Here is a 72,089-nt window from a genome sequence, read left to right as displayed (position 1 = left end):
CAAATATTATACCTTACTTAAATGTTGAAATTTCGCATAATTAGGTTAAAGTTAAAGTTGATCGTTAGACATTAAATTATAAATTTGTAGAGATCTTATACACAAGTGTTATGTAATTAGGATGGTATCTATGTATTATTGGGAGATTTTCACGTATTGATAAAAATATATGTTTGATATTCATTGTTAATCGTATTAGATATAAAAGAATATTAAACAGTGAGGAAATGATGTCCCATTATAGACTTTTGTAATGATTAGAAATAAATAATTAAACTCGTTTTTTAGGAATTTTATGCGGTGACATGATTTGAATGACTTTTGTATGGGACATTGTTACACTTTATTCAATAAAATAAGTCATATTGTTTTTTATTGGAAAAAATTGTGAGTCTAAAATGCTTACTTAACTTTTTTTTTTAGGGTATCGATAAAATTTTCACTAATTGTATGATTATTGTGAGTCGTTGTAGTATGTGTTACAAAAAAGAAAGTATGATTTATCATTTGCTTTTACACTGTCATATTGTTACAAGTATATGGAGTCTTTTATGAATTTTGACCGGAATCTAATAAGTTATGTCGAAGACCGACTGCGGCGGTTGGAAGGATGATGATGAAAAAACGAGAATTAAACAATTTTTTAATTAAATGAATATTTTAAAAATAAAAAATAAAAATTGAATTATAAATATATGTTTGAAAAATAAAAATGATAATACTATAATTTTTTTTCTTTCTTTAAAAGAGAATATCTATATTTTATGTTAACTTATTTTAAATTTACTTTATTTATTATTATTGTTATTTAAAAATAAACTTTTACAAATGAATAAAATCAAATCAATTTTAGCTATCAAAATATAAATTAATATTTTATAAATTAAAAGAGGAGTAAGGGGCGAGACTGTTTGGTAGCTCTCTTGTGCCCTTTCTCTCTCTTCTTCTTCACCCTCGTATCTAGTTTTTGCCTGTTGAATCCAGACGAACGATCATCATTATTCTTCTTGTTCTTGTGATTATTCTCAAATTCAGACCTTTTAATCGAATCTCAATTCCATCTATTATCATTCTCCACATTTCAATCGAATCCGATCAAAGTAATTTTCACTCTATTTCATCTACTGATAGGTAACTTGACCTCTCCCACTTCCGCCTCATCCTCAACCCTGGTTCTCCCCTCTCAATTCTCAATTATTTTATCTAAATCTCGTTTTCTATCATCATGGAACCGTTACACTACTTTCTGATTGTCTGATCACTGTATAATTAATTGCACGGCAAGGCAATGGCTAGCGCCGATGAAGACGACAACGACGCCGTTCTGAGTGATGTGGAGGCTGACGATCCGGTGTCGTTACCCTCGCCGGAGGATGTCACCGTCGAGAGGTTTCAGGAGGTCCTTGCTGAGCTTGAGCGGGAGCGGAAAGCTCGTCTGGCTTCAGAGAATGCGAAGTCCGATTTGCAAGTATCGTTCAATCGGCTAAAGGTACTTGCTCATGAAGCAATTAAGAAGCGCGATGAGATCTCGAAGCAGCGTGATAAGGCAATCGGAGAGAAGGATGAGTCGTTGAAATTGAATGAGAAGCTATCAATGGAATTGGATGAAGCCAAGAAAGTAAGAGATGAAACTATGAAGCAGAAGGAGGAGTTGATTAAGCAGTTTGATGAGGCTTCAAAAGCGAAGGATTCTTCAAGGTCTGAGATAGAGACGGCAGCTCAAATGCTAGTAACAGGTATTGATAAGATAGCAGGGAAAGTGAGTAGTTTCAAGAATTTTAATGGTGGTGGTCTGCCGAGGTCTCAAAAGTACTCAGGTTTGCCTGCTGTTTCATATGGAGTTATTAAGAGAACAAATGAGATTGTGGAAGAGCTTCTAAAACAGATAGATTCAGCTACAAAATCTAGAAATGAAGCTCGTGAACAGATGGAGCAGAGAAATTATGAGATTGCTGTTGAGGTTTCTCAGCTTGAGGCAACAATTAGTGGGTTGAGAGAAGAGGTTTCAAAGCAAACATCTTCTGTGGAGAAGCTGGAAAAACTTGTAGTTGAAAAAGATACAAAGATATCTGAGATTGAAAGGGATATTTCAGAAAAACAAAACTCGGCAGAAAAACAAGTCAATGATTTCAATGTTAAGCTGAGGAACTTGGAATCAAATATGGAATCACAAAAGTCTCTACTGACTGAGCAGTTAAATCTTGTCACCAAAATTCACAGCCAGCTTTATGACCTTCTTAAGATAGTGGATACTCATAAGTCAGACCTTCCTGATTTCTCGGAGTCATTCTTCTTCCCACAAGAAACAGATATGGAAGAAAATATCCGTGCTTCCTTAGCAGGCATGGAATCACTGCACGAATTAGCTAGAGTTCTAGTTGAAAAGACAAGAGACTTAATTAATGAAAGGAATCATGAAATAAAAAGTCTTACCGGAACTGCTTCTCAGCTAGCCAAGGAGAAAGAACAGGTTGGATCTTTGCTAAGAAGTGCTTTGTCAAGAAGAATGTCAAGTAATTTATCGTCCAAATCCAGTGAAATCTTCAAAGTTGCAGAAAATGGGTTAAGGGATGCCGGAATAGAGTTCAGATTCAGTAATCACATGGAGGGTGGGGAGATTTCTTCCTCAAAAGATAAATATAATGCTTCAGAGACAGATGACGATGAAGTGTATGCCTTGGTGAGTGTCTTTTTGGTTTTTTGTTTGCGAGATTTCTAAATTCTACTGCTGGCTAAAGAATTAGTGAAATATTGTAGGCTGGTGCTCTAGAAAATATTATCAGGCAATCTCAACTTGAGACCATCGAGTTGCAGCACACAGTGGATGAGCTAAGGTACTTGCTTTCAAATAGATTTCTTTGTTTTAAGTTTACAAATAGCTTTTTGTAATTCATTTAGATGCTTTGTTGTGTTCTTTTTTTCTTTGTACTGCTTTTTGTAGTTTGGCTTATACGAATTCAAAGATTGGAATGAAATGAACTTTTGTTCCAATAAATGTTAGTAGAAAGAACAATGATAAGTAGTGATTATTCTGTTTTCTACAATTGTCATTATTAAGGGAAGAGACAAGTTTATTGAAAGATCAAGTGGAAGCACAAAGCAAAGAACTTATTCTAAGGAAGCAGCTAGTGGAGGAACTTGAAGAAAAGGAAAGAATTGCAAATGAAAATGTAACTATTGCTATTCTTGAAGTTTCTTGATTAATATTATTTTTTCCAAGCAAGAGGGAAATATATCCTGTCAGTTCTTTCTTTTGGCCTGAATCGATTGCTGATTGTATTTGCGAATAAGGTTGATGGGCTCATGATGGACATCACAGCAGCAGAAGAAGAAATTACTAGATGGAAAGTAGCAGCACAGCAGGAAGCTGCTGCAGGAAAAGCTGTTGAACAAGAGTTTCTGGCACAGGCAAGTTTCTTGTTTTATCCATGCATCCAATATATTAGCTAGCAATACTGTTAGGAACCCCTAAGTAAGCTTTGGAGATTTTGAGAGGAAAGTGATAGAGAATTTAGAGACGAGACTTAGGGCTTGTTTTGATCTTCTTTTTTAGATATAACTTGATGTTCTTAAAAGGAAAAAAATGGATTATTTGGGTATTTAATTTTATCTTGCTAAGAGAAAGGCATTTATTCAATGCCAAAAAGCAAGTTACAACAAGATACATTACCATGTGGGATTCAAATGTTATTAAGAGTAAAGTAACGGTATTTTAGTTGATGAAATAAGTTATTGACTATGGGATGTTAGTTTATTTGGATTTAATCCAATCAATCCACATCAAACAAAGCTATTGGATGTGCAGATTTTGAGAGCAAATAATCGACATCAGGCAAGCTTCTTGTTGTGTGCATGAATACTGGTACTAACCCTGAATCTAGTTTTTACATTTTGAGAGCAAAGGGAGAGACGAAGAGAATTTAGAGTTTGGTACTAGGAATGTGACTTGTCACAACCACGATCACATTGAAAAATCGTCAAAACAAAAATTTGAAGTGTTTTTCTTTTCTCTGTTATGAGAAGTGGGATTGATGCAATTTTCTGGATTGTGGTCTAAATAAACTCATGGATCAGTTTCTAGTTAGAGATTTATGGCAGTAATAAAAACATAATCATAATCGAATGCTAATAAAGGAAGATAACTTAAAATACTAACATAATTATCCACTAACTACCTAATACTTGTAATTAACGAACCACTTGTCATGGCATGATTAGCCCTTCAAAACACTAATATAATCACACTATAGAGAAAGTCTCTCTTATTAGGTTTGGTTTCTCCTTTGATATTGTTTTCTTGACTAAAGCATTGTTGATTTATTTATTACTTGATCTAGTTGTCGACTTTGCGCCATGAACTGAAAGAGGCAAAGCAAGGTCTAGAAGAATCTGAAAAGAAGCTGAAATTCAAAGAAGAAACAGCAGGTGCAGCCATGGCAGCCAGAGATGCTGCTGAAAAATCATTGAGAATGGCAGACACGAGATCATCGAGGCTGAGGGATAGAGTTGAGGAGCTAACTCGACAGCTTGAAGAACTGGATAATCGAGAAAGAAGCCAAAACGGGCCAAGATATGTATGTTGGCCATGGCAATGGCTTGGTCTGAATTTTGTAGGTTCACAGCAGCACTCTGACTTACAACAACAAACTTCAAATGAGATGGAGCTCTCTGAACCCCTCATCTGACCCTTTTGTTGCTTCATTTCCTTCTTTATAATATTCCTTCTTTAAAATCTTATTATAAACTGTATTATTATTCATGATTTTTTGTTTTTTTTTTGTTTCCATATTAAAATCATAGCTTAGAGAATACTATACTTTATAAAGTGTATTTTCTCCTTTTTTTTTTTTTTTTTTCTTGTTCCACTGTAGACTTATCATCACTTGTCATAATATGTATGTACATTTGGCAATTCTCCTTTTAAGTTAGACATTTGAATTCATTCACATGTTATAACATTTGGAATACAAAATATTTATTTTGTATTAATTATATATATATATTAACAAATTTAATAAAATTAAAACTTAATCTATTTAGATAATTCTAGAAAAAGTCGTACCTAATATCCCAATTCGCACCTTCAAGTAAAAATTAACATGCATTATGTACTAAATAATGTACAACAAATTGTTTATCTATAAGCACACACAAATAATAATAAATAAATAAATAAAACTAAATTATAATTTAAACAAAAAGGAATTTCTTGATATAATTATTATTTATTTATTTTTTTAAAATGATATATATTTTACGAATGCAACTTAATCAGCAAAGTAGACTAAGAAATTAAATAGACTTAAATTAAATAATATTTATAAGTTTTAAAAACTATTTTTAGTGTGGACTTTAAGTAGTTCATTAATGACTTTTTCATGTGAGTTATTTAGAGTTTTAGACACTTCATTTGTCATTGTTCTAATTTTTTTACTTTTCGTCGATTTCTATATGTGTTCAAATTTAGATCTGTTTGCTCGCTTTGTTATATTATTTCCTTATTTTTTTGGATCGCCTGAAAGTCTTGAAAGAGTAAAAGTTTAAATATATCAAGATTTTGTTCGATCTACTCTTCTAACAGATTTTGTAATTTGTGTCTTTTTGCAATCTAATGTGTAGTGAGATTTTTGGTTCTAAGAATCCATTCGATTATGTATTTTTGATTTTGTTGAAAAGATTGTTGTATGTCAGATCGGTTTGGTTGCTAGTAGAAAAAATTGTTCCTATGATTTATATCATTAATAGTTTCTTGACAATCTGAAAGAATTTGAACGTAAGTGAGTCCTACGCTTTTGGTAGTGATGATTGCAAGTTTGATTGCTTCTATTTCAGCGATGGTAACGTTTCTTCTATTAATTTCTATTGTCTTGCTAACAAACAATTCCCCTTTATTTGTGTTAATAATGACTGCAATATGACTTGTGTTTGCATCTTTGTTAATGACTACGTTGGTATGTACAATGAATGAGTTATTCATAATCTGAATTTTAACTTCTGTCAGTGTCAGCGTTCGTTGTATGTCCTCTGAAAATAAAGTTATTCCTTACTTTACAAATTTGTCAACAAAGATGAGAAATATGTTCATTCTGTTCGTCTCCTTTCTTGAAATTGTGACTAATCCAATCTTGAAAATTAAAATTAGCTATGTCATGATTCGTGGTATGCAATTTTTTTTTTTACCAAATTTCTTTAACAAAAGTGCATTCAATTAAAGAATGTTTAGTTGTTTCATGGTTAGATTTGACATTTTGTGCATAGTAAATCATTTTGAAAATTTCTGCTAGCGAGATTGACCTTCGTTATTTTTTTTCACATCTCTCCACATATTTTTGTTTATTTTTGGAACACGTTTAAATTCCAAATATCTTTACAAATTTGATTTTGACTAAGTTCGATTGAAGGATTAAAGATTTCTATTAAATAATTTGTTTTTACATTATATTGACAATATCAATATGAATAATATTATTTAATTGTTCTTTCTCATGTCTTAGCCCTTGAATGAAAAGATCTTTCATAAATTGTTGCGGATAATTACCTGAATTTTGGAGAGTGTTAACTGAAGGAATTCATTGATGTTCCAAATTTTGATATTCTTACTTAAAATAATTTGTCATTTTATATTTCTGGTAAGGAGTGTCCTGTTCCACATCAAGTTTTTCATGTCCATGAAGTTTGATCTGTTACTTGAGTTCCAAAAAATTTTGTTTTGAAAATAAATGGGTTTAAGTATTTTAGTCAAAGTGATTCAAGTTCGTTTGTCAATCTCTAAGTTTCTTTTTTGCAAGCATTGTATTGTTCATACTTTGTATATTCTTAAAACTCATTCCACAATTACATTTTGTTTTAATCATGTTTTTCCATTTAACTAAATGAATACCCTTAGTTTCGTTTTTAGTTTTCCACCAAAATTGATTAATCATTGTACTAATTATTTTAGTAATCAAAATTGGGAATTTGAAGATATCATTAGATAATTTGGTAAATTTTAAATAATATTTTTGATTAGAACTTCTTTTACTACTTGAGACAAAAGTTTTGATTTTTATCTTCTCACACACTTTTTATTTTTTCTAACAGATTATTAAACATTTCTTTCTTGGATCTTTCCCGTTCAAGTGGATTCCAAGCGGATTCCAAGCTAAATCATAGCACGTGGACGGAAAGGTATGTTAATAAGTCTAGCTAGATTTTGTTAAATTTCAGTGGGTGAATTAGTGTTAAACGTAATACATTATTTATTAAAATCAAGGAGTTGACTTGATGCTTGACAACATTTGCTAAAATGCTTATAAATTTTGTATTTTTTTGGGTTTCCTTGTCCAAATATTAATGCATCGTCTAAAAAAGAGGATGTGATATTTTTGGTCAGTTTCTTCTCATATTGATTCCTATAATTTCATCACATTGAATAGAGTTAGAAACAAGTTTCATAAGACCTTATATAGTTAAAGAAAAAATAAAGGGGGAAAAGAGAGTCTCCCTATCCTATTCTACTTGTTCGTTTGAAAGACGACAATGTTTTCCTATTGTATGAAACTGTTTTTATGCATTGCATGATTAACCTGATACAATGGTTTGAGAATCTCATTTTCTCCATTACTTCTTGATAAATTCTCATCCTAGTCTGTCATAGAGTTTTGTCATTTCACTTCATTGCGAATTCGTATGTTTTTCCTTTTTACGAAGTTATACATGATTTTTTTAGCTAATGAATATATTTGTCTTCCTTGAACAAATTCACTTTGTTGTTTAAAAATCAGTTTATGCATAAGTGGTTAAAGTTTATTGGCTATCACTTTTGTTATGATTTTGTAAACAAAGTTACAAAGACTGATTGATCTCAGTTGTGATACCATGTTTGAAGTTTTAACTTTGAGAATAAGACATATGTTGGTGGAGTTAATCTTATCTGACATCATTGATTCAATGAAAAAAGTAATAGTTATTACTTGGACAATGTCACTTTCCATACTTTTCCAAAAATGTTGATAATAAAGTCTTGGGAGTTCATCTGGTCCTAGAGTTTTATTTGGTTTCATGTTAAATACCGTTTTCTTAATCTCTTCAGAAGTTTTGGCTAACATCATATTCCACTCTTCTAAAAATTTTGTTTCAATATAATTCATGACAAAATCTATATTTCTAGTTTCTTTAGAAATGAATAGTCTCTTATAAAGTTGGTGAATAATACAAATTTTCTTCTTCATCTTTAATTATGTTGATGCGATTTCTTTATTTCCTTCTCATTGTGTGAAAAAAATTTAAGTTTCATCACCAACTTTAAGATATTTGATTATTACTTTGTCTTTTTAATACTTTTTTCGTTATTTCATAATTTCTCTCGTTAATTTTTTTATTTTATTGATTTCTTGGAGATGAAGTTGAGTGGTCATGATTTATAGAACTTGGGAATACCGGTTTGTAAATGTTTGATTTTTTTTTTTATTTCCAATGTTATGTCTATTATAGTCTTTAAATATTTGTACCGTGCCTACACTTTTATTTTTTGATACAGACGCACTGCACTTATATACCATAAATTTCATGACAAATATCAATTATGTATTTAAAATATTAAAAGAAAAAACTTACAATTTTTTTTTTGATTTTGCTTACATATGGATTATTTAATATAGTAATTTTGTGACATTATATTATTTAATATTAAATAAAAATATATTATGTAATTTTAGCATATGATTTAATCACTAAATTGTAATTAATTTAATAAGATTTGATAAATAAGATAACAACCAATAATATATAGATCAAAATTGAATATTAATATATATATATATATATATATATATTGTTAATTATTTTATTTAATGCAAATAAATCTATTATTTGGAGTTTGGGCCTGGGTCTGGGCCCGGGTAAGAAACGACGAGTAGGAGCTTGGTCCATTCCAGTAACCCGACATATGAAAAGAAAAAAAAGTTGAAATGAACGAACGGTAATGATCGAGATTAGGGGATGATCGGACGATTCTTGTCACTGTTGAACGATTTCAAATCTTGACCGTTGATTGGTTCGCTAGCTGTGCATCCGATCTCGCGTGCTAGGGCTGATCTCTTTCTCTTTCGCCTTGAAGACAGTCGACGGGAATGGAGTTCATGGCCGAGTTCCCTCACGGTCACATGGATCGGCGTCCCAGAAAACGCCCGAGGTTAGGTTGGGATATCTCCCAGACCCCAAAGGTATCATACCTGAGTTCTTTACATTTTGACTTGTTTATTGTTCTTGTGATTCTTCTGGGTTGTCAAGATTCCCTCCTGTTGTTTTGATGAGATGGGTTTTTTCATAAAAATTTAGTAGATAAATGATCTGATCTAGCTCGGATCGCCTGTTTATGAACTATTTTTTATTGGAATTTCTTTGTTTTCGGATAAATTGTAGAAAGGTAACTGGGAATATAACATTTCATAGGTCTTATCACATGGATCTATCAAAGACTTATTTGAAGATGTATTGAATGATAAGAGTTCAGTGATGATATCAACCTTATTTTCTGTTCTCTTTCTTTGATTCTTCTGGAAAGATCTTATCTTTCACTAGCATCTCTATGACCTTAGCTTCTTTGTGATGGTTTTGTTTGTGTTATTTACCCGTTATAGTTGTTTTCTTGATCCAAGATTTGATTTTGTCCAAAGGAACATATATTTCCTGTTTTGTACAAACACAAATTGCTGATATGTTTTAATCTTTATTATTATTATCAATTGCACTTTCACACTTGTTTCTGTAGTATAGTGAAAGGATTACCTTATTACTTATTAGTTAGTGATTGGAACACATTTATATGTTATCTGTTTAGTGGAGTATGAATGGATGGCTCTGTGTAGGCCCAATCAGGAGTATATTGTGGCCAAGATGTTGGAAATGTAACAAGCTTTGGAAATCCAAGAGTACTTTCGCATCATGCTAATGTGTTTGCGAAGGGATTGACTCAAAAAGGTTCACCTCCATGGAGAGACGATGATAAAGATGGGCATTACATATTTGAGCTTGGAGAGAATTTGACCCAACGCTGTAATTTCACCCTTCCACTCAAGTTTTAAAAGAATCTGCTTCCAAATGTTTTGTGTTTTGCTATAGCCATTGCTTACAATTCCTATTTCACATTTTGAACCCTCCCAACACCTCCTTTTAAACGTCCAATGCATATTTTAGTTATAATTTATTCATCTGTATGGAGTTTCTTGATTGATTTATTTTTTTAAACATTTTAAAGTTGTTTGATCTTCTGTTGTGCTTGGTTGGCATGAAAGTTACAAGTATTCACTTCTTCTTTTGCAAATCAATGTAAAGGGTTTTTACAAAGGCTCTTATGTAAAATTGTGTGAAGTATAAGGAAACAATCCATCCACTCAGTGTGTTCATCTCATTCTAGCTCCAATTAAAGTTGAAACATAATGAGATTAATTTCTTCCACATTCATTCGTTCTTGTTACTTAGTCTCTTTTTCTTGTCTGCAGATAAAATCCTGAGAAAAATAGGCGAAGGTAGGTTATTAGTTTTGTCGGCACTTGTTTATTCAACATAGGAGCAGCGACAGCCCCCCCCACTTAAGAGTCCTTTTTTGCAGGAACCTTTGGGCAGGTATTGGAATGTTGGGACAGAGATAACAAGGAGATGGTTGCTATAAAAGTTGTTCGAAGCATTAAGAAATATCGCGAAGCAGCAATGATAGAAATTGATGTGCTTCATCTACTTGCCAGATATGATAGAGTTGGAAGCCGGTGAGTTTGATAATCTGTGGCTTAGTCTTTGATGTCCAGTTTGACTAGGCTTGCCTTTTTCGATTGGTCGTTAAGTGAATTCATTCTTGCAGTTGTGTTCAAATACGGAACTGGTTTGACTATCGTAATCATATTTGTATAGTAAGTATGAATTGCATTATGTTAGCATGATTTCCCCAACTTTTCAAATTTCTTGGGGATTAAAAAAATGAATTTAAATGGTCTTAACAGGTGTTTGAGAAGCTTGGGCCAAGCTTATTCGATTTTCTACGGAAAAACAGTTATCGCTCTTTTCCGGTTGACCTAGTTCGTGAGATTGGCAGACAACTGTTGGAATGTGTTGCATGTGTGTAGTGAATATCTTTACCTTTTTTCCATAGCTTTGTGGATACCACCACTTTGGGGGGTTTTACTCTTCTTGCTCTCCCTTCGTATACATGCTCAATTTTAAATTTATGATATTTTCAGTTAATTAGTTTTTGAGCTTTCATGTTTTCCAATTTCAGATCCATCGTTTCCAATCGCCACAGCTTATAATTCTTATCTAGATTTGTTACTTGGTATTTTGCAGTTATGCATGACATGCGTCTAATCCATACTGACTTGAAGCCGGAGAACATTTTGTTTATATCCCCTGAGTATGTGAAAGTCCCAGATTACAAGGTATCCATAATTTATTCTTGATAATATTGATGATAGTATGCATCTTAAAACTTTTCTGATCCTAAGGACTTGTTTGATCTAGGGTTTTTTGAATAACCAAGCGGTTAATTTCAAATAACCTTGTTTGATGTATGTTATTGAAAATCAGGCTAGTTTGGTAACAATACATTTCGGGGTATAATTATATAATGAAAATCATTTAAAAGAATAAATAAAAATGGAGGGTATTTTGGTTGATGATGTGATTGTTGACTGGATAGTGGGTCATTTTAGATTTAATTTTAAATAGCTCACAAGGCCTAAATTTTAGGGGGAAATGACAAATTTATACATGAACAACTTTATTAATAAGTTGGTTCGATTCCCACTTAGAACGCCTTATGAAGTAGGTGTCATGACGGTTGGGGTCATGCTAGCATCTTACATTAAAAAAAACAACATTATTAATAAGTTGTATAAGCAAATTCCTTAAATTAAAAGGGATTTATGAATTAAAATAATGTTTATGTTTACCCGAATTGGTGATCCTGCTAGCTGCCCCATTTGGGTAAACTAAATCAAATCCTGTGTCAATAGGCTGCATCCTGGTCAGTCCGAGATGGGTCTTGTTTTAAAAGGTTGCCGAAATCAAGTGCCATCAAAGTTATTGATTTTGGTAGTACCACATACGACCACAAAGAACACAACTATCTTGTCTCTACAAGGCATTACCGTGCACCTGAAGTTATACTTGGTAATTGATTATTGACAATTTATACAATTTGCATTACAATATCTTACATAAATGACAGTTATAAGCTTTATTTATCTGATTTCAGGTCTTGGGTGGAGCTACCCTTGTGATTTGTGGAGTGTTGGTTGTATATTAGTGGAATTATGCACGGTATTGTTCAATCTTATAATTTATTGTTTGCTCTTTTTCTCCTAATCCTTCTCAGGCTTGCATTTTTATTATCAGGGAGAAGCTTTATTCCAAACGCACGAGAATTTGGAGCATTTGGCTATGATGGAGAAGGTCTTGGGACCAATACCTCCACAAATGTTGAAAATAGTCGAGTATGTAGTCTTTTTCCGAAGGTTTTTCTTGTTTCAGTTATAAAGAAACAAAAATCTAGAGGTGCTAAACATGGATTGTTTCTCCAGTCGCCATGCTGAGAAGTATGTGAGAAGGGGACGGTTAGACTGGCCTGAAGGTGCAACATCTAGAGAAAGCATTAAAGCTGTTTTAAAATTGCATCTACTTCAGGTACCAGAAATTTGAATAATATTTATCCAGTCACCTAAATAAATAATTTTAATATTTTCATTTTACAGAATGTAGTGATGCAACACGTCGATCATTCGGCAGGAGACCTAATTGACTTGTTAAGAGGTCTACTTAGGTTTGATCCGGCTATGCGAATGACGGCTCATGAGGCACTCAGACATCCTTTCTTTACCCGAGATTATAATAGGCGGTACTAGTGGAGGTTACAACTGCCATTTTGAGTGTGCTTGGTTGATAAATTGAAGCCTTTGCCTATATGTAAATAACTCTTGGGAGTTGGATCTTTGTGCCCCCACAATATTTGTTGTTTGTGTGAAGTTTTTTGATAAATATTTTATTCAGAATTATTTTTATTCATTTTATCCATAGAATCCCAAATCTATATGTGGATATATATATATATCCACATATCCATAGAGAGTACAAACCCCCTACTTCCGGTGAAAGGTGCAAGTCAAAACCTACCCTAACAAAAAAAAAGCCTTTTTTTTGGAGCAGATTACTTTAGGGTTTATGTAATATATAAAGAAAAGCCCTTAGTTGGCCTTTTTGTTTAAGGGCTACTCGCCTTTTTCATAAAAGGAAGTGGGATAGCTGAGGTGATTTCGGTAAACCAATGCATGTCCAGTTGACCTTCCAAAAGTAAGGTCGTAAAACGGCTCATAAATAGTAAAAGTCGTGTTTCACATAAGCAGAGCAGGAGACACATTCATGAAAAGCGTATTGTGGGGAACTGACAAAGTATTCGTAGATCTTACTTATGGGTAAGAATAGGAACATTTATTAGTTCGTATTGTGGGTCTACTTGTTACAAAAGGTGAATATCCCCATTCCAAAACATTCACATAGTTCCTCAGGCAGACATAAAAAAGGGAACGAAAAGAGTCTATTTACTTTTTTTTTACAATATTACGAAATGTATCATGGCTTTATTAAAAGAGTTCTGCATCTCTCTCTCTCCGGGGCTGGGGGAATAAATAGGCGTGGGGAAGAGGGAGAGGGTATATATATATATATATAATGATATTTAATTTTTAAAATGTCCGAATTTTTAGATCGAGAGCTATGGTTAATTTATATATATATATATATATATATATATATATATGTGAGAGTAAATGTATATTTGAGTTGGATTGTGGGTTGATTCGCCTATAATTTTTAAACGATTAAAAATAAAATTAAAAATGTTATAGGTATGTTTCGAATTTACAATCTAATAAAAATAAGTACAACTCTTTAATCAATTAGGTTAATAACACTTTATATTTTAAATTCAACACCAAATTTGATAAACTCAGAATATCTTAATAATATAAATTTACCTTATTAACTAACTAATATATATATATATATATATAATATGATGCTTAATTTTTAAAGTGTTCGGAATGGTGCGTCGAGAGCTGTGTGCTTAATTTAGATATACATGTGAGAGTAAATTAATACTTGAGTCGGATTCTGGGTTGATCGGTCATAAATTTTAAACGGTTAAACATAAAATTAAAAATGTTATATATATGTTTCGAACTTGCAACCTAACAAAACAAATACAATCTTTAACCGACTAGACTAATAACACTTTATATTTTAAATTTAACACCAAATTTGATAAACGTGAAATATTTTAATAATATAAGTTCATCTTTTTAACTAATTAATTAATATATATATATATATATATATATATATATATATATATATATAATGATGTTTAATTTTTAAAGTGTCCGGATAGGTGAGCCGAGAGCTGTGGTTAATTTGGATATATATATAAGAGTAAATGAATATTTAGGTCGGATTGTGGGTTGACCCGCCATAAACTTTAAACGGTTAAAAATAAAATAAAAAATGCTATATGTATGTTTTGAACTTACAACCTAACAAAACAAATATTATCCTTTAAACAACAAGACTAATAACACTATATATTTTAAATTCAACACCAAATTTGATGAATGCGAGACATTTTAATAATATAAGTTCAATTTTGTAACTAGCTAATCTATATAAGGGTTTCCAAAACTAACCAGGTTTGGCGTTCAACTTCTAAAACTAAATTACTTTATTTTTTTTTTATTTCTAAATTAACATAGTTTACTTTTCAAACTCAGTTTTTATTTTTTAATATTTTTTGTGTTTATTACATTTAAAATTCATTATATATATATATATATATATATTTAAATATATATATATATTTAAATATATATATATATATATTTTTAAATTATTATTTTTATAAATTTGATATATTTAAATTATTATTTGTATAAACTAAATTATTTATATTTTGATATATATCTTAAATTATTATGTTTATAAATTTGATTATTTATATTTTAATATATAATTTAAATTATTATTTTTTATAAATATATATAATGAATTTTAAATATAATAAAAAAATTGAATTTGAATAGTAACTAGGTTAGTTTGCGAATGAATGAACAAAGTATGTTAGTTTGGAAAGTTGAACGCCTAACTAGGTTAGTTTAGGAAATGGTTATATATATATATATATATATATATATATATATAATAATGATGCTTAATTTTTAAAGTATCCGGATTGCTGGGTCGAGAGAGAGATTGATGGTTGATTTGTCGAGAGATAAAAGACCGGTAATAAAGGATTGGTACTATTGAATAATTGTGTGCAAAAATGAGGTTACGAGATTAATAATATGAGATGTCTATTATGTAAGAAATGATAGAGTGCAAAATGAGGTTAAGAGATTAGTAATATAAGATGTCTATTATGTAATAAATGATAATTTTGGTTGACCGAGAAATGAGGGTAAAATCAGTGAACTAATAAGAAAAAATTAAATGAATGTCTACTTATCAAATTTGTTATTTTGTGTCATATTTTTTAATAATTAGATAAAAAATATTGAACTAAATTATAAATTCACATTTTTAAGGTATTTTTTTTTGATTTTTTTATAATTACTCGTACAAATACACGAACTAGGTATCTCTCAAATCCAAAGACAAGATTTGATCATTAGTAAAGAGAGAAATTAGCAGTTGAGAATTTAGTTTAACATTCACTATCTACAAAACTGGAACGCATTTAATGAAGAGGAGTATGAAATGGTTGTAGTCTGGTGAATTGATGCTATCAAGAAATGTTACACATGTGTTAAAACCAAAGTTTATAGTATTAGAAAAAATATAACAAAACTTGGCCGAATATCATGGTTTGAATGTTAAATAATGGTGGATTCTATATTTCCTGATGTAAAAATCATAAATCACACGCTACAATCTGAGTTGCCACCGGAAATTGAAAATCAATGTGTTCAAGCGTGGGATAGTGTGGTTGTTAGATACTTCACGAGTAACATCAAAATGGTGTTTCCGTTTGTGAGGGATGCTCTCTTTAGGCTATGAGAAAAGTTGGGGGATAGAAAAGCTTATGCTCGATGATAATGGATATTACATTTTTATATTCAGAAATGGAAGTGATATTGAAAATGTCCTATCTATAGATTGTTAGGATTTGGATGCCCAATATCTGAGCGGCTTGAAACGATCTATAAAAATGCAAAAATAAAAATACAAAAAGAAACAGGTTTATAGTAGTACACTCAAAAAACAAACCAGATCTTCTGCTCCCGATTTTAGTGTTCCCTTGTTGCGGACCAATGAAATCTCAAGAGCATTATTTTAATAATAAAGCAAAGTTGGGTTGAAGGGAGGGAAGGAGTATCCAGAATTCGGAATTCTATCCGGGTTTACCCAAACGCCGTTAACGGAATTTTATTTAACGTTTGGAGTCAAGCTCCCTTCCCCCGGGTTCTATTTCAAAAGGAATGCAGGTATCACTTCAGAGAGAAGCTCACTTCGCTCCAGGCGCCAAGTAATCACAATATACAGATATGAGATACGAAGCGAAACTTCATTCTCCAGGTGCCATGTAAAACCGAATGAAGAGGTCCGCCTATCAGGGCGAAACACACTTAGCCTTAGTTATTTTCTTACCCTGAAGCTCATGTAAAACCCCAACACATCCATGAAAAGAAAGTTCACCTTTCATGTAAAAACATTTACTGATGCATGTAAATACACAAATTCACCAAAATTATTTATTTTTTAATTAGAAAAAAAATTAAAAAATTATACTCATCAAAGGACGGGAACGAAACATACTTCGCTTCAATTACCTCATATAATCGGACGAAACTTCCTTCGCCCAGAAGCCATGTAAAACGGAATGAAGAGGTCTGCCTATCAGGGCGAAACACACTTAGCCTTAGTTATTTTCTTACCCTGAAGCTCATGTAAAACCCTCAACACATCCATGAAAAAACATTTACTGATGCATGTAAATACACAAATTCACCAAAATTATTTATTTTTTAATTAGAAAAAAAATTAAAAAATTATACTCATCAAAGGACGGGAACGAAGCATACTTCGCTTCAATTACTTCATAGAATCGGACGTAACTTCCTTCGCTCAGAAGCCATGTAAAACGGAATGAAGAGGTCCGTCTATCAGGGCGAAACACACTTAGCCTTATTTATTTTCTTACCCTGAAGCTCATGTAAAACCCCCAACACATTCATGAAAAGACAGTTCACCTTTCATGTAAAAACATTTGCTGATGCATGTAAATACACAAATTCACCAAAATTATTTATTTTTTAATTAGAAAAAAATTAAAAAATTATACTCATCAAAGGACGGAAACGAAGCATACTTCGCTTCAATTACTTCATAGAATCGGACGAAACTTCCTTCGCTCAGAAGCCATGTAAAACGGAATGAACATGTCCGCCTTTTTTCAGGGCGAAACACACTTAGCCTTAGTTATTTTCTTACCCTGAAGCTCATGTAAAACCCCCAATAAGTCCATGAAAAGACAGTTCACCTTTCATGTAAAAACATTTACCGATGCATGTAAATACACAAATTCACAAAATTTATTTATTTTTTAATTAGAAAAAATTAAAAAATTATACTCATCAAAGGATGGGAACGAAGCATACTTCGCTTCAATTACTTTATTTTTAAATATAATATAATTTATAAATTTTCCGCTAAGCATCCTTCGCCCATGAGCCATGTAAAATCGAATGAAGAGACACTTTTCGAGCGGTGCTTCTATCGCCCCATGTAAAACATAATCTGTGAAGCTAGCATCGTTTGTTGTTTTAAAAGCTCAACCTTGCGAAACTTTCTTCGTTTATGAAATTATGAAATCAACCTTGCGAAGCTAACTTCATTAAATTTTTAATTTCCGTGAAGTAGATATCGCTTCATTTCTGTGAAATATTTTATATATTTTTCCCGCTACAAATCCATCCCACTCTTCATTTTCATAAGAAACTGTTCACATTCTCTCTCTCTTTCTCCCAGCGATCATCTTTGTGTGAACTCTGAAACCCTAGAGTTTTCTTCTCTTCCACAATCATTTTTTGTGAAAATGTCACAAAACTAAGCCAACAACATGTAAGTGGCTACTTCCCACTTCCGAGAGATCGTCATGGCTATTTGTAACAACATAAATGAAACCGGCCCCAATCCTGTATCCAACGACAATCCCGACAATAAACCAGACATGTAGGTTAATCATATTGTGTTTATATATTTTTTGATTAATATTACACCCGTTTATTCCATATATTTTTTGAAATGCTGATTTTTGTTATCTCACTGAAAATAATCTGTTGGAGGCTTTATATGAATAAATATGAAAGGAAGAGGAAGAGAAATATGAAGACGAAGACAAAGTCATCGACTGATGAATCAGTTTCTACAATTGCTGTGGAAGCTACTGATATTGCTACCAGTACACCCGTTGATGAAGATTCACCACCTACCCCCAAAACCACCAAAAAAAGGAAAGTAGCATTTCTAACAAGATCATCCCCTCATGGCATTTTTCACATGATTCCTAAATTGAGCGTACAACAGAAGGAAGTTGTGAAGGAAATCGGGTTCGGTTCTCTTCTTACATTGAGTGTCTCTAATTGCCCTGGTCATTTTTCGAAACACGTAATCAAATGTTTCGACCTCGAGAAGACCTCTCTCGTATTGGACAACGGTGATGAGATTCTTATCAATGAAGACCTTGTCTAGTCTGTGCTGAACCTCCCGAGAGGGCCAAAGAACATAGTTGAGGCCACCGGGGCGGACAAGAATAATGACCCTGAGTATTTTAATTTCATGAGGGACTAGAAGGTCAGATGGACCGGGGAAGAATCAACTTTATCTCCTGAAACACTTTCTATGATACCCAAAATATTAAGTAACACAAGTGCAGACAATAATTTCAAAATCGACTTTGTAGTCTTTGTTGTGTCGAGTTTTTTATGTCCAGTTCAAAATTCACGAGTCAGATAATTATTTTTTCATATATATTATATATCTATTTGTATTTGTGAATACTTACCCATGTATTATATTAAATCAGGTGGAAAATTCTCAAATCCTTAATGGATGTTAATAACATAAAGAATCTGAACTGGTGTTCATTCACACTACAAAGATTGGTTGAAAGTGTGGCAAGTTGGAAAAAAAAGATAAACAAGACAAAATACCATATTTTGATGGACCTCTAACCTTATTATTGGTAAATAATTTCTTTTTTGTATATGATTTATAGATATTTAATATTCACTTAAATGTTTCCCATTCCTTTAGTTCAGATTTGCTACCTTGACAGTGTTTTTGTCGATGATGTATGTCATCCTTATGAAAGGTCTGTACCAATCATCTTTTGCTGGGATGACACCACATTGTTAGAGATTACCACGTTAGAAGGTCACGCATGTGGTTTTGGGCTGGGCAGAGCAAGGTCACGCGTAACAGATAAAGAACCTGAGATTCCAGTTCATTTATTGGAATTACCTGAAGACGATGATCAGGTATGTTGAAAGAATAAATTGACTCTCATTTGTCTATACTTTCTTGATTTTGAGACTAATAATTTATGTTTTTAATAATCTACAGATGTTAACATCCAAAATCTTGCAAACCTTTAAAGATACAGCACAACAACTTAATTACCTATCAGGGGAGTTGGAGAAACGCAACATCAATCCGAAACTTTTTTTTGAGGCTAGTTTCCTGAACTTAAGAGAGTCTGAAGGGTTCATGAAACACTTGAAGTTGAATAATGTTGAGGTTTGTGTAAGTAGGGAAGATCTTCCTGATCCAAAGGAGGTACTTGGGGACACTTTAGAGAGTGCCGTGTTGAAAGTGAATAGTTCCCCCCTGATGATGCAGTAGATGATCACAATGAAGATCCTCCTGATCCAATGGAGGGACTTGGGGACCCTTTAGAGAGTGTGGGGTTGAAAACGAATAGTCCCCCCGTGAGGATGCAATAGAAGAACACAATGAAGATCCTGATCCAAAGGAGGGACTTGGGGACAATTTAGAGAGTGTGGGGTTGATAATGAATAGTCACCCCTCTGAGGATGCAGCAGAAGAGCACAATGAAGATCCTCCTGATCCAAGGGATGTAGGTGGGGACACTTTAGAGAGTGACGGGACTAAAATGAATAGTCCACCCCGTGAGGAAGATGAGCACAATGAAGAATAAACTGATCCTCCTGTTGTTCAACGGAAAAATGAGGGTGAGGTAACCAAAGCTTCTGAAGCTACTGCTGATGAATCTTCTGAAGATGAAGATCAAGGGGGACGCGTCAACATTAGAGACCACCCGAAGAGGAAGATATCAAAAATTCCGGTGTACCTTCAATCCCCCTACATGAAGTCGTTGCACAGAAGTTGAATAAAATAATGAACAAGGAACATAGATTGGCCGATTATGTGTTTTGTGAAGACCTTGATGAAGCGTAAGTCAACCATGCTATTAAAAATTGTAAATACTAAAGTATTATGTTCTAAATGAATATTTTTTTGCAGGGAGGTGCTGTACGTAGGGTTTCCAGGTAATATAACCCGTGCACAATTGAGAACAATGAAAGATGGAGCAGAACTTGCGAGCGAATTAGTGGACACTTGGGACATTCTTATGCAGTTCAAGTTTAATAGGTTTGCCAGGCATTAAAAACGAATAGTTTGTTTTTCCACAATATCATATGTAAGTTCTCTTCACTTGGTTTTGTGCTATGTATTACTTCAATGTTCATTAGTTTGATACTTTAGAGTTAATTTCCAGGTTAGTATGCAATTTGATTATGAAGCGTTTTCCTATTGCCTCAAAGAAGACATGCAAAACTTCAAAATAACAGAAGAACACATATCAAACGCTGACCTAGTATGTTATGAACGAATTTCGTTTATGCTTATATATATGTAATGATATCAAATAATTCATGTTTGTATTCTTTTTACATATATTTTTACCGGTCCTCTATGAAAAGCATTACTTCCTTGTATGTGTCAATATGCTTATTTCAAAAATCCAATTATTAGAACACGCATGACTTCCTAAGGGTGTTAAACTTTTGGAGAAGTATACCAATTTGGGTCGGCACCTTATGAATTTTGGGGCTTTCTTAGTAAGTATAGGACTATTTGAATTAGCTGAAAATTTTCAAAACATGAAAAAAACGGCTCCAAAGTTGAAGTGGGAAGATAGTACAAACAAAGTCGACTGTGGTATATATTTAATGAGACATATGGAAACATACAGAGGAGAGATGAAGACGTGGGATATTGACTTCAATAGCAATGTAAGTGTTAAAACATATGTTAGTCTATGCCAATTTTTTATATGTTTTCTTATACTTTCTCTTGTTGTTTTGAAGGTTGAAGAAGCTATCAGTACACTGAGGATGAAATATTTATACCGAATTCTTATGTCAGACCACAATGTCAATAAGTTAAACATAAAGAAGTCAATTAGATTAAGAAATCTTTGGAGTCGTATGTAAATGAAGTTTAATTAGTGTACTTTCACATTATGCACTTATAATTTATTTATGTTTATAATAGAAAACTTTAAGGGTGTGTTTGATAACTCTAGAATTGGCATTGAAATTGGAGGGTGCAATTCCAATTCTTATGTTTGTTAGACACTTTAATATTAAGAATTGGAATTTGAATTAGAATTCCAATGGAATTCAATATGGTGTAATTTGATAGTTCTCAATTCTAATCTTTTTAGGTTGGAATTGTAATTCCAAATTAACACGTTTTTGACATTTTAACACGTTTTTCACACATTAAACATGTTTAACATATTTTCATATTTTGACACGTTTAACACGTTTTTAATACATTTAACACGTTTTTTACGTCATTGACACGTTTAACACGTTTAACATGATTTTCACGTTTTTAACACGTTTTTGACACGTTTAACACGTTTTTGACACGTTTAACACGTTTTTGGCACGTTTAACACATTTTAGGCACGTTTAACACGTTTTTGACACGTTTAACACGTTTTGACACATTTAACACGTTTTTCACACCCTTGACACATTTAACACGTTTTTGACACATTTAACACGTTTTGATACATTTAACACGTTTTTCATGATCTTAACACGTTTAACACATTTTTGACACATTTAACACGTTTTTCACGTCCTTGACACGTTTAACATGATTTTCACGTTTTTAATACGTTTAACACATTTTTGACACATTTAACACGTTTTTGGCACGTTTAACACGTTTTTGACACGTTTAATACGTTTTGACACATATAACACATTTTTCATGTCCTTGACACGTTTAACACGTTTTTGACACATCTAACACGTTTTTCACGTCCTTGACACGTTTAATACGTTTTTGACATATTTAGCATGATTTTCACGTTTTTAGCACGTTTTTGACATGTTTAACACGTTTTGACACGTTTTTGGCACGTTTAACACGTTTTTGACACGTTTAACACGTTTTGACACATTTAACACGTTTAACACGTTTTTGACACATTTAACACATTTTCACGTCTTGACACGTTTAACACGTTTTTGACACGTTTAACATGATTTTCACGTTTTTAACACGTTTAACATATTTTTGACACGTTTAACACATTTTTTTACTTTTTGGCACATTTTACACGTTTTGGTACGTTTAACAAGTTTTCACACATTTAACTCATTTTTGACACGTTTAACACGTTTTCACGTTTTTGACATATTTAACACGTTTTTTACGTTTTTGACACGTTTAACATGTTTTCACGTTTTTGACACATTTAACACATTTAATACATTTGTTTATGTTTTTATGTTTTTAACAGTTTACCACATTTTTGATACGTTTACCACGTTTAACATGTTTTTCACGTTATGACACGTTTAACAAGTTTTTCACATGTTTGGAACGTTTAACACGTTTTTGACACGTTTTTATGTTTTTTACATTTTGGCATGTTTAAAAAGTTTTTCACAATTAATACACGTTTTTGACACGTTTATCACGTCTTCACGTTTTTGACACATTTAATACATTTTTTTACGTTCTTGACACATTTAACACATTTGTTTACGTTTTTGACACATTTAACACATTTTTTTACGATTTTGACACATTTACCTCATTTTGATACGTTTAACATGTTTTCACGTTTTTGACCATTAAACACGTTTTTTTACGTTTTTGACACGTTTAACACGTTTTCACGTTTTTGACACCTTTAACATATTTTTTTACGTTTTTGACATGTTTACCTCATTTTTGACACGTGTAACACGTTTTTCACGTTTTGGCACGTTTAACAAGTTTTTCACATGTTTGGAACGTTTAACACGTTTTTATGTTTTTAGCACGTTTAAAATGTTTTTAACACGTTTAAAACGTTTTTAACACATTAAACACGTTTAACACGTTGTTGACACATTTCACATGTTTTTTTTACGTTTTTGAAACGTTTGACACATTTTTAACACATTTAAAACGTTTTTAACACGTTTTTAACACGTTTTGGCACGTTTAACACATTTTTGATACGTTTAACACGTTTTTACGTTTTTGACATGTTTAACACATTTTAAACTTATCAAAACGTGTGAAAAATATGTTAAACAAATTAAAAATGTCAAAAACGTGTTAAATGTGCCAAAAACGTAAAAAACGTTTTTATAACGTGAAACATGTGTGAAAAACGTGTGGAAAACATGAAAAATGCGTGAAAAACATGTGAAAAACGTGAAAACGCGTTAAACTTGCCAAAACGTGAAAAACATGTTAAACATGTCAAAAATGTGTAAAACATGTGAAAAACGTGTTAGACATGCAGAAAATGTGTTTAACGTGCCAAAAACGTGAAAAACATGTTAGAAGTTTGAAAAACGTGTTAAAAATGAAAAAACGTGTTTAACGTGTTATATGTGTGAAAAACGTGTTAAATGTGCCAAAACGTGAAAAAAATATGTTAAACGTGTTAAAAATGTGTAAAACATGTTAGACATACCAAAAATGTGTTTTATGTGTGAAAAATGTGAAAAACGTGTTAAAACGTGTGTAAAACGTGAGAAAAACATGTGAAAACATGTGAAAAACGTGAAAAATGTGTGAAAAACGTGAAAAACATGTTTATCGTGTGAAAAACGTGTTAAACATAAAAAACGTGTTAAATGTGCCAAAATGTGAAAAAACGTGTTAAACGTGTCAAAAATTGTAAAACGTGTTAGACATGTTAAAATGTGTGAAAAACGTGTTAAACTTGTTAAAACGTGTAAAAAACATGTTAAATGTATTAAAAATGACAAAACGTGTTAAGCATACCTAAAACGTGAAAAACAAGTTAAACGTGTGAAAATGTGTTTTAATTTATAAAATGTGTTAAATATGTCAAAAACGTGTAAAAATGTGTTAAACATGTCAAAAACGTGTTAAACATGTCAAAAACGTATTAAACGTGCCAAAAACGTGAAAACATATTTAAAAAGTTAATATTTTGAACCGATATTTTATTTTACAAACATATGAATTAGAATTGAATTACAATTCTATCATTTCCCAAACATAGGAATTGGAATTGAATTACAATTCTATAATTTTTCCAAACATAAGAATTGAATTGTAATTCAATGCCAATTCTCATAGAATTGGAATTAGAATTCCAATGCAAATTCTAATTCCAATTCCTCCTCATCAAACATACCCTAATTGATTATATTTCACATTATGCTATTCTTTCACCCATATTTTTAATCGTAATAACCGGACAAAGGTATTGAAAATAAACGAAACTAGCTTCAAAAGGTCCCGTGATTATCAATTCATAAACGAAGAAAGCTTCACAAGTTCTGTTATTAAATTCTTAAACGAAACAAGCTTCACAAATTATGTTCTTAAATTCTTAAACGAAGCACCCATCACAAGTTCTGTTTTCAATTTTATAAACGAAGCTTGCTTTTGAGTTTATAATACCATAAACGAAACAAGCTTCACAAATTATGTTCTTAAATTCTTAAACGAAGCACCCATCACAAGTTCTGTTTTCAATTTTATAAACGAAGCTTGCTTTTGAGTTTATAATACCATAAACGAAACAAGCTTCACAAATTATGTTCTTAAATTCTAAAATGAAGCACCCGTCACAAGTTCTGTTTTCAATTTTATAAACGAAGCTTGCTTTTGAGTTTATAATACCATAAACGAAACAAACTTCACAAATTATGTTCTTAAATTCTTAAACGAAGTACCCATCACAAGTTCTGTTTTCAATTTTATAAACGAAGCTTGATTTTGAGTTTATAATACCATAAACGAATCTAGCTTCACAATTTATGTTTTCAATTTCATAAACGAATCTTGCTTCACAAGGTTCAGTTTTTCATATTTTAAACGAACGAATATAGCTTCACAAGTTATGTTTGTAAGTTCACATTGGTCCTTTCATGTACCGCCCCTACCTGGGTAATGTAAAAATGTTAATGCATGAATGGAAATTCATTTATTACTTCTTGTGAAGAGGCATTGTAATGATTCAAGTCGCCTCTTTAACTATCTCAACTAGCTATTCATCATCTATTTAGTCTCTCTATTCTCTTTATTCTCTCTATTCTCTCTTTCTATTTTGACTCTCTTCCTCCCAAATCTCTACCGGCAAACAAGTTCTTTGTCAAAGTACCTCATTCATCTCTTCATTCATTTAGTGTAATACCTCTAAGAGGAGGCAGAGATGTCAGTTTTATCGCAACAACAGTTGGAGTGATAATTAAGTCTGATCAACGATGACCCTATCCCTTTTGGTGTCTATCATGTAGACGAGATTGTACCTCTTCTCCGAATAAACCTTCACGGCGGATTGATGCCCACATGCAAAGAAGATGGAATACGGCCAATCGTTCTTTTGTCATTGAGGACATGCACATATGCCCGACGATTGAGGACTTCGCTTCAATCCTGAGGTGTGGTAGTCTTTCACTCATTATTTTGCCCCCAATCCTGAACCTCTTTTTGCATTAGAAACTTGCCAGAACTTCTATGGTTGTACAGACATTGACGTCGTTTTGTTTACCCACCAATATGGATTTCTCAATATGACACACATAGACGATTACATTTGGCGTGTCCAAGGAGATGAAATGACCATCACCCACACACAAAGCAAACTAATCATGCTTGTGGTTCTTGCTCTTTTTTTTTGTGTCCGGCTGAAGGACTACGACCTTCGGATAAGCTCCTGGAGGTAGTTCCTGCACTGATTGGAAATGCCCCATGTTTGGATGGCCTTGTACTCGCTAAGACACTCCTTGGTCTCAACAAATTTGTTCCAGACCCAAATAACTATTCCCGACGTGGATCACCTTTGGTTCTATACCTCTGGTTGTTAGACAAATTGCATTGATTGCCTCTTCCTTCAATTCCTTACCCTTCCTTTGCAAATCTACAGTTGCAAAGGATCGCTGGAATCGAGATTGAGAATTATATTTATGATATTCACCTAATTCGGTTCATTGTTCCGTGATATCTCTTTTGTCAAATGATGTACAAGATGAGGGGTTCTCCATTCATCATTGTGTTGGGCCTAGAAGGATCTACCTCCTACTGCACATCTCTCATATATCGACAATTTGGCCTACGGAATCCCCTACCTTCGAATGCACTCAATCCTCCGGCGGACTTGATGCCTATTTCTCTTGATCTTTACCACGAGTACGCATCAATAGTGGATCGTTCTGTTACAGTTTTATTCCCCAATCGATGGATCAATGCTGTGAACAAAGCAGTTCAGCTATACATTCCACCCGTCGTCGAACAAGAAGTCTTAGCTATGACAGGACCGAATGACGAGTCAAGCACTGATACAGATTAGGGCTTCTTATTTATGTACAAGTTGTAGCTTTTGAACTGTCGTTTGGTTGCTTCATCTGTATAATTTTTCTATAACGATTATGAAATCTTTTTGTGTTTTTGTACAAATAAATTGTTGTGAAGTTACACTTTGAATCATTATCATTTTCTTTTAAGACTATAATGTAAAAACAATTATACAATTCATGAAAAACCTTATGCATTCATGAGAAAACCTTGACGTATTCAAGTAAAAACAAAGAACTAAGCTTGATTCGCTTCATAGTTACCGTTGACAAGTCTTATAGCGAACGAAGCGTTCATCGATGTATCGTCAATTTATTACAGGGAGTATGCTTCGTTTGTACCTGAGATTTGACAATAAGTAGACGAAGATTGCTTCCCTTATTGTGATGATTATTTTCACCTCGGAAGACGAGTAATCAGTCCGTATGGCTCTGTAATAAATTAACCCAATCCCATCAACCGTCAATAATAATTAAATTGAAATAATTATATGTTCAATTTTATTATTATTATTTAATTTTAATAATAATCATAAATTTATATTATACATTTGTGTTTCTGTGTTCAATATATTGAAAAGGAAAACCCATTATGTATTCATGAGAAAACCCTGACGTATTCATGTAGAAACAAAGAACTAAGCTTGATTCGCTTCATAGTTACCATTGACAAGTCTTATAGCGAACGAAGCGTTCATCGCTGTATCGTCAATTTATTATAGGGAGTATGCTTCGTTTGTACCTGAGATTTGACAATAAGCAGACGAAGATTGCTTCCCTTATTGTGATGATTATTTTCACCTCGGAAGACGAGTAATCAGTTCGTTTGGCTTTGTAATAAATTAACCCAATCCCATCATCCGTCAATAATAATTAAATTGAAATAATTATATGTTCAATTTTATTATTATTATTATTTAATTGTAATAATAATCATAAATTTATATTATACATTTGTGTTTCTGTGTTCAATATATTGAAAAAGAAAATCCCTAATGCATTCATGAGAAAACCCTGACGTATTCATGTAAAAACAAAGAACTAAGCTTGATTCGCTTCATAGTTACCGTTGACAAGTCTTATAGCGAACGAAGCGTTCATCGTTGTATCGTCAATTTATTATAGGGAGTATGCTTCGTTTGTACCTGAGATTTGACAATAAGAAGATGAAGATTGCTTCCCTTATTGTGATGATTATTTTCACCTCGGAAGACAAGTAATCAGTCCGTATGGCTCTGTAATAAATTAACCCAATCCCATCAACCGTCAATAATAATTAAATTGAAATAATTATATGTTCAATTTTATTATTATTATTATTATTTAATTTTAATAATAATCATAAATTTATATTATACATTTGTGTTTCTGTGTTCAATATATTGAAAAGGAAAACCCCTTATGCATTCATGAGAAAACCCTGACGTATTCATGTAAAAACAAAGAACTAAGCTTGATTCGCTTCATAGTTATCGTTGACAAGTCTTATAGCGAACGAAGCGTTTTATTCGCTTGTTAAATACATGCTATAATGTTTTTAGGGAACGAAGATTGCTTCGCTTGTCAATTTAAAATATATACAGTCCTTCCTTTTTATTCATTACTTTATAATAGACATAATTAAATCCGAATTCAAATATATATGACAAATATTATTATTATTATTATTATTATCGGATTGGATGAACTCTATTCCATTACAACTACGTTTGATTAACAATTCTATATTATAATAATAATCATCTGCATTACAACGATTTATAAACACAGTTCTATATTATAACAATAGTCATCTGCATTACAACGTTTCAGAAATACACCTGTTGAGATATCTCTTGAGATGTTTGCCACACCTGTTGAGATATCTCTTCAGATGTTTTCCACCCCATAGAATCTTCTATAGTTGGTTCTTCTTACCAGCGGTGGACATGAATCATCTTCATCTGGTCCGTAGTTTCTACTTCAGGTATGAAGATTTTGTAGTAACTAAAGATGTTTTCCACCACAACTTGACACTCTTCATCTTCATTGAAGAAGTTTTCCACCATAGAAAATCTCCCATAGAGTAGATCTGAACAAAAAATATTAAGCAACACACTCACGATCTCATGCTTCATTGATTTCATTTGGGTTGGAAAGATTTGAAGCCCCTCCTTTATATTTATAATAGAAAAGAAACATACTATATCACTTGACACCACTGTCGTGATGAATTGTTACATCGGCGGACAAGTCTGCAGTCTGACTCATCTGTTATTCAACTACTACCATCCCATCAACGATCAATCTGCATTAATGGATTAATTAAATATATATAATTTCATTGAAGCAATATTTCCAGGAGAGAAGCTTGCTTCAATTAATCGAGTTTCACAATGATTCCATGGAGCGAAGCTTCATCCGCTTCTTAATGAAATTGAAATTACATTTTAACGATGTCAGTTGATAGGTAGCTTGTGAAGCGCTAAAATATTGGAGATCTCCAAAAGTTGTGTTGTCCCTTCATCATCAGACATGTGTACTGTAGTATCTGTAAGGATATACATTGATTAAAGAGAATTACATTTTTATATTATAAATGTGTACTTCATGTCAATTCCAACTGCTATCATCCAATCAATTGTCAATCCGCAATATTGAAGTATATAAAATAATACCTGAGCGAAGCTTTCTTCCCCTATTCGAGCTTCTTTTAATTTACAAATATATTTATTCTTGAGCGAAACTTGCTTCACATTATCAAGCGGTAACAAAAGAAGCTTTCTTCCCCTATTCGAGGTTCTTTTATCTTTCAAAAATAATAATACCTGAGCGAAGCTTGCTTCCTTCATTCTAAAGTTCATGTAAACCCAAAAACACATTATTGTAAAAACATAAACGGCCGAACGTAAATCCATCCACTCTTTTTCTCTGCTCGTTCGCCTACCTCCGTTGTCTCCGTTCGTTCGCCGCTGAAGATTTTTTCCTTTCGGATTCTAGATTCTGTTGTTGCGAAAATGGTAAGACGGGTTTACGGTATCAGGTGCTGATCTTTTTCGTTTTTTTTATTCGTTTGAATCTAAAAGTTGAATCTATCGTTTTAGAATCAGGATACGGATAAGCAATTAGTTCCATATACTGAATCGACGACCGAAGTTAAAACAGTAAGGTAATTATACTAATGTTATAAAATGTTCAAATTTGCTTGATTTCTGAGTATGTAGTTCATCAATTGTATGTAATTATAAATGCCATAGTTCATCGATTGTATGTAATTATAAATTAATTATCTTTCATTTCAATATTACACACTATAATCTATGTGGTATTCTTAACTTACAAGTCAAGATAGATAGGATGGATACAAGTTACAATCATTTGATGCTTTATCTTTTATCTAAGTGTGGTATAACTCATATGACCTAGCTCATTATGGATATAATAGAATTTATGTGGCTTGATTCTTTTTGGCATTCCCGGTTGGAGAACAAAATTATGAAATGTTTATATTTGCTTGATTTATGAGTATGTAGTTCATCGATTGTTTTGTCTGAACATATTACACACATGTATGTAGGGTTAAATAAAAGAAAAGAAAAAAAAAGCCGAGACATCAATTACTCCCTCGACACCATTGGACATACTGGAGACAACTGCTAATGAAGAACTTAATGAGATACATGTTAAGAAAAAAAGAAGAAAGACTCGTGATCTTGATGTCGATTTTAAGAGCAGAACCTCTCCATCGGGCCTGCATTACCTAGTTAACAGGTTATCAGAAGAACAAAATGATGCTGTGAGGGACATATGATTTGGTTCATTTCTTTCACTGAGTATATCAAAATGCCCACTGGAATTCTCACGGTGCATTGTGAGTCTCTTCAATCCTAGATAGAAGAAGCATCGTCCTACATAGTGGAGAGGAAATTCAGATTGATGAAGAGGATGTTCAATGTGTATTGAACATCCCTAGAGGGGAATTAGAAATCATTGAGTGTGTTGGAATTCACTCGGACGATCAGGAGTACAAAGACAATCTTAGGGACTGGAGAAGGAGATGGGAATTCGAGAATAGTGGAGGTCCTTTAACCAATAAAATGCCGAAGATAATTCTACAAAATATAGCCGGAGACAGTAACTTCAAGATTGACTTCGTTGTGTTTGTTGTATCCATTTTTTGTGGACTTCGCAAAATCCACAGTGCAGGTATACCGTAATTACCTAGCAGTAATTATGTATTCTCTTACCCTGTCTATCATCTAAAATGATTTTATCCTCTGTAATTTTTATACAGATTCAAAATATTGAAATCCCTGCAGGATGTATCTAAAATTAAAGATTACAACTGGTGCAAGTTTACTTTAGACGGTCTTGTTGAAAGTGTTTTTAAGTGGGAAGGAAAAAAGACATCATATTTCCATGGACCACTAACGTTTCTTCTGGTGAGTGTAGAACATTATATGCAGTAGGTTCCAGTTTCATAATTTTTCAGGTACTGTGTAATATATCTTTTTTAATGCTAATGTATCAGTTGTGTTACTTGGACCGGGTTGTTGAGTACAAGGTAAACAGTAAGATCTCAAGGAATTTCCCTATTTTGGGATGCTGGAACAACGAGAGAATGTATGACAGGGTGGGTTATGAGGCTTCTCATGGGGGATTTGGACATGGTAAGGTCATTGCTCGTATAGCCATTCCGAGAGACCAAAATGTGCAGCCTCAACCACAAGAAACTGGGGTTGACAATCCAAAGAATGAGTTGCCTCATACCGAGAAGTGTCCACTAGACTAAAATGTTAAGCCTCATAATGAGCAGCCTCTGAATGACAAAATTGAGAAGCCCCGGACTGTGCAGTTTCAGACTGAGCATCCTACAAGTGACTACACATCCACTCTTGTCTCATGTTTGAGTAAGGTTGTTGGAGCTGTAGAAGTTTTGGCACAAGCGGCTAAAATTCTAAATGAGGTACACCACGTTAACCCAATAGAAATTGTACAATCTGCTTTTCAGCCTCTTTCCACGGTCGTCAACAACCATCCAATCCTGAGGGAAGGCTGGGCAAGGAGCCTAGATGAGACAAAACATCGCCAACCAAGAGAACAAGAACATCCTCCCACACCCGAAGAAAACAACGACATGAACACTCCCACGACTGAAGCAAACAACAACATGAACACTCCCACCACAATCGATGCCGACAAGAACACCAACACTCCCACAACCGAAGAAAACAACGACATGAACACTCCCACGACCGCAGCAAACAACAACATCATTACCACCACAGCCGATGCAAACAACAACATCATTACCACCACAAACGAAGCCAACATCATACCAATTACTCCATCCTTCATTTTTCTACAAACAGATCCTGGTCCATCAAAGTCATTGAATTTGGGAGGAAAATGTCCCCGAAACCTGAAAACCGATTGGTTAACTAGGGTTATCAAAACTGAAACCAACACTGCATCTCCTCTCTTGTCAGTAGTAAAAACTGAAGGAGAATGCATTTCTATTCTACCACCACCACTTGAACCTATATTGCCTCTTCTACCAAATAATGATGAGCGAATGTGTGACTAGCTTCATGAAATAGAATTGCCCCGTATTGAAAACCCCCTATTTCGATAACATATTTAGGAAGCTAGATAAATTCAATATATCAAACAAGCAAAAAACAATTGTGAGTTTCGTATATGATAAGGGACTAGACCAAACGTAATGTTTCCTCCACATTCTTATTTCATATTTCATTTCAACCTCATTCTCATACATGTTTTATTGTCTTTTGCAGTGCAATGTTATTTTTTACTGATACACTAACTATCCACCTGACGCGCGCGGACATGCTTTCCTTGTCTGTTGGTCGTTGGGTAGACAATAAGATTGTTGATGTTTGGTCGTATTTGTTGAACGACTTGAGCAGGAAAAAGTAAAAACCACAAACAATAAGTTGTTCTTCACAACCGTGATCACCGTAAGTTGTCCTAACACTATTGTTTATCAATGACATTATTAGTGTTAGTATAATACAGACTATGCTGTAAACAAGATTTTCATATCAATGAAAATGATTCTAAAAAAGCATTCGATTCGAGGTTCTATAAGAATGTAAGAATTTCAATATGAAAAAAGTAGACTATCTCAATGCGGACCTTGTAAGTAAATCTATCGTTGTCTTATCATTTAATAACATGTACACCTCTATGAAATCTTAAATGTTTTAATTGTATTTGCAGATGTTTTTCCCAATCATTGATTAGGGCCATTTTTACTTGGTTTGCTATAACTTCATAGAAAAGGAAATTCAAATAATTGACAATAGGGAGGTGATAGAATCGCCCTACGAAAAAAGATATAAGAATGCCCTCCTTTTGGTAATACACTGAACTTCGCTTTTCATCATGTTTATTCGCAAAAAAATTTTGTGTTATTGTACATTACATCATGTTGCTCATTATGTACCAGGATTACTACCTCACACAATTTATGGACGAAGTAGACCCCGTTCTTGGTGTAAAGTTCTTCAAGATGGTAATGAAATGTTTGGAATTGTCATGGCAGGATAGCAAGAATGTCACGGATTGCGGGGTGTACTGCATTAAACACATGGAGACATATGAAGGAAAAATAAAGGGTTGGAGAACTGACTTCTACGATAAAAACACACGGCGCTCACGCATAATATACTTGAGGATGATGTACATGTGGCGTATCATCGGGTCGGATCTAAATAAAATAAGGGGAACCGTGTACGAGGACTGCCAGAAATGGCTCAGTGGATCAAGTTGAAAATGTATACAAATTGTGAAATTAAATTTCCAAATTTATTTAAGTTAACATTGTATATGAATGAAAATGTGTAGAGATTGTTTCAGTATAAATGTGAGTTTTGTTACTTAATAAATGGATGTTCTGAAGGTTTTTCAAGAAATATATTTACATCAACATTGTTCAGGAGAGGGAATCTTCGCTCCAAATAATCCTTCACAGAAATGAAGCGATTTGAAGTTCACAAAAATAAAAAAATGTAATGAAGTTAGCTTCACAAGGTTGATTTTATAATTTTATAAACGAAGCTTGTTTCGCACGTTTGATCTTTTAAAAAAAACGATTCCATAAGAATATGAGGTAATGTAAGCGAAGTATGCTTCGATCCAGTCCCTTGCTCAGTTTAATTTTTATTTTTTTTCCTAATTTAAAAATAAATAAAAATAAATATTTATTATTCATAATAAATTCAAGCTCACATTAAATAAATATAATAAAGAAATATGATGGTTTCTTTACAAAACAGAATTCTTAAAATAAGAATTCAAAATAAATAAACAAAAAATGGTAAAGAGGTTGTTTTGTTGAGAATATATCATGTATTAACTGTTTTTACACGAAAGGTGAACTGTCTTTTCATGGCTGTGTTGGGGGTTTTCCATCAGCTTGAGGGGATTAAAATACTAAGGCAAAGTGGGATTCGCCCGGATAGGCGGGTCTCTTCGTTCCGTTTGAAATGTCTTCCGAGCGAAGGAAGTCTCGCCCGATTCTATAGGATCTCTTCATTCCGTTTGACATGGATCCGGAGCGAAGGAAGTCTCGCCCGATTCCATAAGAATAGAAGGTAATGTAAGCGAAGTATGCTTCGATCCAGTCCCTTGCTCAGTTTAATTTTTATTTTTTTTTCCTAATTTAAAAATAAATAAAAATAAATATTTATTTTTCATAATAAATTCAAGCTCACATCAAATAAATATAATAAAGAAATATGATGGTTTCTTTACAAAACTGAATTCTTAAAATAAGAATTCAAAATAAATAAACAAAAAAGGGTAAAGAGGTTGTTTTGTTGAGAATATCATGTATTAACTGTTTTTACACGAAAGGTGAACTGTCTTTTCATGACTGTGTTGGGGGTTTTCCATCAACTTGAGGGAATGAAAATACTAAGGCAAAGTGGGGTTCGCCCGGATAGGCGAGTCTCTTCGTTCCGTTTGAAATGTCTTCCGAGCGAAGGAAGTCTCACCCGATTCTATAGAATCTCTTCACTCCGTTTTACATGGATCCGGAGCGAAGGAAGTCTCGCCCGATTCCATAAGAATAGTAGGTAATGTAAGCGAAGTATGCTTCGAACCAGTCCCTTGCTCGGTTAAATTTTTATTTTTTTTCCTAATTTAAAAATAAATAAAAATAAATTTTTATTTTTCATAATAAATTCAAGCTCACATCAAATAAATATAACAAAGAAATATGATGGTTTCTTTACAAAACTGAGCAATATTTTGTTCATTTTTTTACATCAACCATCATGCATATAATGGTTTCAATTCAAACTTACGAACATATAAATTTCAACTTTCACATGAAACTGTAATTCGAGAGTTGAGATGACAAAAGAACAGTGAAAGGAGTATCGGCGTCTATGCTGAAAGTTTCGTCCCATTATTGAGGACTTGAGAATTGAGTAGTTGTCGTTGTTGGCATTGCATTTGATAGCTGAAATGATATATCAATTTAAAAGTTGTTGATAAATGAAGAGTAATAACCCAATTAGTAAAGTAGTTAAGCGATCAATTACATACCGGATTTATTGTTGATACCATTGTTTTTCTTGTTGTTTTTCTTTATCTTGAATTCTTCTCTAGTCCACCTTTCCTTCTTTTACTAGACTTCGTTGTCATCTTAGTTTTCATTCCTTTCGCTCGAACGGGGACACCCTCAGTAGAACCTGATACAACTGGTGGAGTTTGCGTATTTGTATACTCCTATAATTTTTTATCCACATATTTACACTGGCTAAGCATAATTTCTTTCACATGCCTATACGTGTCCTCTCTTTCAGCTGACTTTGTAAATAAATGCATGGACAAGCCACACAAATCTCTGTATCTTATGTGTTGAAGCTCACTCGGATCAACATTATTGTTGTCCACCAGTGGATCCGTTCCAAAATACCCATCTTTGGCGGTTCTTGTCCATCTCTTTAATATCAACACAGGAGGAATTTTCAACACGTCAATCGTCGTGAAAATCTTTATAATGTGAGAACACAAAATACCTCCAAATTCAAATTTACAGTAGCTACACTCAATATTATTTACAGTAGCTATACTGTAACTGTGTGAGGGTATCTTCTAGTGTGGGGGATTACTTTATATTTTCTGTGTGTGTCGACATCCTCTAATATTTCCACACCACAATCATGCGACATAAACCATTGTTGCTCAAACCACTTAAATACCTCTGGAGTGTAAACACTGCATGCATCCTTTAAGATCAAAACTGGATAGTTCAGACTTGGTTGACTGGTAATTGATTTGAAATCAGCCTTCAACACATCATATCTTCTTTCGTCAATTAGTCTTTCAAAGTGTTTGAAAAATTCTAAGAACTTGTGTTTGTAGGAGCAATACTTTTTCAACACACTGTTCATGCTCTCACTTCTCTGTATTGTCGTCATATCAGCACAAAACATATGTCGTCCATACACTAATGCCCACTTTCGCCTAATGCTAAACATACGCTTCAACCAGTCGTTGTTTTCAAGTCCGTAGTTTGTCAACATTTGATCCCAGGCTTCAAGAAACTCTACATCTTCATCAAAATCATATATACATGAAGAAAAATCCCTCTAAAATTCTCTGAAATTATGAAACACAGAGCTTAGATGTATGGCTGCATTTTGAAATATGTGCCAAATACAGAGCCGATGATTTGTTTCGGGCCATGTAGACGCTAAGGCCTTGGCCATGGCCGCGTCTTGATCTATAAGAATTGTTATAGGTTTTTTCCCACGCATAGCTGCGGTGAAAGTATCAAACAACCATTCAAAATTCATAGCAGTTTCATCGTACAATAGAGCTGCACCAAAAATAATAGATTGTTTGTGATGATTCACACCTACAAAAAGAGCCATTGGACGACCTTCCTTATTCTTCTTGTAGGTCATGTCGAAACTTACAACGTCTCCGGAGTATGAATAATCAGATCGCATGTTGGAATCACACCAAAAAATATTCGTTATCAAATCGTCCACATCAAGTTGAAAAGTATTATAAAAATCTGGATCGTCCGATTGCTTTTTCTGCAAATACTCAAATACACCCCCTGCATCCCTAAAATTACAATCTCTAGTTCTTTTTGATCGCAAGTAATTTTTGTAATCTTCAGGATTAAAATCAAGATTCTCCCTACCACCGATTTGTTTGGCCATTAGAGCATGTGATGCTTTTGGAGGGATTCCCACATTATTTGACATCTCAATGTGTAAGCCTGCAGCTACAGAAATATTCCTATGGCATCTATATATGTGAGTTTTCTTTGTACTTGCAAGAGGATGACAATGCTCACTAATAAAAGTTACCACTTCAAACTTTCCATTTGTTGCCCTTTTTATCCTCAATTTTGCTTCACAACCGAACCTGGTTAAAGAACGAATGCGTTTCACATAAACATCCCGTTTGTCTTTTCCCCTTTCACCCTTTGCACTACAACAAAAAACTCTATCCAGTAAAAAACCATCTTTGTCATCATGTTTTGAACTGCGCCTTATACCAAATCCTATTATTTTAGCGTGTGCTAAATAGAATTCGTAGGCATCTTCTTCCCTCTCAAATTCTCGACCTAAATTTGGAATCAAGTTGGCTGCGAAGTCCTCCAAAGGTTCTCCGTTTTCATCGAAATTCAATTGACGCCGACAACTCGCAGATTCACTGGTCAATTATAGAACGTGAACATTCATCTCAACAAAATATGAAGATGCTTGTAAAATGAATCAAATATAAGTGAAGAGTGCTTCACTTCACTAGTATATACAGAAATCCAATAAGTGAAGAGCGCTTCACTTCACTAGTATTTACAGAAATCCTATAAGTGAAGAGCGCTTCACTTCACTAGTATTTACAGATGTCAAATAAGTGAAGAGCGCTTCACTTCACCAGTATTTACAGATATCCTGTAAGTGAAGAGCACTTCACTTCAATATGAATAAAAATATCCTATAAGTGAAGAGCGCTTCACTTCAATATTAATAGAAACATCTTATAGTATTAGAGAAAACAAACACAACAGTGTACCTCAAATCATGATTATCAGTCTCGTTCATGTGGATTCCTTCCTGATAACAAGAACAAAACTGTTCATTTCTACTAAAAAAAAAACAAAACGATATGAAGAAAACTTGAGAAAGAATATGACAGTGATTTCACGTACCATTGTCACAAGCAGATTAATCAAATTGGAATATGGATATTGGAAGATATTAATCTTGAAAGATGGACACATTCCGGCGAAGAAAATTTGAAATACTGCTTCACCGGAAAGAGAGAGAATTGTACAACGCTAGCCGGCATGGATGCATGGCATCATTAAATGTGTTAGGTGGGGTGAAGTGACTTGATAATTTTTGGATTATAATAATAAAATAAATACCATTATTATTATAAATTAATGTTAATCAATGTCAGAGATAGCGAAGATTGCTTCACAATTTTGCATAATTCAAAAACATGTATAGCGTTTCACATTTAATTGAAATCTTTAAATAATACTTTACGTTACATGCTTCTTTCGTGTTCATAGATTTAATATTTGTTAATTTTCATATTAAAAATTCATTCCATTGTTCATATTGTTCTTATAAATTTAAGAAATACTGTTTAAAACTACAATAATAAGAACAAAAGTCACTAATCTATTAGATTAGATCACAATGGTAAACAACTAAGTAAAATATTCCAATAGATTCAATTATTCTTCATAAATTCCAATGCAAATATTCAGTAAAATACAATTCTAAGTAAACAAATGGTGCAAATCACAAGCAGCAATAGATTCAAGCAATCTTGTGTGAGGAACACCATATTCATCCAAATATGCCGACAAAGGATTCACTACCTCAAATACCCAAATCAGTTCATTAACATCGTGCCGAGACTCATCGTATACAACTATAGTTTTGTCATCCTCGGGCTCATAAAATGGATTCTCTATTTCTCTAATGGTACCTCCTCCAGCAATTACAACCCCTATAAGATCCTGTTTGTAAGCTGGAATGAATTCACATGCAAAAATAAAAGTCATACTGTCGAATAGTTTCGGCAGCTGAAAAACAAACAAACAAAACAATTTCAGTTATCGTAGAAAATAATTAAGATATAGATGAGGAATCAGACCAAATTCCACAATTAAGATATAGATGAGGAATCAGACCAAACTTACATTGTTCAAAGACCGTAGTCTACCAGCTCTTGGACCGCCCAAGGTCCCATGATAATCTTGCTGAACCTCGTATGGTTCCTCGTCAACGTAAGTTCTTGATTCCAAAGATGATTTTATCCCTAAAAAAAAACATTTGTATTTAGTTTCCTATATGTGAAATTTAATATTGAGTTAGCTTAACTAATAGTTAGTCTCACAATCAATTTTGAGGACCCATCTCCCGTTCAATATTGTCTTTAAGAATTTGATAGATCGACAACATCCACCATTTGCATCAGTGAAAGCTATGACATGGGTTACGTCGTATGTCCACCTCATTGACACCGTCGCACCACAGAGGTCAGCGTATTGAATCATCATCGCCTGTGTAAAAACAATAATATTATCTTACAAACATGGTAATTTCAATGAAAACTTACATAATATGGACAAAATGGTTATAGGTCAAGAATAGTACTATATCTTCACGAGGTAATGCATTTGGGCAAAAAATCCAATCTTTGCCTATAGAATTGATAGCGTTGTTTCTAGCCTGCATATCAAAAAAATATGCTTTGTTAATATCAAAAATGAGTTCTCACTAAATCAGTAACTAGGGTTTCGTAGAAATAATATATAAAACCATAACCCTAACCCCTAAAACTACGTTTTCCTAAATACGAATGATTATCATTGAACGTGGAAATGTTGGAGTAGGGTTTCTTAAATATGAACGAAAAGAAAAAGAAAAGACTACTATTTTGGTGTACGTACCATTGTCGAGATGTGAAGATCGAACCTTTTGGTCTAGACGTAGACGGAGGAGCCGGATTCGAATCGCCGTGAAAGGAAGATGAAATTGGAGGAAGAGAGAGAGAGGAATCGAACAAAAGTGATTATTATTATAATGATATTAGGGTTTATATATATTTAAGTTGTTCATATAAGTGAAGTAAACATCGCTATGTAACTCTTCAAACGAAGTATGCTTCATGAAAAAGAGTCTATTCATTCTGTTTCAAATGGCGGATGGACGATTGAATATTCGCTCGAAAAGTGTCTCTTCATTCCATTTTACATGGGACGATGAAAGCACCGCTCGAAAATTCCATTCATTCGATTTTACATAGCTCTTGGGCGATGAAAGCATCGCCCAAAAAGAGTCTCTTCATTCGGTTTTACATGGCTCCTGGGCGATGGAAGCACCTCTCCAAAGCGTCTCTTCATTCCATTTTACATAGGACGATAGAATCACCGCTCGAAAAGTGTCTCTTCATTCGGTTTTACATGGCTCCTGGGCGAAGGATGCTTAGTGGAAAATTTATAAATTATATTTTATTTAAAAATAAAGTAATTGAAGCGAAGTATGCTTCGTTCCCGTCCTTTGATGAGTATAACTTTTTAATTTTGTTTCTAATTAAAAATTAAATAAATTTGATGAATTTGTGTATTTACATGCATCAGTAAATGTTTTTACATGAAAGGTGAACTGTCTTTTCATGGACTTATTGGGGGTTTTACATGAGCTTCAAAGTAAGAAAATAACTAAGGCTAAGTGTGTTTCGCCCTGAAAAAATGCGGACATGTTCATTCCGTTTTATATGGCTTCTGAGCGAAGGAAGTTTCGTCTGATTCTATGAAGTAATTAAAGCGAAGTATGCTTCGTTCCCGTCCTTTGATGAGTATAATTTTTTAATTTTTTTTCTAATTAAAAAGCAAATAGTTTTGGTGAATTTGTGTATTTACATGCATCAGTAAATGTTTTTACATGAAAGGTGAACTGTCTTTTCATGGATGTGTTGGGGGTTTTACATGAGATTCGGGGTAAAAAAATAACTAAGGCTAAGTGTGTTTCGCCCTGATAGGCGGACCTCTTCATTCCGTTTTACATGGCTTTTGAGCGAAGGAAGTTTCGTCAGATTCTATGAGGTAATTGAAACGAAGTATGTTTCGTTCCCGTCCTTTGATGAGTATAATTTTTTAATTTTTTTGAATTAAAAAATAAATAATTTTGGTGAATTTGTGTATTTACATGCATCAGTAAATGTTTTTACATGAAAGGTGAGCTGTCTTTTTTCATGGATGTGTTGGGGGGTTTTACATGAGCTTTAGGTTAAGAAAATAACTAAGGCTAAGTGTGTTTCGCCCTGATAAGCGGACCTCTTCATTCGGTTTTACATGGCACCTGGCGAATGAAGTTTCGCTCCGTGCCTCATATCTGTATATTGTGATTACTTGGCGCCTGGAGCGAAATGAGCTTCTCTCTGAAGTGATACATGCATTCCTTTTGAAATGGAACCCGTGGGAAGGGAGTTTGACTCTAAACGTTATATAGAATTCCGTTAATGACGTTTGGGTAAACCCGGATAGAATTCCGGATTCCGGATACTCCCTCCCTCCCTTCAACCCAGCTTTGCTTTATTATTAAAATAATGCTCTTGAGATTTCATTGGTCCACAACAGGGGAACACTGAAATCGGGAGCAGAAGATCCGGTTTGCTCAAAAAAGCTATGTCCACTTCAGTCGTTAGTCGACACATCATTTCACTTTAAAGAAAATAAAGAAGGATGCAAAGTTTTTACCTCACACTATTTATCTCTCTAGAATTTTATTTTATCATGTAAAACTTTAACAATAACATATTTATAGGGCAAATATTAAGATAATAAAACCTAAATAATTTTGACTAGGCCAAACCCAAACCCAAACACAAATTCAATAAACTCTAATGAACTTCTTTAGAGTTTATTATAAGTATAGGCTCCACAACTGAACAATCTCCCACTTGGAGACTAACTTCATATTCTCTCAATTGGTAACGGCTCTTCATCCGGTGTCTTAACGAAGAATGACAACTGAACTTGCGCACAAATTTCAGTTTCTCGTTTATCACAGCTTTCATCAGCATATCAGTTGAATTCTCACACCTAATAATCTTCTCAAAATCATTTATTGTTTACATTATAAATGTATTTTTTATTTAATTTATCAAAATTTCATATATATAAATATAATTAAAAGTATATTTATATATATAATTTTGAAAACGATAAATGATAATGATTTAGGCAATTAAGTTATAAAGAACACGAATTCAATCGTTTTAAGAGATCGAAAGGAAATATATTTCTTTGTAAGATGAAAATCTCATGCACGAGTTTTGAATTAGAGAAAAAAGTGAGGAATAATTTTGTTAAGCTTACCGAAGGTGCGAGCATGCAAGAAGGGAGTTTGAGTATGGCATGCCAAATGTGCAGGAGAGATAAAAATAAAAATAATAATTAGTTTTTATTTTTTTATTTTTTTTAGAAAATGTATGTGTTTTATCCCAACATTGCTATGTGCAGGAGAGATAAAAAAAATTAATTTTTTATAAAAAATTATTTTTGTTTTGAGAAAATTGTCATTATAAGAGGGGAGATTTTTGTCCCGAATACGTCATGTGCAAGAGAGAATTTTTTTTTTCCGAAAAATAGTTATGTTTGGGAGATTTTGTCTCGAACATTGTCATGTGCAGGATTGAATTTTTTTTTCTAGAAAAATAACCATCAATATTTTTTTTATTATTCTCTTCTGGTAGCTGAACATGTAAGATTTGTGACTTTATTAATTATTAATTATTGATTATTAATTATTAATTATTAATTATTAATTATCAATTATCAATTATTAATTATTAATTATTAATTATTTATTTTATAAATATAATATATATAAATATTAAAATAAAATATATTTCTCAAATATTAAAATAACACATTTATTTTATTTTATAAATATAATATATATAATTAAAATTAAACAGTCTAAATTAAATAATTAAAATAAATATTATAAATTAGAAAAATATTATAAATTAAAATAAAATAAATTACATAAATCTTTAATATTATATATTAAAATAAAAAAAATATATTAAATAAATATTAAAATAACACCTATGTTATTTTTACTAATTTTATAAATATAAAATATATATAATAAAAATTAAACCGTTAAAATATATATTATGAAAATTTATTAAGATAAAAATATATTAATTATTAATAATTAATTATTAATAATTAATAATTAATAATTAATAATTAATAATTAATAATTAATAATTAATATGTATTTATTAATAATTTTTAATTATTAATTAATAATTAATAATTAATAATTATTTATTAATAATTAATAATTATTAATTATTAATTATAATAATAATTATTATTATATTTATTAATTATTAATTTATATATATTAGGAATAAGTAGAAATAGTATTGATAATGTTGTAGGCATTCCATAATAATAATAATATATATTGATATACAATTATAAAGATTTAATAAAATATATAAAAAATTATATATTTAAGATAAAAAATTATTATGATAAAATTTATAAATATAATATATATAATTAAAATTAAACAGTCTAAATTAAACAATTAAAATAAATATTATAAATTAGAAAAATATTATAAATTAAAATAAAATAAATTACATAAATCTTTAATATTATACATTAAAATAAAAAAAAAATATTAAAAAATATTAAAATAACACCTATGTTATTTTTACTAATTTTATAAATATAAAATATATATAATAAAAATTAAACCGTTAAAATATATATTATAAACTAAAAGAAAATACATTACATCAACTTTTAATATTATATATTAAAATAAAATAAAATAAATTATATTATATTATATAAATATTAAAATAAAATAAATTACATAAATATTAAAATAACATATATATTTTATTTTTACTAAATTTTATAAATATAATATATATAATTAAAATTAAACATTCTAAATAAAAATACATTACATAAACTTTTAATATTATATATTAAAATAAAATATAAAAATAGACTACATTTATTTTAGTTTTACTTAATTTTATAAATATAATATTATATATTAAAATAAAATATAATAGATAAATATTAAAATTATAAATATATTTTATTTCTACATAATTTTATAAATATAATATATAAAATTAAAATAAATATTTAAAATTAAATAATTCAAATAAATATTATAAAAATAAATAAAATATATTATATTATATAAATATTAAAATAAAATATATTATATAAATATTAAAATAAAATATATTACAAATGAAATAACACATTTATTTTTATTTTATTTTATAAATATAATATATATAATTAAAATTAAACAATTCAAATAAATATTATAAAATAAAATAAAATACATTACATTACATAAATTTTTAATATTATATATTAAAATAAAATATTTTATATTACATAAATATTAAAATTAAATATATTACATAAATATTATTTTATTTTTACTTAATTTTATAAATATAATATATAAAATTATAAATTAAATAACTTAAATAAATATTATAAACTAATATATTATATATTAAAAAAATATATTATATTATATTATATTAATATTAAAATAATACATATATTACATAAATATTAAATTAACACATATATTATATTTTTACTTAATTTTATAAATATAATATATAAAATTATAAATTAAATAATTCAAATAAATATTATAAACTAATATATTATATATTAAAAAATATATATTATATTACATTAATATTAAAATAATACATATATTACATAGATATTAAAATAACACATATATCTTATTTTTATTTAATTTTATAAATAATATATATATACATATATATAATTAAAATTAAACATGCTAAATTATATAATTTAAATAAATATTATAAATTAAAAATAAAATATTATAAATTAAAATAAAATCATTTTTTAATTTTTTTATAATTCCAATTTTGTTAATAGATTTTCATATGGCATATGGTTTGAAGGTGAATATAACTTATATTTTATTACATAAATTTTTAATTTTATATATTAAAATAAAATAATTATATTATATAATTATTAAAATAAAATATATTACATAAATATTAAAATAATATATATATATTTAATTTATAAAAATAATATTTATAATTAAAATTTAAAATTAAATTATTCAAATAAATTTTATAAATTAAAGTAAAATTTCTATATTAAAATAAAATACATTACATAAATATTTAATATTATATATTAAAATAAATATATTATATTATATAAATATTAAAATAATATATATATTACATAAATATTAAAATAATACATATATTATATTTTTATTTATTTGTATAAATATAATATATATAATTAAAATTAAACATTCTATTTAAATAATTCAAATAAATATTATAAACAAAATAAAATATTATATACTAATATAAAATATTATATATAAATATTTAATATTATATATTAAAATAATATATTACATAAATATTAAAATAACACTTATATTTTATTTCTACTCAATAAAATAAAAGAATAAACAAACTAATTTAAAATTATTGAAATAAGTAAATTTTGATTATTTATTTTTCAATTATTGGATATTAATAATTGAAGTTAATGAATATTAACTAAAAACACATAATATGTGTTGATTTTATTTTGATAGTGTCTTTAGTAAATATTAGTACCTAGTTTATTAGTACAAGTAACAAATAATAATATAAAAATTGAAGAAAAAAATTACCATTAAAATGTGATATAATTTTTAATTTAATCTCACGTATATATCCAAATTAACCATAACTCTTGACACGGACAATCTGAATAATTTAAAAATTACCCTGATAATTTGTGGAGTGTTGGTCGTATATTAGTTCGAATTATGCTCGATATGTTCAATCTCATAATTTATTGTTCACTCTTTTTCTCCTAATCCTTCTTAGGGCTTGCATTTTTATTATTAGGGAGAATCTTTATTCCAAACGTACGAGAATTTGGAGCATTTGGCTATGATGGAGAAGGTCTTGGGACCAATACCTCCACAAATGTTGAAAATAGTCGAGTATGTAGTCTTTTTCCGAAGGTTTTTCTTGTTTCAGTTATAAAGAAACAAAAATCTAGAGGTGCTAAACATGGATTGTTTCTCCAGTCGCCATGCTGAGAAGTATGTGAGAAGGGGACGGTTAGACTGGCCTGAAGGTGCAACATCTAGAGAAAGCATTAAAGCTGTTTTAAAATTGCATCTACTTCAGGTACCAGAAATTTGAATAATATTTATCCAGTCACCTAAATAAATAATTTTAATATTTTCATTTTACAGAATGTAGTGATGCAACACGTCGATCATTCGGCAGGAGACCTAATTGACTTGTTAAGAGGTCTACTTAGGTTTGATCCGGCTATGCGAATGACGGCTCATGAGGCACTCAGACATCCTTTCTTTACCCGAGATTATAATAGGCGGTACTAGTGGAGGTTACAACTGCCATTTTGAGTGTGCGTGGTTGATAAATTGAAGCCTTTGCCTGTATGTAAATAACTCTTGGGAGTTGGATCTTTGTGCCCCCCACAATATTTGTTGTTTGTGTGAAGTTTTTTTTGATAAATATTTTATCCAAAATTATTTTTATTCATTTTTTTCTATGAATCTCAAATCTATAATGTTTAATTTTAAAGTGTTTGAATTGTGGGTTGAGAGATATGGTTAATTTGGATATATATGTGAGAGTAAATGAATACTTGTTCGTATTGTGGGTTGACTCGCCCATAAATTTTAATTGATAAAAAATAAAATTAAAAATGCTATATGAATGTTTCAAACTTGCAACATAACAAAGCAATTACATCTATTTAACTAACTAGGTTAACAACACTTTATATTTTAAATTCAACATCAAATTTGATAAACACTGAATATTTTAACAATATAAGTTCACATTTTTTAACTAACTAATATATATAATGATTTTTAATTTTAAAGTATCCGGATTGATGGGTCAAGAGTTGTGGTTAATTTGGATATATATGTGAAAGTAATGGATACTTGGGTCGGATTGTGAGTTGACCCGCCCATAAACTTAAACGGTTAAAATAAAATTAAAAATGTTACATGTATGTTTCGAACTTGCAACCTAACAAAATAATTACAATCTTTTAACTAACTAGACAAATAATACTTTATATTTTAAATTCAACACCAAATTTGATGAACGCGAGATATTTTAATTATATAAGTTCACATTTTTAACTAACTAATATATATATATATATATATATATATATATATATATATATATATATATATATATATATATATATATATATATATATATATATATATATATATATATATATATATAATGATGCTTATTTTAAAGTGTCCGGATTGGTGGACCGAGAGTTGTGGTTAATTTGGATATATATGTGAGAGTAAATGAATACTTGGGTCGGATTGTGGGTTGACCCGCCATAAATTTTAAACGGTTAAAAATAAAATTAAAAATGCTATATGTATGTTTCGAACTTCCAACCTAACAAACCAAGTGTAATTTTTAACCAACTAAGCTAATAACACTTTATATTTTAAATTCAATTCCAAATTTGATAAACGCGGGACATTTTAAAAAGAGAAAAAATTTTATTGTACAACTAGCTCAGTTAGACCTATAAACTAATAAAAATTTATTTAAACGTACTATTAAAAATTGACTCATCTAGCCTTTATGAGTAATCATGGTTAATTTTTTAAAAAAATTTAATATTCATGTTTTTTCTCTCCTTTTTTATTAACTAATCTATTTATCTACTTTTATTATTTATTTTTGTCTTTTCTTTTTTCTTTTGTTAATTAATTAAGTCATTTATCTCTTTCTTTTGTTATTTGTTATTTAATTTTTTTCTACTATTTTACCTTTACTATATCAACATAAATTATTTTAAAATTATTTGGTCTCTTTTAGAGAGTAATACTTGAATATTGTAATGTATAAAGTAGTTCAATATTTATTATAATATTTAATTAGCTAATTTATAGAATAATATATTCATTTGTCCCCTCATGTGATATTTACTCCAATTTACATAAATATTTTGTGTTCAACTTGTGGAAGAATAGTTTGCACTGCAAATAAAGTTACTTGAAAAAAGATTATACAAGTAATTATTTAATAAAAATACTTGAATAAAATATGAAAATACTAGAGATCAAAATATTGAACTACTTTATAAATTACAATATTAAAGCATTAATCCTTAAAAGAGACCAATTAATTTTAAAATAATCTATCTTAATATAGAAAAATAAAATAATAAAAATAATAAAATAATAAAAGAAAGAATAATAAAAAGAGATAAATAGATTAATTAATTAATAAAAAATAAATACAAAAATTATAAAAAGTTATAAATAGATTAATTAATTAATAAAAAAAGAACGAGGGAGAAAAAATAAATATTTAATTAATAATATTAATTTTTTTAAAACAATTAACCATGTTTACTAACCTATACTAAATGAACCAATTTATAATAATACGTACGTTTAAATGAACTTTTATTAGTTCATACGTTTAACTGAGCTAGTTATACAAGTACATACGTCTAAATGATCTTTTTTTCCTTTTAAAAATATAAGTTCAACTTTTTAATTAACTAATATATATATATATATATAATGCTTAAATTTTAAAGTGTCCGAATTACTGGGTCGAGAGAGAGATTGGTGGTTATTTGTCAAGGAATAAGAGACCAATAATAAATGATTGATACTATTGAAATAATTGTGTGCAAAAATGAGGTTACGAGATTAGTAATGTGAGATATCTATTATGTAAGAAATGATAGGGTGCAAAAATGAGGTTAAGAGATTAGTAATATAAGATGTTTATTGTGTAAGAAATAATAATTTTGGTTGACCGAGAAATGAAGGTAAAATCAGTGAACTAATAAGAAAAAGTTAAATGAATTTCTTCTTATCAAATTTGTTATTTTGTATCATATTTTTAATAATTAGATAAAAAATATTGAATTAAATTATAAATCCACATTTTTAAGGTAATTTGTTTTCTTAATTTTTTATAATTACTCGTGCAAATGCACGAACTAAGTATCTCTCAAATCCAAAGACAAGAGTTGATCATTAGTAAGGAGAGAAATTAACAGTTAAGAATTCAGTTTAGCATTCACTATCTACAAAACTAGATTGCATTTAGTGAAGAGGAGTATGGAACAGTTGTATTCTGGTCAATTGATGTTATCAAGAAATGTTACACATGTGTTAAAACCAAAGTTTACAGTATTAGAAAAAATATAACAAAACTTGGCCGAATATCATGGTTTGGATGTGAAATAATGGTGGATTCTATATTTCCTGATGTAAAAATCATAAATCACAAGCTACAATTTGAGTTGCCACCGGAAATTGAAAATCAACGTGTTCAAGCGTGGGATAGTGTGGTTGTTAGATACTTCACGAGTAACATCAAAATGGTGTTTCCATTTGTGAGGGATGCTCTCTTTAGGCTATGAGAAAAGTTGGGGATATAAAGGCTTATGCTCAATGATAATGGATATTATTTTTTTATATTCAGAAATGGAAGAGCTATTAAAAATATTCTATCTATGGATTATTAGGATTTGGATGCTCAAAATCTGAGCGACTTGAAACGATCTATAAAAATGTAAAAATAAAAATACAAGAAGAAACATATTGATAGTGGTACACTCAAAAGAGCCATGTCCACTTCATTCGTCACCTAATTTCACTTTAAAGAAAATAAAGAAGGATACAAAGTTTTTTGCCTCAGGTTATCTGTTAGATTAAGTTAAATAAAAAAAAGAAAATTAATTAATTAAGAAATAATTAATTAATTTAAGAGAATATGTACAACATAGTTTTGATGATGTGATTTGAATAAAACTAAGTTGGGTAATTTGCCTCTATGCAGGTACAGATCTAAAGAAGTATGTCTATGCAGATGTCGTCTAATTACTTCAGACGTGGTCTTAGTAATGCGCGAGCAGACATCGTCTAATTACTTCAGACGTGGTCTTAGTAATGCGCGAGCAGACATCGTCTAATTACTTCAGACGTGGTCTAAGTAATGCACGAGCATACATCGTCTAATTACTTCAAATGTGGTCTGAGTAATGCGCGAGCAGACGTCGTCTAATTACATCAGACGTGGTCTGAAGTAATGCGCGAGTAGACTTCGTCTAATTACATCAGACGTGGTCTGAAGTAATGCACAAGTAGACGTCGTCTAACTACTTCAGACATGGTCTGAGTAATGCGCGAGCAGACGTCGTCTAATTACTTCAAACGTGGTCTGAGTAATGCGCGAGTAGACACCGTCAAATTACATCAGACATGGTCTGAAGTAATGCACGAGTAGACGTCTTCTAATTACTTCAGACGTGATCTGAGTAATGCGCTAGTAGACATCGTCTAATTATTTCAGACGTGGTTTGAGTAATGCGCGAGTAGACGTCGTCTAATTACTTCAGATAATAAGTAGTTAAATTAATGTTCAAATAATAATATATGTTAACGTAAAATAAAAAATATTAAATTCCACTTACCCTCGTATTTTTTTTCACTCCATGCAAATGTCGAAGCCAATCTCCTCCACATAGAAGAACTTGCACCGTCTCTGGGGAAAGTGATGAACGATAAGAATCAATGACCCTCGTCCCAGCACTAAATGTTGCTTCGGAAGCTACCGAACTTACTGGAATAGCTAAAATATCAGCGGCCATTTTTGATAACACTGGATATTGTAGTCTATTCATTTTCCACCAATCTAAACATGAAAAATCTTTAGGAATTTCACTCTTCTTCAAACGACCATTTTCGAGATAGTCTAATAATTCATATTTTGAAGGCTCTGAAGTCTCAATTTCCGCACAATAAGCATCAAAGTCATCCCAATTGGAGGAAGAATCACGTTGAGTCGTATTAGAATTGGAAGAGCCAATATTTTCCAAATGGAATGAACGAGAAATCCTTTCACAAGCATTTTCAGCAACATAGACATCATAAAGGCTAACAAGAGCATCTTTAACCTTACAAATATTTCTTTGGGCATCACCATGGGAATAAAGTTTTTGAAAACAAAACTCAACTGCTAACATTTTTTTGGTTGGATCTAGAACTGCAGCTAAAGCCATCAACAAATTGCACTCACCCCAATACTTGTCAAATTTTGTCTTCATTTTCAAAACCAATTCTTTAATAAAAGAATCCTCATCATTCACATGCCCATCCAAGGTAGATTTTATTTTTTGAACTTTTTGAAGAAACAAATTAGAAGTGGGATATTCACTACCTGAAATGATGTGTGTTGCTGTCCAAAATTCTTTTAACAGTGAGCAAATTTTCCGTGCCTTCTCCCAACCTTCTTCTGAAGGGCAACAATCATAGAAAGGATCGCATTCATTGAACATTTTGAAAGCTTCTTTAAATTTGAGTGCACAACTTAACATCTCAAATGTAGAGTTCCATCTTGTTTTGCAATCACGAATCAATTTCTGATCTTTTAACTGCAATTGTTGCACACACTCAACAAATTGTACACGCCTTGCCTCTGAGCGATTAACATATTCCACGCCTTCTCGAATATCACCAATTATATCTTCAATCACCCCTAATCCATCTTGAACACATAAGTTTAATATATGTGCACAACAACGCACATGGAATAGATTTCCATCACATGGCAATGTTCTAGACCTTCGAATGGTATCTTTCATATACCGAATAGCTACATCATTATTAGAAGCATTGTCAACAGTAATTGTTACAACTTTATTCTCAATACCCCACTCTTTCATACATTTGAAAATAGCATCAGAAATCTGAAGACCCCCTCTTGGTGGTGGAATATTTGCAAAACTTAGAACCCTTTTTTGTAACTTCCAAGAAAAATCAATCCAATGGCCTGTAATAACCATGTATTCAATTTTTTGATTTCCAACAATCAGTTGTCAAACTGATTGTATGAACACTTTCCAAAAGTTTTTTCAACTTATTTTTTTCAATCTCAAAAATCTTAACGCAATCTGCCTTGCATGTAACTCTACTAATTTTTTTCCATTCCGGCATCCCTCGTTTCATCATCAAATTAAATCCTTCCTCATCTAAAATGGTGAATGGATGTTCATGCATCATAACCCAATTAGCAGCTGCCTCTCTCATTTGTTCCATATCAAATTTTCCAGTATGTAAATAAGGGAGAGAATTTGAACCTGAGTCACTTGGCAAATAGTTTAGCTTCATTTGTCGTTCGACTTCTCTCAAATTTATCTTCTTTTTTATGCAGTTTGAACTGTGTCTCAAAAGACTTGTTGTAGACCCTTTGCATATTGATAAAAAAGAAGAGCAATGCTTGCACTTTGCCTTTTTACTTCCATCCGCCACTGTAACAGATTCAAAATTATTCCAAACACTTGAAGTTTTTCTTTTTTTATTGATACGGAAACCTTCTTTCTCATGTTCTTCTGGATCTTGATTTTTTTGTGATTCTTCCCCAGCATGCGAAACAATTGTTTCATCTTGTTGAAGTTCAGCACCAATTTCATTGCTCTCAATTTCATCTACAGCTGCTACACCATCTACGGACATAATTGATCTAAAAGCCACCAAAAAATTCATAATATATGATGAGTTAGAATTATATCATATGACAAGGACGTAATGCAAAAACATACTTTCTAACTGTAAATATAAACGAAGCAGCATGAGAGATTACCTGTTGAAAGACCGAATATCTGTAAAAGGAACCTCACGAATGGTGTAAAGATTCTTATCTGCGTAATATTAGAAAATTTCATTAAATGCAGTATTACAGACATTAAATGCAGTATTAAATGCAGTATTACAGTATTCATATTAGCAAGATTCCTAAATGCAGACATTAAATTGAAGATAACTCATACCAATTTCGTTCAACATTTGATTTGAGACAGTATTACTGTTACAGTATTATAGAAGCGGTCATTAGGGATTTAGGTATTATAGACTTAAATGCAGTATTACAGACATTAAATGTAGTATTAAATATAGTATTACAGTATTCATATTAGCAAGATTCCTAAATGCAGACATTAAATTGAAGATAACTCATACCAATTTCGTTCAACCTTTGATTTGGGACAGTATTATAGTATTACAGAAGTGGTCTTTAAGGATTTAGGTATTACAGAGTACAGACTTAAATGCAGTATTACAGTATTCATATTAGCAAGATTCCTAAATGCAAACATTAAATTGAAGATAACTCATACCAATTTCGTTCAACCTTTGATTTGGGACAGTATTATAGTATTACAGAAGTGGTTTTTAGGGATTTAGGTATTACAGAGTACAGACTTAAATGCAGTATTACAGTATTCATATTAGCAAGATTCCTAAATGCAGATATTAAATTGAAGAGAATCTAGTTCTTTGTTGACAGATCGGAAGTATAACATATCGAATCTATGCAAGATCGAAAGAGAATAAAGAAGAAATTGAAATGAAAATAAAAAAGGGGAAAACGATGAAAACCTTTCGGTGCTTTGCATTGAGCTCCTTGGTGACGTTTGCTTTCTCGTTTGATGAAAACCTAGTTCTTTGTTGGCGGCTGTCCGAATGAACTATGGAGGAGAAGAGGTTAGGGATTTTGGAGGAGAAAGGTTAGGGTTAGGGATTTTGGACTTTGGAGGAGAACTGGAGAAGAATGAACTATGAAGAGGGAGGGTGCCCGTTAGGGATTTAGCCATTTAGGGTATAAATTTATATTTTATATTTTAATACTCATATTTTATATTTAATTAAAGTATTACAATTTTTTATATTATAAAAAGTAAATATAAAATATAAAATATAAAATATAAAATATAAAATATAAAATATAAAATATAAAATATTAAATATAAATTAAAAAATATATATAAAATATAAATTAAATATAAAATATATTAATATAAATTATATATATTCGAGTAGCTTGTCGAGTACTCGAGCCGAGTATATAACTACTCGAACTCGGCTCGATTATATAACGAGTCGAGCTCGAGCATGCTCAAGCTCGAGTTTGACCGAGCTCGAGTCGAGCTTTGACCGAGCTACTCGCGAGCAGCTCACGAGCAGCTCGTCTCATTTTCAGCCCTAGGTGTGAGTAATGCGCGAGCAGACGTCGTCTAATTACTTCAGATATGGTCTGAGTAATGCGCGAGCAGACGTCGTCTAATTACATCAAACATCGTCTAACTTAATTAGACGTGGTCTAAAGAAGTGCGTAGTCGAACATCGTCCGACTCCAACAGACGTCTGAAGAAGCGTCTGATTATCTACCCAACTCATCTGTAGTTCTCGCTTTCAACAGTCTGACAAGTCAGCTCAAACAACTAATAAACAACTACCACGTACGTTGTTATCATTTAAATTTCCCTCGTTGTACCTTTCCAATACAACACGATCTCAAAGAATATTCGGCGCACTATCAGTCCGGTACGACCACGATCCCAACGATAATATCTCTGTTTTACAATCTCGTACTATTGGTGGCGGCCGTCCAACAGTTTGAGGACACATGTCCAAGTAGAAGATTCGACAGTTGGTGTACTTCAAGTATAAATAGCTATCCAAGAACAATAGACGAATCTCCCGATCATTCTCGCTTGCTTGCTATCTGTCACACTCGCTCTTGCCATCTAAATCTTAATCTCTCTCACTCTAAAGCTCAAGTGCGAATTACCTATTGTCTGTCTGTGTGATCATTCTATAATTTATATACTGTTTTTTTTGTGTGAAATCTCAATATTGTAAGTTGAACATATGTTGTTTTGTTCAACAGAGAGTTAGATTAAAGTTCAAAAGCAGACAATTATTAAGTCGTGTATTTTTTGACTGGGTTTGTGCAGTTACTATATAAATCAAGTCTTCTAGTGAATATCATTCATGTTGAGGAAGAAAGGGTGACGTAGGAGTTTTATCTCCGAACATGCATAAAACTCCCAGTATCCTTTTACTTTCTGTTGGTTACATTCATTTATTTGACGCTTCAAATCCAGCTAGCTGTTCCGCACTTGAACTTGTTCAAAATCTCGCGAAGATTTACGAAGAATAGAAAAAAATCTTAGTCCACCGCTAGTGCCAAAAACTAGAAAAGGCACCCATTAGAAAAACTAGCGAAGTTGACTCAGTTCTTAAAAGGGAGAGAACCGAGGAAACCCCTATCGATGTTGTTCCTCTATCCTCGGCCTCGCCATCGCCACTAGCTAGGGTTTTTTCCAGTCAACGCGAGAAGCTATTGGAGGCGCCTGACCTTGCTATTGGTCAGACGAAGACTTTAGCGACTGATCAGACGAATGCTCGTCCAACTAATCAGATGGAGGCGTCTACAACTGTTCAGACGACCTCCAAGATAACTCCATCTATACTCTTAGTCGAAGTACCTATTGTTAAAGTTCCCAATGTGGAACATATTTTTGGACTAACTGCTGAGACAATTGGTGAACATGCTGAGAAAAATCAGGGGAAAGACATGACTGTCTTCCTCTCTAAACTAGTAGCGATCGATGTTGCTGGTAATATTGATGATGTTTTGCCTGAAGTAGAGCAGGAGACTGTGCCCTCGACTACTACTACTGATACTATTGAAGAATCACCCGTTCAGACGGATGATATACCTACTAGTGTCACTCCATAGAAAATATTTGCAAAGAACATGTCTCCGTTTGCCATGCTTAGAGCAGCGCGAGGGGTTACGTGTATTTTTGAGTCGGTTCCAAATCCCAAACATGCCGAAGTCGTAGGAAAGGGAAAAGGTGTTGCTAAAGAAACACCAGAAACATTGTCTGAAGTCAATTAGATGATAGACCTCATAATGGAGGACGTCGAACAGAAGGCGACCGAAAAGATTGACACGTTCAATAAGTGGATGTGCAACAGGCTCTACGTGAAATATACTAATGTTATAACCAGCAAAAACATAGTTAAGGAGTGGAAGAAGATGGTAAAAAGAGAGAAGTTAATCTTCTCTTGGACAAAAACAAAGGATGTCAACGAAGCCTTAAAGAGAAAGGAATTAGTTGAAGCCAATGCAAGAGGGAAAGCTCTCTTCCACATCATATGCCAAATGGAAGATAACTTTGACCCTTTAGACAAAACTGCTCTAACTGATGTTGAGGTTCTTCGACGTCTGAATCTTATTCTAGACTCTTATTCCTCTACGGCGCTCAAGTATATCCATGGGACAGAGTCGTCCAAATCTGATGTCCTTAGAGGCAGGGCTTCTCGAGAAGATCTGAACTATTCAAACTCGTCTGAACAAATATCATACATTGAAGAAATTCCATTTGAAGGTGAGCCGAGACAGATATTTAATGCTGAGCAACTACTCTTAGTAGATTAAAAGTAGGTTGTTATTCATCTCATCGAGCAAAAAGAATCGTCCATTGAGGAAAGGCGGTTCTTTATGTGTCATGTTGTTGAGAAGGCGTCCCTCCTATCTGAAGTTCAACAGGAAATTCCTCTTGTTGAGGAGGCTATTACTCTTGTGTCTGAGAACCTCCGTCTCTTCAGAAGGGGACGTCCGAAGTTCCCCCTTCGTCCGAACAGAGGCATGCGCCATCTATTGAGGGGAACCCTCAAAGTCGTTCAAATAGAAGCAAGTTTCATCTGTTGAGGGGGAACATGTACGTTCCCAAGGGGCGTCTAAAGCCGAAGTTACTAAGTCTTCCTCTTCAATTGAATAAAAGGCGTTTGAAGAAGGACTTTCCACTCCTTAAACATCCAAGCGTCCTTCTCCATCGAAGTCTAACTCTCTTCCTGATAATATTATTTATTATGAAGATATATCAGGATATGTCAAGGAATTATGCATCGAAATCCGAGAACTTGGAGGTCATTCCACGATGTTGATCAATGTTCCAAGGGCATCCGCTCAAAATAGGGAACTAGAGCACTCAATCCAGGTAATTGTTCATGATAATCCTATACGCTCTGTCCAGCTGATTCACATATTGTATCTTCTGTCTGATCTTCTTCTGAGGAGGCATCTCCAAAAAGTATGGACATCCGAAAATTCATTTTGGAAGCATTGACTCCGATGCATCAGAGCCTCTAATCCATGTCCTCAAGGTTGCAGAATCTTGAAAGAGATTTCTCTAAAGTTAATGCTGACTTAGTTGTTGCCCAAAAGAGCACTGATAAACACTTACTGACAACTACTCATGAAGTAAAGATCATCCACACTCAATATAGAAGGATGCAAGAAAACCTTCTCAAGAAAACCGATGAGATCCATGACAAGACCAAGTCTTTCAGTCTCGAGCTTCAAAATGAGACGAGGTCTTCGATTGAATTTCTAACTCAGCAGATGGTCGAAGTCGCTAAAGCTCTAAAGGTTACGAAAGCTGAGCGAATTGAAGACGCTGACGCGGTAGCTCGGAGATTTCAGGTTGAGGAAGATAGGGCTGCTGAAGCCGCTAAAGCCGTTGATGATGCTAAAAAGTGGGAAGAAAGACATTAAGCAAAAATAAATCAAGGGAAAACAATTGTTGTTCGTAGCACTCGTTCCAGAAGGAGGTCTGCCCGAGAAAGTTTTTCTGTCCAAGGTGGCCGAGGTAGTGGTCGTGAAGGTGACCGTGGTGGTCGTCAAGGTGAAAGAAGAGGTCAAGGATGGCACATATACTTCTACAACCAAGACGACCAACCAGGGAGGAACACTTGAATAATTTTTTAATTCTTGTTGTTTATTTTTTTAATACAATGGTTAATGTTATTTTAAGTTCGTGTCTCAACTTGATTTCTTCTTTATAACTTGATTTTAACTAAGTTTTAACATCATAAGGGGGAATTGTTAGAATAAGTTAAATAAAGAAAAGAGAAAATTAATTAAGAAATAAATAATTAATTAATTTAAGAGAATATTTACAACATAGTTTTGATGATGTGGTTTAAATAAAACTAAGTATGTAATTTGCCTTTGTGCAGATACAGATCTAAAGAAGTATGTATATGCAGACGTCGTCTAATTACTTCAGACATGGTCTGAGTAATGCGCGAGCAGATGTCGTCTAATTACTTCACACGTGGTCTGAGTAATGCGCGAGTAGAAGTCATCTAATTACTTCAGACGTGGTCTGAGTAATGTGCGAGCAGACGTCGTCTAATTACATCAGACATGGTTTGAAATAATGCGCGATTAGACGTCGTCTAATTACATCAGACATGGTCTGAAGTAATGCGCGAGTAGACGTCGTCTAATTTATTCAGGCGTGGTCTAAGTAATGCGCAAGTAGACGTCGTCTAATTACTTCAGATGTGGTCTGAGTAATACGCGAGCAGACGTCGTCTAATTACTTCAGACGTGTCCTGAGTAATGCGCGAGTAGACGTCGTCTAATTACTTCAGACGTGGTCTAAGTAATGCGCGAGTAGACGTCGTTTAATTACTTTAAACGTGGTTTGAGTAATGCGTGAGAAGGCGTCCTCTAATTACTTCAGATGTGGTCTGAATAATGCGCGAGCAGACTTCGTCTAATTACATCAGACATGGTCTGAAGTAATGCGCGAGCAGACGTCGTCTAATTACATCAGACATGGTCTGAAGTAATGCGCAAGAAGACGACGTCTAATTACATCAGACGTGGTCTGAAGTAATGCGCGAGTAGACGTCGTCTAATTACATCAGACGTGGTCTGAAGTAATGCGCGAGCAGACGTTGTCCAACTTCATTAGACGTGGTATAAAGAAGTGCGTAGTTGGACGTCGTCCGACTTCATCAGACATCTGAAGAAGCGTCTGATTATCTACCCAGCTCATCTGTAGTTCTCGCTTTCAACAGTCTGACAAATCAACTCAAACAACGAATAAACAAATGTCATGTACGCTATTATCATTCAAATTGCCCTCATTTACATTTCCAGTACAACACGATCTTAGAGAATATTCAACGCACTATTAGTTCAGTACGGCCACGATTCCAACGATAATATCTCTATTGTACTATCTCGTACTATTGGCGGCCGTCCAACAGTTTGAGGACATGTGTCCAAGTAGAATATTCGACAGTTGGTGTACTTCAAGTATAAATAGCTATCCAAGGACAACAGACGAATCTCTCGGTCATTCTTGCCTTCTTGCTATCTGTCACACTCGCTCTTGCCATCTGAATCTAAATCTCTCTCGCTCTAAAGCTCAAGTGTGAATTACCTACTGTCTGTCTGTGTGATCATTCTATAATTTATATAATGTCATTTCTGTGTGAAATCTCAGTATTGTAAGTTGAACAGAGATTATTTTGTTCAACAGAGAGTTAGCTAGAAGTTCAGAAGTAGGCGGTTGTTAAATCCTGTGTTTTCTGACTGGGTTTGTGCAGATGCTGTATAAATCAAAGTTTTCTAGTAAATATCCTTCCTGTTGAGGAAGAAATGTGACGTAGTAGTTTTATCTCCGAACATTCATAAAACACCTTGTGTTCTTTTACTTTTTGTTGGTTGAATTCATTTATCTGACGCTTCAAATCCAGCTAGTTGTTCTGCCCTTGAACTTGTTCAAGAGCTCGCGAATATTTGCGAAGAATAGAAACATATCTTAATCCCTCACAGGATTAACATAAAATCGAAGTTTGAAAGCTGTTAACTATAGTCAGATCCCCGTCTTTATAGTCGACACCGATCCTAACACTATCTATCTCTCTAGAATTATATCTTATCATGTAAAACTTTAAAAATAACATATTTATAGGGCAAATATTAAGGTAATAAAACCTAAATAATCTTTATCAGGCCTAGAACAAACTCAAACTCAAACCAAACATAAACTCAATAAACTCTAATTAACTTTTATAAGGTTTATTATAAATGTAGAATCCACAACTGAACAATCTCACACTTGGAGACTAACTTCATATTCTCTCAATTGGTAGCGGCTCTTCATCCGGTGTCTTAACGAAGAAGGAGAACTGAACTTGCACACAAACTTCAGTTTCTTGTTTGTCACAGCTTTCATCAACATATCAGTTGAATTCTCACACCTAAGAATCTTCTCAAAATCATTTATTGTTTACATAATAAATGTATTTTTTATTTAATTTATCACAATTTCATATATATAAATATAATTAAAAGTAGATTTATATATATATATATATATAATTTTGTAAACGATAAATAATTTAGACAATTAAATTATAACAAAAATAAGATCACGAATTCAATCGCTTTAAGAGATCGAAAGAAAAGACATTTTTTGGTAAAATGAAAGTCTCATGCACGGTTTTGAAATATAGAAAAAAGTGAGGAATCATTTTTTATAATTCCGATGCAATTAGAGCTTATCAGAGGTGTACGCATGCAAGACGGAGGTGCACGCATGCAAGAAGGAAGTTTGAGTATCGCATGTCAAATGTGCATGAAAGAGATAAAAATAAATATAATAATTAATTGATTTTTTATTTTATTTTTTCGAGAAAATAGACGGGAGATTTTTGTCCCGGACACGGTCATGTGCAAGAAATAAAAATTTATATTTTTTGAAAAATAGTCATGTGGGAGATTTTTATCTCGAACATGGTCATGTGTATGAGAGAAAGAATTTTTTTTTCCAGAAAAATAACCATGTTTAGTATATTTTTTATTTTTCTCTTCTACACAAATAGCAGAACATGTTAGATTTGTGACTTTGCTCTCCTTCACAAATTCGTTACCACTATCACAGCTATTTTAAAAACATAGCATAATTAAAAATTAGGTTATTTAAACCTTTTCAATTACTATAAAGTGATTTTAATTTCTTCATTTAAGGATCCACAATTTCTGCTTTTAAATTTTGTATAATAATCAAATCGTGAATTAATGATTCAATTCATCCCCTCACAAAAAAAAAGAGTACATTGTATTGCCTTACAACTTGTGTTTCAATCATGGAATAATACATAACAAATTTCACTTATTTATCTTATTTGGTTAATAAAATGTTACTTATTGATGTCTATGTTATGATCAATTCTCATCCCTAACGTTGATTATAGACTAGGTTATTAATAAGATTGTTACAGTGATTGAGAATGGGTGACATAATTGATTGTAATATTGTAATAATTTTCTAATAAATGCATATAACTATTAAAAATAAAATTAGTATATAATTGAAATCTATTATTGTAAATATGTGAAATTTAATTTAATAAAGAAAAAGGAATAGTTTTGTATTAAATTTATTTATAGAAAATGTAGAAGTTTAGTTTGGTTTCGATTTAAGTTTTTTTAAAATCTGATAGAAAAATAGGGCGGTTGTAATTTTGAAAAAAAACTATTATTTTTTAAATAAATTTAAAATATATTAATATATAATAATAATATAAAGAGAAAATAGAAAAATAAAAATGAAAATAGAGAAAATAATCAATTATTACATATACCATGAAATTAGAGATACCATAAACTAAAATTCACTAGCATTTAGCCCGTGCATTTTGTCACGGGCTCAGTCTTTTCACTGACTATCCGTGCGGCACTAATTACGATCTTCGCAAGAACGAGTAATTAGTCAGCCTTACTCGACGCAACATTCGGCGTTTAATAGAATTGACACAAGAATTCTAGAGAGAGAGAGTAACTCTGAAAAAGAATAGTATATTACTCGAATACTTGGTGATTTACAATGTAATACTTCACAGGTATTTATAGGACTAATTCTAGCTGTTACATTGATTGTGCACTAATTTAGGGATTCCTTATAATTATCAATCAAGGACATTCCTTATTAAGGACATTCCTTTTATATGTCAATTAGTGATGCACTAATCAAGGAATTCCTTTTAACTCTCAATTAGGTGCGCTAATCAAGGACCTTCCTTCCAGCTTCCTTCCAGTCTAGAATCTTCCTTGGCTTGGGCTTAAGAGGGCTCAAGCCTCCTCCTCTTCTTGGGCCAGGAGGATTGGGTCGTGACATTCTCCCCCACTCAATCTGGCGACGTCCTCGTCGTTTCCTCCTTGTAGGCCTGGATGATGTCTCCACATGAGATAAAAGTTTTGAGCGACGTGCTGGCTTTCTAACCCGTTTCTTCTCTAAGAAAGGGCCTTCGTATTGCCTCACAAGCCCCTTATGAATTTTGGAAAATTGTCTCTCTTGATGGAGGAGAAGTTTTACTATCACTCGGTTTCCTCCGAACTCCAAGTGTCTTCTCTTCTTTTCCTCCCATTTCTTCATTCTTTTGGCGGTCTTGGCTATTTCGCACTTCTCTTTCTTGAATGGAAACTCCTCTGGTTGCCTCTTCAATTCCTCCAATTTGGGAGGTTTAATGCGATAAAGAACCGTCGCCGATGGTTTAGTACATTTGACTAACTCTTCTCTATTCTCCACCTCTCTCTTATGGTGGAGTTTCTCTAATACTCCAGCGGACATTACATCGTGACCTTTCTCTAGGACAATTGTAACTTCTAGATGTATCTTCTCTTTAGATGCAGTCTTCTCATCTTCTTTCACAATGACAAAAGATGATGGGTAGGTGTCCTCCGCACCTTTTGAGAGTTGCATGGCAGATAGATGCATAGTTTCTCTCCTGCCCTCTCTTGTTAGAGGTATTGTGCGAGTATTACATTGCTCTAGAATGTACATCATATTGGCAGAAGGGAGTAGGATGGCATTTACCTTGTCTAGGAACTCTATGCCGAGAACCATTTTGTAGTCATCCATGTCGATAATGGAGAAATCCATAAGGCCGGTCCACTCCCCCAAGTTGATCTTTACATTACGAGCAACTCCATAAGTCGCACTTGGTGCCGAGTTGACTGCTTTAAGCCACCCTTTCTCTTTAGTGTACTTAATCCCCAGTCTTCTCGCCTCCTTTACCTCTAGAAAATTGTTGTTGGCTCCTACATCCAACAAAGCTTTAACCATGTGGTTTCTTACTTTAGTTTCCACAAATAGTCGTCCTTTCTTCGCGGACTTTGACTTATCAAACTTTGCTGTAACGGCACTAAGTAAGTTTAACGACCCCAATCGAGCTTCATCGTGAAGGCGTTCTTGCTCCTCCATCAATGCTGATAGTTTGTTCTTCATTGGGCACTCTCTCGCTTTGTGCGGCCCTTCACAAAAGAAACACTTTATCCGGGGTTTCTCTCCACGTTTCTCGTCCCGATCTCCTTTACCATTGGATTTGATAAACTTAATTGGGTCTTCATTGTTATGTAGATGGTCTACACCATTTTCCCCATTGTCATTCCTCTCATAGGTCGACTTTGGTTTCTCTTGCCTCCTCATCTCGACAAGAGATTCAGCCACGGCAATTGCGGAGCTTAGATCTTGGACACTACGTCGTTCCAATTCCAACTTCGCCCACATTTGTAGACCGTCAGTGAAGGCAAACAAGGCTTCGTCGTCTGAGTAGTTAGGGATCTCAAGGAGAGTAGCGATGAACTCCTTGACATACTCCTTGATACTCCCTCTTTGTGAGAGCCGCCGCAACTTGGCCCTTGCTTCTCGAATAGCGTTTTCAGGATAGAACTGTCTCTTGAGTTCCTCCTTGAATTCACCCCAGGTATTGATAGAACACGTACCTTTTTCAATGTCGCTACTCCTTCACCTCCACCATAGCATCGCGGTGTCTTCCAGGTATGTCGTGGCAGTATCTATCTTTCTCGCCTCTTCTACTAGGCCGAGTGCTTTGAAATACTGATCCAGACTCCATAGGAAGTTGTCGATCTCTTTCGCATTCCTCTCGCCTAAATACGCTTTAGGCCTTGGAATGTCTATCCTTATCGGATTGGGGACTCCTACAGGCGCGCGTCCGCACTCTTGTGCAACCGCCTTCTTGAGTAACGCTACATTCTATTCGGTAGTTTGTAACTTAGAAATCATTACCTCGAGTTTCTCAGTCAAGGTCCTGATTTCATCAAGGAGGGTCTGCTCCACGATCTGAGCTTGCTCTTGACACTTGGACAAGCCTTCATTCAGGGCACCTTGCATTCCTCCTCGGAGCTCGTCTCTCTCCTTCTCAAGCTCGGCAATGCGTTCCTCTAGGTCCCCGTCATTATCTTGTCCGTACGCCACAGTGAGTTCTACCTTCTCCAACCTGGCGATAATGTCAACGATAGCATCTCTTGATCTTTCTCTTTCTTTGGTAGCTTTAGTTCCTCCCGCCTGAACTTTGCGAGAGTTCCTACCATCTTCTCCGGTCCCGTGGGGAAGATTCTCTACTTCGTCCACGACCTTTGAAGTTTCTTCCAATCTCCTCGTCATTTCAGCTCTGATACCAATTGTCACGGGCTCAGTCTTTTCACTGACTATCCGTGCGGCACTAATTACGATCTTCGCAAGAACGAGTAATTAGTCAGCCTTACTCGACGCAACACTCGGCGTTTAATAGAATTGACACAAGAATTCTAGAGAGAGAGAGTAACTCTGAAAAAGAATAGTATATTACTCGAATACTTGGTGATTTACAATGTAATACTTCACAGGTATTTATAGGACTAATTCTAGCTGTTACATTGATTGTGCACTAATTTAGGGATTCCTTATAATTATCAATCAAGGACATTCCTTATTAAGGACATTCCTTTTATATGTCAATTAGTGATGCACTAATCAAGGAATTCCTTTTAACTCTCAATTAGGTGCGCTAATCAAGGACCTTCCTTCCAGCTTCCTTCCAGTCTAGAATCTTCCTTGGGTTGGGCTTAAGAGGGCTCAAGCCTCCTCCTCTTCTTGGGCCAGGAGGATTGGGTCGTGACATTCTCCTTAAGCCTCCTCTTCCTGGGCCAAGAAGATTGGGCTGTGACAATTTGCACGTGTAATAATATAAAAACCGTGAAAAAAAATTACGGATAACATTTTTTATTTTATTTTTAACCGTTTTAAGTTTATGGGTGAGTCAACCCACAATCCGACACAATTACCCATTTACTCAACATCATTATATATTAGTTAGTTAAAAAGTTAACTTATATTAATATTAAAACGTCCCGCGTTTATCAAATTTGGTGTTGAATTTAAAATATAAAGTCTTTATAGCCTAGTTGGTTAAAAAGTTGTACTTGTTTTGTTAAGTTACAAGTTCGAAACATACCTCTAGCATTTTTAATTTTATTTTTAACCGTTTTAAATTTAAAAACGGGTCAACCCACAATCCGACCCAAGTATCCAAATTAACCACAGCTCTCGACCCGACAATCCAGACACTTTAAAAATTAAGCATCATTATATATATATATATATATAGATTAGTTAGTTAAAAAGTTAAACTTATATTAATATTAAAACGTCCCGCGTTTATCAAATTTGGTGTTGAATTTAAAATATAAAGTCTTTGTAGCCTAGTTGGTTAAAGAGTTGTACTTGTTTTGTTAGGTTGCAAATTCGAAACATACTTCTAGCATTTCTAATTTTATTTTTAACCGTTTTAAATTTAAAAACGGGTCAACCCACAATCCGACCCATGTATCCAAATTAACCACAGCTCTCGACCCGGCAATCCGGACACTTTAAAAATTAAGCATCATTATATATATATAGATTAGTTAGTTAAAAAGTTGAACTTATATTAATATTAAAACGTCCCGCGTTTATCAAATTTGGTGTTGAATTTAAACTATAAAGTCTTTGTAGCCTAGTTGGTTAAAGAGTTGTACTTGTTTTGTTAGGTTGCAAGTTCGAAACATACCTCTAGCATTTATAATTTTATTATAAATGTAGAATCCACAACTGAACAATCTCACACTTGGAGACTAACTTCATATTCTCTCAATTGGTAGCGGCTCTTCATCCGGTGTCTTAACAAAGAAGGAGAACTGAACTTGCACACAAACTTCAGTTTCTCGTTTGTCACAGCTTTCATCAACATATCAGTTGGATTCTCACACCTAAGAATCTTCTCAAAATCATTTATTGTTTACATAATAAATGTATTTTTTATTTAATTTATCACAATTTCATATATATAAATATAATTAAAAGTAGATTTATATATATATATATAATTTTGTAAACGATAAATAATTTAGACAATTAAATTATAACAAAAATAAGATCACGAATTCAATCGCTTTAAGAGATCGAAAGAAAAGACATTTTTTGGTAAAATGAAAGTCTCATGCACGGTTTTGAATTATAGAAAAAAGTGAGGAATCATTTTTTATAATTCCGATGCAATTAGAGCTTATCAGAGGTGTACGTATGCAAGATGGAGGTGCACGCATGCAAGAAGGAAGTTTGAGTATCGCATGTCAAATGTGCATGAAAGAGATAAAAATAAATATAATAATTAATAGATTTTTTATTTTATTTTTTCGAGAAAATAGACGGGAGATTTTTGTCCCGGACACGGTCATGTGCAAGAAATAAAAATTTATTTTTTTTGAAAAATAGTCATATGTGGGAGATTTTTATCTCGAACATGGTCATGTGTATGAGAGAAAGAATTTTTTTTTCCAGAAAAATAACCATGTTTAGTATATTTTTATTTTTCTCTTCTACACAAATAGCAGAACATGTTAGATTTGTGACTTTGCTCTCCTTCACAAATTCGTTACCACTATCACAGCTATTTTAAAAACATAGCATAATTAAAAATTAGGTTATTTAAACCTTTTCAATTACTCTAAAGTGATTTTAATTTCTTCATTTAAGGATCCACAATTTCTGCTTTTAAATTTTGTATAATAATCAAATCGTGAATTAATGATTCAATTCATCCCCTCACAAAAAAAAAAGAGTACTACAATGCCTTACAACTTGTGTTTCAATCATGGAATAATACATAACAAATTTCACTTATTTATCTTATTTGGTTAATAAAATGTTACTTATTGATGTCTATGTTATGATCAATTCTCATCCCTAACGTTGATTATAGACTAGGTTATTAATAAGATTGTTACAGTGATTGAGAATGGGTGACATAATTGATTGTAATATTGTAATAATTTTCTAATAAATGCATATAACTATTAAAAATAAAATTAGTATATAATTGAAATCTATTATTGTAAATATGTGAAATTTAATTTAATAAAGAAAAAGGAATAGTTTTGTATTAAATTTATTTATAGAAAATGTAGAAGTTTAATTTGGTTTCGATTTAAGTTTTTTTAAATCTGATAGAAAAATAGGGCGGTTGTAATTTTGAAAAAAAACTATTATTTTTTAAATAAATTTAAAATATATAAATATATAATAATAATATAAAGAGAAAATAGAAAAATAAAAATGAAAATAGAGAAAATAATCAATTATTACATATACCATGAAATTAGAGATACCATAAATTAAAATTCACTAGCATTTAGTCCGTGCATTTGCACGAGTAATAATATAAAAACCGTGAAAAAAAATTACGGATAACATTTTTTATTTTATTTTTAACCGTTTTAAGTTTATGTGTGAGTCAACCCACAATCCGACACAATTACCCATTTACTCAACATCATTATATATTAGTTAGTTAAAAAGTTAACTTATATTAATATTAAAACGTCCCGCGTTTATCAAATTTGGTGTTGAATTTAAAATATAAAGTCTTTATAGCCTAGTTGGTTAAAAAGTTGTACTTGTTTTGTTAAGTTACAAGTTCGAAACATACCTCTAGCATTTTTAATTTTATTTTTAACCGTTTTAAATTTAAAAACGGGTCAACCCACAATCCGACCCAAGTATCCAAATTAACCACAGCTCTCGACCCGACAATCCAGACACTTTAAAAATTAAGCATCATTATATATATATATAGATTAGTTAGTTAAAAAGTTGAACTTATATTAATATTAAAACGTCCCGCGTTTATCAAATTTGGTGTTGAATTTAAAATATAAAGTCTTTGTAGCCTAGTTGGTTAAAGAGTTGTACTTGTTTTGTTAGGTTGCAAATTCGAAACATACTTCTAGCATTTCTAATTTTATTTTTAACCGTTTTAAATTTAAAAACGGGTCAACCCACAATCCGACCCATGTATCCAAATTAACCACAGCTCTCGACCCGGCAATCCGGACACTTTAAAAATTAAGCATCATTATATATATATAGATTAGTTAGTTAAAAAGTTGAACTTATATTAATATTAAAACGTCCCGCGTTTATCAAATTTGGTGTTGAATTTAAACTATAAAGTCTTTGTAGCCTAGTTGGTTAAAGAGTTGTACTTGTTTAGTTAGGTTGCAAGTTCGAAACATATCTCTAGCATTTTTAATTTTATTTTTAACCGTTTTAAATTTAAAAACGGGTCAACCCACAATCCGACCCAAGTATCCAAATTAACCACAGCTCTCGACCCGGCAATCCGGACACTTTAAAAATTAAGCATCATTATATATATATATAGATTAGTTAGTTAAAAAGTTGAACTTATATTAATATTAAAACGTCCCGCGTTTATCAAATTTGGTGTTGAATTTAAACTATAAAGTCTTTGTAGCCTAGTTGGTTAAAGAGTTGTACTTGTTTTGTTAGGTTGCAAGTTCGAAACATACCTCTAGCATTTTTAATTTTATTTTTAACCGTTTTAAATTTAAAAACGGGTCAACCCACAATCCGACCCAAGTATCCAAATTAACCACAGCTCTCGACCCGACAATCCAGACACTTTAAAAATTAAGCATCATTATATATATAGATTAGTTAGTTAAAAAGTTGAACTTATATTAATATTAAAACGTCCCGCGTTTATCAAATTTGGTGTTGAATTTAAAATATAAAGTCTTTGTAGCCTAGTTGGTTAAAGAGTTGTACTTGTTTTGTTAGGTTGCAAATTCGAAATATACTTCTAGCATTTCTAATTTTATTTTTAACCGTTTTAAATTTAAAAACGGGTCAACCTATAATCCGACCCAAGTATCCAAATTAACCACAGCTCTCGACCCGGCAATCCGGATACTTTAAAAATTAAGCATTATATATATATATAGATTAGTCATGTGTTTAGAGTAAAATTAAAAAACAAATTTTAACCATATAATTAGAAATGAATGGCTACAATGGAAACACATTTTAACTATATTAACTACGATGTTGCAGCAATTGACCCCATTCTGCTTCTTCTTCTTATAAAATATATAAAAATTGATATATTTAAGTTTTAAAATTTTAAATATAAAAATTGAAAAAATAACTAATTACAAATATATATATATATAATAAGAATAAAAGATTTAAAATTTTATGTGAAATAAATTATAATTTTAATATATTAAAATATTTTTAAAAAATAAAAATAAAAAAAATAATGAAAGGTAGGAATTAGATGATTTAATATTAAGGTGAGCAATTATGTAACCAGGCTTATTGAACACCCTCACGTGAATTGCGATCACCCTTCACGCGATCTTTTGACTTAAAAGAATGATCATATTCTCTATTACATAAATTTTTAATATTATATATAAATAAAATACATTATATTAAATAAATATTAAAATAATATATATATATATATTATTTTTACTTAATTTTATAAAAAATAATATATATAATTAAAATTAAAAATTAAAAAATAAAATAAATATTATAAATTAAAATAAAATTTCTATATTAAAATCAAATACATTAATATTAAATATTATATATTAAAATAAATATATTATATTATATTGTATAAATATTAAGATAATACTTATATTACATAAATATTAAAATAATATATATATATATATATATATATATTTACTTAATTTTATAAATATAATATATATATATAATTATATTTATAAAATTAAATAATTTGGAAAAAGAAAGTTAGGAGAATAATGATGCAATCAAATCAACCTTCTTTGATATTCTCTATTATATCCTTTTTATATTATGCAGCCTCTCCAGATTTAATGAATAAAATAATATATATATATATAATATAATTTATTTATTTATTAAATCTAGAAAAAACAATGTAAATAATCTAAAATCAAATAAACTGTATATTAATTTAAATTATGCATTAATGTTTATACTGGCATTAATATTTAAATTTAATTTTTAAAAAAATTCAATAACTATTCACTATTTATGACTTTAATTTTGTATTTGAAAAAAAAACCCTCAAATTACATTTTAACACATATTTACAATTCATGTTTGGGCCTATTTGCCTCTCACAGAGGGAGAGGTGTGTATTTACAATTTTACCCTACTTGTTAATCGGTCGTAGAGAAGTTATATCGAGATAAGACTAAAGGATTATTTTGACAAGTGAAAATTATTATTAATTGAATTTTGATGACATATTAATTAGTGTTAGTATTATTTTGTTTTTATCAAAATATTAGAGCATTAATATTATGATCCCTAATAAAAAAAATTATTATCTTATTTTATTACAACACTCAGAATCCAAGCCTACACGTGCCGTGCATGATTGCAATAGTATTCAAACATTAACCTTTTTTTTCTAATTTTTTTTCATTTTAAAGTAGCAAGATTAAATAAAGATAATTGTTATTTTTACAATTAAATTAATCAATATATATGTTTTATCACTAAAAAATAATATAATGACATAAAATGTTGACAGCTAAATATGATTCAAAATTTAATATATATTTTTTGAAAAATTAAAATGTAACCATAAATGGTTAACACATAGCCAAATTTAATATTTAACAAATATAAAGATAAATGGATTATTTACCTTGAATATATTTAATCTTGGTCATCAATTGTTCTCTTTTGTTCATAGCATTAAGTTTAAAATATTAATTTTATCAAACATTATAACACACAATTAAAACCAAGTTGGTGAATATTTTAAAACCACAATGATTTACAATGGCATAAACATCTTTATAATTATAAAAATAAATCATATTTTATATAACCAATATAAATCAAACAATATGTCTAAAGATAAATTAAAGTGCATCATGAGTTTCATCTTCAAACATATCAATACGATAAAAGATACATTAATTGTCATATAACTAATGCAACAAAAAAAGGTAATAAATAATTAGCCACTAACAAATTTTAATTTTTTGGTTAAGTACCCATCTTCATTGCTATCTCATATAGTAAAAATTGTAATCAATAGAATAGACAAGGTTCAACCTCTAAAAATAAACTAAAATTCTTAAAATATGAATATAAATAAATATATGAATATTATAGGTTTATTTGAAAGCATTGAAAATGTACAAAAATAATATATTGATGGAATTATTAAAGTTTGAATCTTTCTTGTTACTTCATTTCAATTTACTACAGTTATACATTCAATTTCACTTCTTTTTTTATTACATTGCAAATTATTTTTCTTCAAAGTGAGCTAAATCAATATAAATATAAATAAATAAATAAATTTTTTTTTTATAAATAAATTAATATAAGGTAAATATTATAAATTAAATATAAATAATATTATATACTAAATATAATTTATACATTGAATTTTATGCGAAATCGTTAATATTTACGCATTCATTTTTATTGAAATAGAAGACACCTAGTATAGAAAGAACTGACCAAATATTAGGGGAAATTTTGATGAAATGACTCTCAAAATAGGATAATTCTCAAAACTAACTTTTATAATATCAATTTTTAAATATAATTTTATTTTTTTATTCATTTTCCTTTTCATTTCTATTCATTTCATCTCCTCTCCTTTCTCTCTTCTCCTGTCCCACAACCCACCTGCAACGCCCCTTGTCCCCGTTCTCCCTCCCATTCTCATCTCCCCGCAGGCAGGACGACGAGACTATGAACTTGAGAGAGCAAATTAGGGATTTGGGAAAACAGAAGTTACAAAATGAAAAGTGATAACCTCAACCACCGCTATCTCTCTGCTATCTATATTTGATATAAAAGAAATATAGTCCTTAAACTTTAATAATGTTTACAAATTGGTCCTACTATAATAAAAGAATATTAATTAATCTAAGATCCCCTCCTCAAGATGAAGATCTCTTAGATTCATCTTGTCTCTAAGTGAATAGAATGTGGTATGCTCCAACGGTTTTGTAAAAATATCTGCTTGTTGGACTTTTGAGTACACGTGTTGTGGAAGAACGAACCCTTGTTTAAATTGGTCTCGAACGAGATGACAATCTATATCCAAGTGCTTGGTTCGTTCGTGAAAGACTGGGTTTTCGGCAATATGAATCGCTGCTTGATTGTCACAGCGTAATGGAATTGGTAGTTGTACTGGAATCTGCAAGTCTTTGAGTAAAAAAGAAATCCACTTAAGTTCGCAAACAGTGGTTGCCATGCTACGA

The 72,089-nt window shown here is 31.8% G+C and overlaps 4 protein-coding genes across 6 annotated transcripts; 3 read left to right on the top strand and 1 right to left on the bottom strand.

The window, feature by feature from the left end:
- Window positions 1-909: 909 nt before the first annotated feature.
- Window positions 910-4,942, top strand: LOC124922219 (myosin heavy chain, non-muscle). Its single transcript, XM_047462954.1, has 5 exons — window positions 910-2,680; window positions 2,758-2,834; window positions 3,059-3,170; window positions 3,292-3,408; window positions 4,338-4,942. The coding sequence occupies exons 1-5, from the start codon at window positions 1,289-1,291 to the stop codon at window positions 4,683-4,685; spliced, it is 2,046 nt and encodes a 681-aa protein (XP_047318910.1). The 5' UTR covers window positions 910-1,288; the 3' UTR covers window positions 4,686-4,942.
- Window positions 4,943-9,047: 4,105 nt separating this feature from the next.
- Window positions 9,048-13,037, top strand: LOC124922218 (serine/threonine-protein kinase AFC2-like). Of its 3 annotated transcripts, XM_047462951.1 has the most exons (12): window positions 9,048-9,203; window positions 9,849-10,035; window positions 10,482-10,508; window positions 10,592-10,745; window positions 10,838-10,886; window positions 10,977-11,091; window positions 11,317-11,408; window positions 11,985-12,141; window positions 12,227-12,291; window positions 12,367-12,464; window positions 12,552-12,654; window positions 12,723-13,037. In XM_047462951.1, exons 1-12 carry the CDS (start codon window positions 9,111-9,113, stop codon window positions 12,870-12,872), a joined length of 1,290 nt encoding a protein of 429 aa, XP_047318907.1. In that variant the 5' UTR covers window positions 9,048-9,110; the 3' UTR covers window positions 12,873-13,037. The 3 variants fall into 3 exon arrangements, with proteins under 3 accessions (XP_047318907.1, XP_047318908.1, XP_047318909.1); XM_047462952.1 differs by lacking the exon at window positions 9,849-10,035 and having other exon boundaries at window positions 9,054-9,203; XM_047462953.1 differs by lacking the exons at window positions 9,048-9,203; window positions 9,849-10,035; window positions 10,482-10,508; window positions 10,838-10,886; window positions 10,977-11,091 and having other exon boundaries at window positions 10,732-10,745.
- Window positions 13,038-45,874: 32,837 nt separating this feature from the next.
- On the top strand, window positions 45,875-46,426 carry LOC124922089 (serine/threonine-protein kinase AFC2-like). The gene is made up of 3 exons (XM_047462814.1): window positions 45,875-45,967; window positions 46,055-46,157; window positions 46,226-46,426. Exons 1-3 carry the CDS (start codon window positions 45,915-45,917, stop codon window positions 46,373-46,375), a joined length of 306 nt encoding a protein of 101 aa, XP_047318770.1. The 5' UTR covers window positions 45,875-45,914; the 3' UTR covers window positions 46,376-46,426.
- A 4,043-nt stretch (window positions 46,427-50,469) lies between these two features.
- On the bottom strand, window positions 50,470-51,855 carry LOC124924956 (zinc finger BED domain-containing protein RICESLEEPER 2-like). The gene has a single exon (XM_047464940.1). It carries the CDS (start codon window positions 51,853-51,855, stop codon window positions 50,470-50,472), a length of 1,386 nt encoding a protein of 461 aa, XP_047320896.1.
- Window positions 51,856-72,089: the final 20,234 nt, after the last annotated feature.

The sequence above is a fragment of the Impatiens glandulifera genome, chromosome 1 (genome assembly GCF_907164915.1).
Source record: "Impatiens glandulifera chromosome 1, dImpGla2.1, whole genome shotgun sequence".
Classification (NCBI taxonomy): domain Eukaryota; kingdom Viridiplantae; phylum Streptophyta; class Magnoliopsida; order Ericales; family Balsaminaceae; genus Impatiens; species Impatiens glandulifera.
The sequence above is the reverse complement of the archived record's forward strand: the minus strand, read 5'-3'. Positions and strand labels throughout refer to the sequence as shown.

Bases quoted from the DNA above. Each gene is read 5' to 3' on its own strand.
- LOC124922219 (XM_047462954.1), top strand. From the start codon at position 1,289: ATGGCTAGCGCCGATGAAGACGACAACGACGCCGTTCTGAGTGATGTG. The intron at 2,681-2,757 runs GTGAGTGTCTTT...GAAATATTGTAG, and splicing joins ACGATGAAGTGTATGCCTTG to GCTGGTGCTCTAGAAAATAT. The intron at 3,409-4,337 runs GCAAGTTTCTTG...TACTTGATCTAG, and splicing joins AACAAGAGTTTCTGGCACAG to TTGTCGACTTTGCGCCATGA.
- LOC124922218 (XM_047462951.1), top strand. From the start codon at position 9,111: ATGGAGTTCATGGCCGAGTTCCCTCACGGTCACATGGATCGGCGTCCC. The intron at 10,887-10,976 runs GTAAGTATGAAT...TGGTCTTAACAG, and splicing joins ATCGTAATCATATTTGTATA to GTGTTTGAGAAGCTTGGGCC. The intron at 11,092-11,316 runs GTGTGTAGTGAA...GGTATTTTGCAG, and splicing joins ACTGTTGGAATGTGTTGCAT to TTATGCATGACATGCGTCTA.
- LOC124922089 (XM_047462814.1), top strand. From the start codon at position 45,915: ATGATGGAGAAGGTCTTGGGACCAATACCTCCACAAATGTTGAAAATA. The intron at 45,968-46,054 runs GTATGTAGTCTT...TTGTTTCTCCAG, and splicing joins CAAATGTTGAAAATAGTCGA to TCGCCATGCTGAGAAGTATG. The intron at 46,158-46,225 runs GTACCAGAAATT...TTCATTTTACAG, and splicing joins TAAAATTGCATCTACTTCAG to AATGTAGTGATGCAACACGT.
- LOC124924956 (XM_047464940.1), bottom strand. From the start codon at position 51,855: ATGGTTATTACAGGCCATTGGATTGATTTTTCTTGGAAGTTACAAAAA.